A 64,357-nucleotide genomic window follows, 5' to 3' on the forward strand; every position below is an offset into this window, starting at 1 on the left:
TAATGGGTATTACTGGCAACTAGCTGCCAGTAACTTACTGTAGATTTTACATTTATGTTATTTACTGGCAACATTTTGTTCAAAGTTAAATGAACATGAAACATTTTTTGACTTTATCTTCTACAGTAAGTTACTGGCAACCAGCTGCAAAATTACAGCAAATTTTTTAGAGTGTGAAGGTTTGGTATTTTTCGCTGCTTCTTCTGGACAAAGCCTGCCCACAAGGCTGTTTGACGGACATGTGAAACAACCAACCACAGTTAGTTTCGTCTATCATCACGTTTTGGACTCCGTACAATAACGAGCCGGCTGAAATAACCAGCCACAAACGAAAAGCATCTAAATAAACAACATTACTCACCATAGAACAACGTTGTGCACTTCATCGACAGACACACCAATGAGACGCTCCCGTTAAATGTCTGTTTGAAGCATATCTCTTCACTTTTTAACACATACAAGCAATTCAGGAGAACCAAACTTTTTGAGTTCACTAACTGCCTCAAGCAAAACTCTTGGACGTCTTTTAGAGAGTCTATGCCGCGAACTTAGCATATTTTTGAGAATCCAATGTTTAGCTAATCATGATAACTGGTCATTATTATCCACGTGAACACGACTGATTCTCTTCCTCAATGGAACGTCAGAGCTTTGTTTTCCAGGGATCGAAACTAATCGCGACACTCACGTCTCCTAGAAATTCGGGATATTTCAACCAATCAAAGACAACTTCAACATTCACACAGGGTTTCCAGAAAAGTGTACGAAAAACATCAGACGTTTAGCCAGCATTCTGTGGGTATGATGTCTGAGGCTGAGACTAATGCCGAGTTCAGACTGCACAATTTTAGCCCTGATTTTGACTCGGCGACAGGTTTTGAGATATCGCCGACAAATGCCCGAAATCACAGGCAAATCGATGCTCGTGCACGCGAGTGACAATCACACAGTGTGAATTATAAAAGACGCGTTCTGAGAGGATCGCCGACGAGTCGCCGACACCCGTGAGATATTTGGCATGCTAAATATCTGGACCGGTCGGCCATTCAAAATCATGCCGTGTGAAATGTGTTTTGACTGACAATAACATCGGCGATGACCTACATCCAATGAGAGAGCAAATACATGACAGCTGGAAGTTCGGGGATGAGTCTCTCAAAACATTTCCTTCTTCATAATTTTTATTTCTTCTTCTTTCTGCTGCAAATGAGCGCACATGCAATTTGTATGTTAAACTTCTTGCGGGTGACCATTTTAAATAATAATCCCAGTCTCACGTGAGAACTCCGGTCTTGCACGCGTGACCTCGCGTTGTTTCCTTCGCGTCACTTCTCGCGTGTGTTTGGTTGTGAGACGTAGTTTGCGGACCTGGAAAAAGTTATCGGCGATTCTTCTTACAGTAAAGTCATGCAGTATGAAAACCCTTGTCGCCAATCCATCATGCAGTCTGAAACAGCAGCGACTGAACCCTTCCCCAGATAATCACGCAGTGTGAATCCACGGCTGACCCGACTAGTTTGAAAATCATACAGTCTGAACTCGGCATAAGAGTGACAAGATGATCTTCTTTGCGCTTACTGACACATCTGAAGCATGCACAGGCGCGTGAATGCACAACCTATACTGTATACACAGAATTACAGATATCTGTTTTGACAAGAGTTCATGCAGATATAATGTGGTATGTCTTAAGTGAATGTTTGGTTAAAAAATATCTGATATGGAAGATTATATTAGATCATTGCATTCCAGTAGATCTTAAAGCTGTCTGTGTCAATGTCAATCAAACAATAAAAGAAAGAAAAAAGTTAAATTTATATTTTCCCTATAGATATTGTTTTTGACTTGTGTGTGACAAATCTATTAGTTTTACCAGTGAATGGATACAGTGTTTTGTTTTAAAAATCTATAACTCCATTTTCTCAAAATTGACTTTGCTGACTCTATTACAGTAACTTCAAACAAGTGTATCCGTAACATGTGTGCTTTAAAGAAAGCGAATGAGATTAGAATCCATGTGCAAAAAGAGGTTTAATAGTAAAATCCCAAAAGGGGCAAGCAAACACATCCAAAGGGCAATCCACAAACATAATCCAATAACAGGCAAATGTTCAGGGCAGGCAGCAAAACAGTCAAAATCCACAAAACAGGCACAGCTCAAAAACAGGCAGATACACAAACAGGCTTCACATACAATTGTATTAATCAGCAATGAACTGGTGAACAGGAAGTGGTTATATACAAAACAGACAGGAAGTGGGAAGTGAGACATGAATATGAATATCAAAATAAAAGCCGGAACAGAACAGGATATCAAAATAAAAGTACAAAACACAACCAGAACACAAGAAAACACATACTGTAACAAAACCTTACAGTAGCTCTGTAATTTTTTTATCAGATTCCAACAAATCATACTTTGTTTTGAAGTATGATTTTAATTGGGAATGTTAAAATATAAATACCCTTTTTTTTTCAAATTTGCTCATTTCGACTTAATTTGTCAGCACTGGTCACAAATATATACTGTAGTTTTGGAAGACATTTATTAAACCAATAGTCATTTGGATTACTTTCAAAATTCATGTGCTTTTTGGAGCTTGGGAGTGAAAGAGATCCACAATCCTCCTGGTTTAGTCGATCAGAGCTTTTGTTTGTGTTTGATAATGTCAACTGGCACACTGTGCTTTGTTCATCCCCTGGGCCATTGACAGCAGGTGTTGGTGATTGTGCTCCAGGCGTTCAGCGGTAACGCTACTCACTCCGCAGGGTCTGCTGGGAGTTACTACTGCAAACAGGACACTTTGCTAAATAGGTTTTCAAAAGTTGCCCCCTTGGTTTTTTTTAGCCAATGGATTTTGCATCCAACCTCAAAATCAAATAAGCGTCCATTAATCTGTTATTTGACTTTTAATCTGTTTAATATGCACAATATTATACATTCTGTGCTGCATCCTTGTCACTTTTCAGAGATTTTCGCCGTTTTGATAGTGTTTTGATCATGTTACATTACTTTTATTCTGGCAGCAGCTGGCGCTGCAGTCAGAGCGCAGTCGCAGATGTCATCAGCGTCTGGGCGCGCTCACGAGCTCTCTGCTGTTGCTGGCTTGCTGCTGCATTTGGCTATCTGAGGAATTAACGTTATATTAGTAGAGATTCATATTCTTGGCACAACGCCAAAGTTCGCCAGAGTTCACGCGGGCGCGGAATCTCACATGCTCACATGAGGTAAAATTTAATGCAAAAATCCGTTCCTCTAATAATTTTATCTAAACATATTTTTTAAAATCATTATTGAACATTAAAATCAATAGCTTATGTCATTTTCGTTGTTTATACTTTATGGATTTAATATGATAATGTAGTTGTTGTGCAAAATGCATTAATGACACAATTAAACAAGCCATTAAGACTTAAATAAAACATGCCGTTTCAGATGTAAATATGATGCAAATGTGTCATTATTCCGATTGAATAGTATTTGATATTAAAGTTAGTCATCACTCTTATTTTGGAGTTTTTTTGCATGAAAGCAGGGGTTCTCAGATTGTTAGAAATGTAAGTGCCATGGAAAAGACTGAAAGCTCTATAATATTTCGTTTGATGTCTGTGTATGCACAAATTTCTGTGAGCTGTTGACACTGTGCCCCCTTAAAAAAAATTGGTGCATGACGCCCCTGCATACAGTATATGTGAAAAATCTATAATATATCTGCAGCGTCTGTTCTGACTGAATGAAAACATAAATGTTTCAACATAAATCACATTGCTGAAGTCTTCAGATGTTGAAAAGCCGCGAAGCATTGGGTTCCTTGCTCTAGATTATTTGTGGGATTGAACATTGTGTCATGTGAATGTTTCGCTCTATATTTCTAACTACCGAGGCAAGTAGTGCGTGTTTTCAAGGCAACTGCGCCACCCAATTCACATCATCAACCCGCGTGACTTTGCATCTATTCGCATCTTTGAATTGACTTTGTATGTAATCTACCCGCACAAATTGTTGAATTCGCATTTGGTTTGCACACCCCATAAAAGCAGATCATACTACAAAGAAATTCAGTAATACAAATTAATACAAATTAGCCATCTCATAAAATAAGTAAAAGTATTATGCTGTTTTTATCATACATGAGAGTCTGCATAATGTGTACTGTGTGTATGGTGCAAATTTTGTCATTAGAAAAGTATGAGTGCACTGTACGCACAACACTGGATTTTTGTAACCACCCATACTTAGGTGTAGCCCAGGAGATGCAATGCATTGTGTCACAAATGAACATGCACTAAACAAATCCAATAAACTATCCCTACTGAAAAATCCAGCTAAGACCAGCATAAGCTGGTGAGCTGGTTTTAGCTGGTCTCCCAGCTTGGTTTTAGCTGGTTTTGCTGGTGTAGCAAGCTGATCTACAGTAGCTGTGTTTTGGTCACTTTTTAAGCTGCTCTAGCTGGACCAGCTTTGCCAGGCTGGAAGGACCATCTTAAACAAGCTACTGCCACTTTAAACCATCTACCATCTCTGGTCTTAGCTGGATTTTTCAGTAGGGATGCTTATACAAGGCTGTGCATTCGACTGTGCACATATGTTCACTTACACATCAAAAGTCTAATACTCTGGGCTTAAGACTTCTTTTTTTTACCTGTTAGGTTTGTTGATAAAGAAAGTCTTGCTGGTTAATGTAGTTAAGCAGTTAGGTAACCCTGACTTACACTGGTTACTCAAGTAGGTGCAGCTTAAAACTCAAATTGTTATAGCATCCTATAGGATTGCATTTTTGCCTCGTTTTTTTTTTTAGATGTCTTGAACTGTTGAAATCTCGACATGCATCCTTCAGCTTTTAAACAGTAGGACTTTGCAGCAGGAATTAGCATTCAAAGCTCATTTAATCACACTGTGAAGTCAAATTTTGGATTAGAGCTGTCAAAACCAAACTTTGCAGATATGTGAGATGTTTACATTCGACGCCACGCCAGCATGCGAAAGAAGTTCCAGCATGCTGCGCTTCACCCGCTGAGAATGTTATAAGCGATAAAGCATCACGGTGCTAAGCAGACCCCGTTAGTTCCCCTGTAAGTATTCAAGACTCACAAATACACTCATTATATCAAGTGTAGTGCTCACAAGAACATGTTCATTATTGGGCTTCTCTCTCTAGCTCGCTCATTCGGAAAGTGCAGGTCTAAAAATGGCCTTTCATCAGGGTATCGTTTATTCCAGGGACAAAAATCCAAAGCAAACAGCCAAAGTTATTGATATGGAAGGTCAGCCATCTTTGATCCCCAAACGCATGTTCTTTGATGTGCCCAGACACTGTTCCTCACTGTGCAAGAGGAATCAAGTAAGTGTCAAGAAACAAGGGAGATAAAACTGCAGCAACGGCACAACACTTAATATAATATAAATCGTCATGAAGCCTAGAATTTTTGAGTCTGTGTTGGCACATTTTGTTTTGTGACAAATATGAGAATTGGGGGAAGGTTACAGAGGTTACGGAGATCACTGTGAATAATTTAGATTCACCCGCTCCGGACGGATCTTATTTCATTTATTTAATTTTATTTCCGCTGTTGCAAAACCGAATCACAGCTGTCAGCTGACCGCAGCTCATGGCCGCCAGCCGCTCTTCTGAATTGAACACAGAACATTGAGCACTGCATCACTTCTGGGTTTAAATGTTCGCATTTAGGCTGAAAAGGAAAAGAGGACCCACTAGGGATTTCGGAGATGGACGGGACCCATCAGCTGTCAAGAGCAACTTAATAAACAAAATGAAAGGGGCTTAGAGGCAGTAGAGAATAAAATCTTTGGCACCTATACGCACACACACAATCCAAACCAACTTAAAAGAACAGTTGACCCCCCTCCCAAAAACTCTGCTATTTATTTAACCGCATGTGATTTATATGACTTTCTTCCTCACACAGCTATGGCATGAGCTGTATAGCTATTTCAAGCATATGATATTACACATGAGTCGTGTCATTGTGTCATATTTTAGCGTAAAGTGCTCTTTTAATGTCTGTTTTTTTGATGCAATGCAAGTGCTCTATGGAATACAATGAGATTTTTGGTTTAGCTGAAATTAACCCCAAAAGGCTGTCCTGCTACAATCCATGTAAAAATAAATATCCAGCAGGTGTAATGCTTCCTTTAAATGACCTTTGACCTCACAGCTGTGTTATAGCTTTAGTGTATACACAACAGACTGGACCTTCTTGACCCTCTTAACTGGCCCATTTTGTTTTACTTGTGATGTGACGTCTTTTTGTTTTCAGCTGTACAGTCAGGATTTACAATAGCGTGACGGATACCAATGAGCTTCCTTTAGGTTTCTTTAACTGTCGAATTGGAATGTTATGTCAATACATCGTTTTTACACTGGTAACATGGTGGTGTTATGTGCACTTATCTTGGATAGATGATTATTCAAACATTACATAGGCACCATATGATACTCTCCAAAAAATAAAGGTTCTTTTAAAGGGTTTTTCTCCTCCTAGGAGTTTTCCCACAGGGTTTTTCTCCTAGTGGGTTTTATCATCCCCTGGAGAGGCTTAACTTAGCATTTTCCTGAATATGTTAGTACTACGCTCGCTTGTACGGTTTATTCTTAGCCGCTGTATTCTGCTTCTTGTATTATCTATCGAATTTTCTGTGTTTTCCCCTACATCTATTCATGTAAAGTTGCTTTGAAACAATTAACAATTGTGAAAAGCGCTATATAAATAAACTTGAATTTTCCAGGCTGTATGGTTATGAAGTTACTTTGTGGTGAAAAAGGTATAAAGTAATGAAAGAAATTTTATAGAAGAATTTCTATTACATGTGCTAAGCATATACGCGTAGTCTATTTTTGGGCTATGGTTAGACTTTCACTGACAGCCCAAATTTTTGCTTTGTTTTTGCCAGGAGGGGTATCCCAGCAACCAATTTTGGCTGAGGTGTCTACCCATTCAAACTGAGGGGGCACGTGCCCCCTCGATTTTTTTGAGCCAAATAGATTTTGCATGCAACCTCAAAATCAAAGAATCGTACATTAATCTGTTACTTTCTTTTAATCTGTTTAATATGCACAATATTATCAATTCTGTGCTGCATCCTTGTCACTTTTCAGAGATTTGTGCCATTTTGATAGTGTTTTGATCGTGTTACGTTACTTTATTCTGGCGGCAGGCGCTGCAGTCAGCGCAGCCGGAGACGTCAGCATCTGAGCGCGCTCTCAAGCTTTGCTGTTGCTGCTGCATTGGCTATCTGAGGATTAAAACGTGTAAGAAACGCTTACAACATTTCCAAACTCCAGTACGATAATGTGCAGTTAACCTCCTTTTTGTATAAAATGTATGGTTTAAAATGTGACCGTCTCTACGTTATATTAGTAGAGATTTCTAGATTCATCTTCTTGGTACAACGCCAAAGTTCGCCCGGGTTTACAGGAGCGCGGAATCACACGTGTTCACATATGAGGTAAAATTTGATGCAATAATGCATTCCTCTGATAATTTTATCTAAATATATTTTTTGAAATCATTATTGAAGTTGTTTATATACTTTATGGATTTAAATTACATTAATTTCATAGGATAATGCAGTTGTTGTGCAAAATGCATTAATAAAACAATTAAACAAGTCATTAAACAAAACGTAAATAAACAAAACATGCCGTTTCAGATGTAAATATGATGCCAATATGTCATTATTCCAATAGTATTTGATATAAAAGTTAGTCAACACTTTTATTTTGGAGGTTTTTGCATGAAGATAGAGGCGCTCAGAATGTTAGAAATGTAAGTGCCATGAAAAAGACTGAAAGCTCTATAATATATTTCCTTTGATGTCTGTGTATGCACAAGTTTCTGTGAGCTGTGCACACTGTGCCCCCTAAAAAAAAAATGGTGCATGACGCCCCTGCCTCCTGGTATCGTGTCACACTGACCTTGCCCCCAGCCCGACACAGTCGGTTCTTACATCCAGACCAGCAACGTTTTGGTGCTTCTTAAGAAACCATTTTACTGGTTAAGAGCGTCATAAGTTGCAAAAATGCAGTGCATGCGGGTCGCAAATGTGCCACCACAAACAGCAAGCCTGGAAAACACTAGTATGGTGTTCCTGATTCTCAGCCTGTGGATGTTTTTCACCACTAAAAAGGAGTTTGGGAACATCCACCAAAGCACAGATGACAACAGGTTTGCTTGTGCACGCACAAAGGTGAAGTTAATGTTACATTTAGGATGACGCTCGTCACTATTCTCTCTGACCAATCAGTGTCCTTCATTGTTTTCACATCCTGTTATAGTATCATCTCAGCTCGCTTGGAACCCCAACCGAGGTGGTACTAAAAAAGTATCCAGTACGTACTGTCTCCAGTGGAAAAGCCCCCAAATGTAAGCTGACCCGACCCAAACCGTGGAGTACTATGCAGTGGAAAAGCACCAAAACTGTCTTGGTGGAAAGGGGCACCCTTTGAGGAACCAGAACCTGGAGAACCTTAAAACACCTTTATTGCCGCTTGTTTCTTGTCAGGTTATTGTTAAAAGCAGTCTCCTCAACATTTCCTGTTCATTTAAGAAATGATAAATGACTTCTCAGACAGATGTTTCTAACTTTCGAAGAAAAAAAGCCAGATGTACTGCTTAAAGGCAAACTTGTTCAGCAATGCATAACACGTTGATGTTTACCCTATTAGTTTCAGCTTTCTGCATAAAGACGAACCATATTACTGGTGGTTTGTGACCTTGTGGGCTTTTAAGCGCACAACGTCAACCTCTGATTGTAATGCCTCTATAGTGAGTTGAATAAAAGGAGCGTATAAATGAAATAAGGTGATGGATGTCATACATATTCGCCAAAATCTGCCTCAACGAGAAACTATTTGCAAATCCCCGACTGCTGCCTCCTGCACGCGAGAGCATGACATCTCAACAAGCCCAGGGTCCCTATGGCTTCAGCCTGAGAGAAAAATGTGTTTGAGCCACATGTTTGCTGTGTTTTTCTCAATACATCTGTTGAAGGAACTGTAAATTAAGTTATTATTATTCATTCTTTCACGGCTGTCACCGGCGCTTCACTGCAATATTATTTAAATGCGCCGTATGAAGTTATGTGCAGAATTTCTACTTTCCTTTATCTTGTTTAGTCCTGCCTGACATCTCTTTTCACAGCTGGAGTTCTGCATCCAATCTTAAGAAAAAGAGAGATTTTTTCGATAGATATCAACTCTCTGAACATTTGAAATAGCTGGAGATCTTTGATTGTTTGGAATGTTGGGATTAGAAAAAAATATAAACAGTTTAGGAAATGCTAGTTGATGGATTTCAGACAGCATATGGATGATTTGGTGGAATGAATTGTGATCTCAAAGGCTTTGTGCTTTTTAACTTTCTAATGATATTCAGTGAAGTCTGATTAGATTCATTAGATTGAACATGAGACTGTCAAGAGGGAGCAGAATAATTAGATCTGATTGTAATAATGTCTGTGAAATTTCCGTGTGTATAAAACAAATACAAATTATGTTAATGTTTTGTTTCTCTGCAACACAGAATTTAACTTCATAATTGCACCTTTAAAACTGCTTTTTAAATGAAAGAATAAAAGCTTTACACATGGGCATGAACGTTTTAACAAATTTGCGTTTTTGTATTTTACAAATTTGGGTTAGGAATCGAACCCATTGGGTGTTAATTTAACCTATATGCCGTGTTGTTTTAACCCATTGTTGGTTCAAATGAATACATTTTCTGGGTTTGTCCCTTTTTGACCCCAACATTTTTACAGTGCACTTTCAAAAGTTTCAATTTCAGGCCATTGTGGCATAAATAAAGTGCCATAATATATAAAAAGATTGTGTTTGTAAACAGCCTCTTAATCGTCACATAAATACAATTGTAGAGTCTTAAAATTAAACATTGTTGATGTTGGCACCGGTAGCCCTGTGGTTAGTGCACTGACATATAGCATCACTGTGCTCACGGTGCCCCAAGTTTGATTCCCATCTGTGAGGTCATTTGCCAGTCCCACTCCCCTACTGTATCTCCACCCAACACTTTTCGGTCTACTCTCCGTTGTTTTGTCTAAATAAAGGCACAAAATGCCCCAAAGCATAACTTAAAAATAAAAACCCTTTGTTTACTTGCGAAATGAAATCGGTGTCATTTTGATCATTTTGATTTTTGAATGAAAATCCAAACGTATGCATTTGTATATATGTATGAAGAGTTTCGTTGCAAAACGAGATAAATCCATTTTTTTTACATTTTTGTCAAAACATGTTTATTATTATGTTATCATGTTATTATTTTGTTTTATGGTGCTACTTAGCTGTATTTTTTAAGTTATGAAGGTTTTAAATCAAAACAAACCAACTGCAGTTGCATTGAAATTGGAATGCACAACCAAAAAACGCGATTTCTGAACAATTAAAAAAACGGTGGTTATCTCATTTTGCTACGAAACTCTTCATATAGAGTTTCGTTGCAAAACGAGATAACTCCGTTTTTAACATTTTTGTCGAAGCATGTTTATCCAAAATGCAATAAATGCCACTCCTCCTTTTCTGCAGAATGCATTAAATCCGCTCAACAAATCACAGTGCACCATTCCACGCACAGTGTTGGGGAAAGTTACTTTTAAAAGTAATGCATTAAAATATTAAGTTATTCTACAAAAAAGTAACTAATTGCGTTACTTAATTACTTTTCATGGAAAGTAATGCTTACGTTACTTTTGCGTAACTTTTACTTACTTTTCAGGCCTTGCAGGTTGCTTTTATGACTGAGAAGTTCTGCCTTCAGAAATTGCATATTTCCATCGCAAAAATGACTGAAACTCTGCTCAGGTGCGCACGCATAGAGTGCATAAATTAATACGTTCATTTTAATGCAATACATTGTTTTTTTTTTACATCAAATTATATAATCTGAAAAGTAACTCAAATATTAATCTGTACATACGCGAGAGGCACACAGAAGACGGAAAAAGGGCGGTTGCTTGTTCTCCAGACAGCATCAAGCTTCTCTCATGCTAACACATTGACCCCAGATAATCTTATGAAAAACTTTCACGCGAAGCCAACAGAAATCGAGCAGGACCAATTTGACCAATTTGGACAGCTGATCGCTGTCAAAAAAGTTAGGCAAAGACGTCCCAAGTATTACAGCAAATATTATTTTTTAAAAATCAGTCTATAGCACTAGTCAACTAAATGAATATAACATGGCAAAGATGAATGCATATTTATATATTGATTCAATAGATTCATAGCATTTTGAAAAAAATAACCTGTCCTGGGTTTAGTGCATTTTGTGGAATAAATAATCTGTTTTTATAATAAATCTTTGAAAATAAATCTTTTTTTTATGTTTTTATAACCTAAAGATGCTATGTGAAAGTTTGTAACAGAAAATAGTGGTTTTCATCTTGGCACTTTCTTGGTATAGAAAACACGTTTTTCACAAATTAGTCAAAATGTATGTATTGGTTTTTAGAACCAAACTCTTCATATGTATGCACCGTGCATTGTTCAATTTCTGTTTGTATAATCTTTTCATTTTCCAGCCCTATACATTCATGCTAATTATTCCTCTTGAGGCCGTTTCAAGTTCCACAATCCAGTAACCGACTCTCTCCGCACGCAATTAAAACCACAATAAATGCTCTTTACGCTGACAGATGGGTCAAGCCAATTAAAAGAGCAGACTGGGTTTCTGAAGCCGTTGTCAGACTGAAGTGCTGTGAGGTTTCAGTGATATATGTTCCCTTTAAGAGCGCCTTCATACTTATCAGTCGTTGCCTTATAGCAGCACAATCTCAAGTCACTTCCTCTTCCTGTTTGAGAGAACAGGTGGATGTAGAAGACAGTCATGGCTGGCCCACTTTACACACCAGCCAGGGCCGAGAAAAGGAAAGAAAACACAACCATCCATCATTGGCACCGCTGTCAGAATTGGCCCAATAAAACAGAGGTGTAAATAATACGAGATATTGCGTGTGTGCGCTTGTCTATTAGCGTGCGTGTTTGAGTTATTGCGTGCCATTGGGAGATGTATGCCATAAAAACAGAGGTCATTTTCCTTACAAGAATATATGAGCAGCTGTACTCTACCCATTATGCTTTGTTTCGGTTGATGGAGCGCTGGGCTTAACTAACGGCCCATAAATGACATTGGCTGGAGAACGGCCACCCGTAAGAAAAATAAAATCATACCCGCGATTGGTTTGATATCTCAATCGCTTCACATACAGACATGAGATTAATAAGAGAAAGCCAAAGGAGGATTTGCGGAAGTCTCAGTTCTTTGTGGAACCAAAAATTCATAGAGGAACCTTCTGTAGGCCTTCTGTAGAGTGTAGTCTATTTTTATTATCTTAATGAACCATAATTAATCACCGATATTGAGACATTGAGCTATGAAAACAAACTCCAAGCAGTAAAATCCCCCATACACACTTTACACAGACACATTAAAAGAAATGCAATCATTGTAGGACTTTTCAAATAGGCTGCCGCTCTCCGGGGTGCTATTCTGCTTTTTAATTTCTCTTCTCGTGTGCTAAAAATCATTATAGCCACGTGCCAAAGAAAGGTCCGGACATTACTTTCGTATATAAATACAACAATGACGTCTAAGTCTCAGCAGACCGATAGAGGATGGAGAATTAAAGACAAGGCGAGTGTACTACATTTCCATCCTCACACTAATGAAAGGAACTAATTAATGGTGACAGCTGCACTTTGGCTCATAAATAAAAAAACTCAAGGTCACAGCGGTTAGCTGGTGTAAAAGGCAAAGCATTCAAAGACGCTGGTTTGTTCTTTAAATGTCTGTAAAGTGTCGAGTAACGGTATTTTTAACTCAAAGGGAAAAGCGTTATTAATAATGAACTCTGAACCTTAGCGGTTTCAACCATGTTTGCATCAGAAACGTTCGTTTGAAGAATGTCAGAGTTTAGTTGTAAGATGTCAGCCTTAGACGGCGCATCAGCGAATGTCCACATTCTGTTAGCTGACCGTCTGGCAAGTATTGCACAAAAATATGAAATCCCTATGAGTCAGACTTTTTTCCCTGAGAAACTATGACTGCATGAAAAAATCAAGTGGATGAAAGATGAGCCTTCTTTCTTTTCTCACCTGTAATAAAGTCATCTTGCATCCAGCATCTGTGTCGTTCACCAGCAGAGAGAAATGAGTTTATCTCTGTTCTCTGGCATCAGCTCTGGTTTCCTTAATCAACACTCTCCTGTGCTCCCGAATTACATTCACACCTGTTTTCAATCCATTACAGCATGCTCTCGTTTCTCCAAAAATAGTGGCCTGCTGATAGTGATGGTGTGTAGGTTTGGTTATACTAGCGAGGGTGCTTGTGTCTTCACCAATCTAATGAAACTAAATAGTTTTTCTTTTAGTAAGGAAGGTTCCTAAATAGGACAAATCTTGTTCAAATTTGATGTGTGTGGCTTTGTTTGATTTGGGATTTGTTTGGGTTATGTGTAGGGTATAAAATGTAATCAATTCTAATTCAATTTTATTTTATATATTGCTTATCACTGTGTGCATTGTGACAAAAAAATCTTTACAGTAATAGATGCCTGCACTCTCTGAAAGAAAGGTACAACATTTCACTGGGATGGTACATTGTAAAAAAAGGTCCTAATAAGTACCAGTTCGGTACATGTACCTCTATGGTACCAATGTGTAAGTTGTGGTACCAATATGCATCTTTTAGGTTTAAAAGTGTACTTTTTGAAAGACTGCACCATTGACAACTTTTGTACCTTTTTGAGTGTGTTACTGTTGTGTGTGCGTGTCTGTGTGTAATGTAATATATACAAATATACAGCGGGGAAAATAAATATTTCACACATCCGCATTTTTAGGGTACCACCTCAGTCACTTTATTTATTATGACTCAACTTGTATACTTAAATGTTCTGATTTCTTTGTATGAATTCAATAGTTGGCTTGATGGCTATATCTGGTGGAAATTTTGTGTCAATAGCCCACTTAGAAATCCCCTTACTGAGAAAAATGCTGATGTGTCAAATATTTATTTTCCCCAGTGTATTTTTAGTTAATAATTTTGAACTTATCTTTAATCAATTGGTTTTAAAAGGATTCAAGTATTACTAATAAAATAAAAAAAGGTTAATAATTTTCACCTCGCACAGTGTTTTGAGTGAAACACACTGAAATACATCACTTCTGGTCGGCATGTTACATGCGATGTAGTCGCACAAGTTTACTTTTTTAAAGCATCCAAACAAAGCTCAAATTGGCCAGATAATTACGCACCCGCAGATGGTTTAAATCAGACAAAGATGACCTGCGGGCCGAATGAAAATGATTGGAGGGCCGCCAGTTGACTAACCCTGCAGTATATAGTGTACAGGGATTTCTAGGAAGTGTCTTATTATATTTTTTTTAAAAGTAACATGTTTAAAGGGATGTTTTTACCATTGAGGCATTTGTTTCCCAGATAATGTTACATAAGCTCATTTTAAAGTTAGATTGGGATAGGTACAGTGGCTCAGTGGGTAGTACTGTTGCCATACAGCAAGAAGGTCTCTGGTTTGAGCAACAGCCGGGTCGGGAGGTCTTTCTGTGTGGAGTTTGCACATTCTTCCATCTACAAAACTGTAAATTTTCTGTTACTGAGGTGGTACCCTAAAGCCCGGAATACACTGCACGATTTTTGTCCTCTTATAAGATCATTACCTTATCACACTGTGCGACATGTATCGTTTAAACTCGGGTACGAGAGGCATGTAGACTGTACGATGATGACACGGAACCTTCGGCGGCTGCGTCACACGTTGCGCAACGTCACCAGCATGTGCTCGTGGTAAACAAATACTGGCGCGCAGGTCGTAGCAGCAAACACACTGTGCGGTGATCATGCCGAATTTCTGACACTGCCAGAAAACTATCGTATTCTATCTTTGGACGCAAGACCGGGAAAACGGCCGTCTTTGAACCTCTCCCACTGTACGACATAGGACCACCGATGCAGAGCCACAATCACAGAAATCGCGACGATAGTTTCACGATGGCAATCATTCTTCTGAGACAGCCAATTATCGTGCAGTGTATCTCGGCCTTAAGGGGGGGTGTACACCAAAGCGTTTACGCCTGCGGTCGGCGTATGTTTTTAATTGTTTCCAATGGAAGTGCTGCACTTTTCAAAAAACACCAGCAGCTGGCGGGTTTAGTCCGCGCTAAGTGCTGGCGCTCTGTGTTTTTTCCACGCGTTCAGTGCAGAAAAAATTCGACTGCGGGGTGAAACGCTCACCTCAATGTCACTTTTCACTTGATCATCCAATCACAGTGGAGGAGGGGCGGGACAAATATTAGTTTCATAGCAACCAAAGTGCTCAGCTGAAAAAACCCTGGCAAGCGGCCACAGTCGGTGTCCGTCTGCTGTATTCAGCCATGTTTAAACGCTTTCGTGTACATGCCCCCTAAGGTTCGGATTTGTACCTTTACAGGTATAACAAAACAGAATATGAGATTGTACCTTTTTGAGTACATACTGTACCTTAAGGATCTATTGTGTACCTTTAACTGTTTTGTACCCCAAAAATTTAAATGGTACAAAATTGTTCCTTAAGCTACACAATCTTTAGTGTATAATGTTGTACCCCAAAAGGTACAACATTTTAATGTTTTGTATACCCATAAAGGTACAAAAATGAACAGCAAAAGAAAAGGAACAGTTTAGTAAATTTTTGTGAGTACATGTTAGAAAGGTGTTAAGAAAGGATTGAGACGCATTTCTATGCAGGCAGTTTCATGTAGAGACAAATTTAAGTTAAAATAGCAATGCAAACAAAATCACCTTCAATCTTTGAATCTGAAGTACTCAACAGACCTCAGTCAGAGTTGAGAGGAGGATTATGGGTAGCCAAACATGTACAGTTTTGTTTTAAGACATTGAGTTGTGATGTGTTTAATACGCTCATGGGGACTGTATCTGTTTCCCTGGAGATCTGTGAAGAGCAGATACGTGTGTAAGAAGCGCAAGGTCGAACTCCATTCTTTAGTCAAGTGGCCATGAATAACAGACGGATATCCCCTTACTACAGCACACAGAGAGACGCTGGTAAATCTCTCAAAAATGAAGTACAGACATAAATTTCCAACATTTGTGTAAGTTGTGAAACATCAACAGACTTGTTTTTATTTTATTTACCCTCTCTCTCAGGTTTTGCACTAGCCAAATAATGCAGGTAGATGAAAGATTTAATTAATTTACTTTTATTAATTTTGCACACGTTGCAGTGAGCATTGTTGCAAAACAGAAAACATTATGCAAAAACTTGATGTGCAAAAACTCAATTACGTACAGTATGATATTCCCCAAAAGAAAATGTAGGTTCAAGTACATTTATTTGACATATTTTTATTATTAAACAAGACACAAATACTGAATCAAAAGAATAGTGTTTATTTTTGCCAGTGTGTGAGTGCGAGAGTGGGAAACGTCCATGTAAATGTCTCTGGAATGATCTATGAGGTGCTGTGTTAATTGTCTGGGCGTTCGAGGTGATAAGGAGGAAGTGCGTCCTCTCTCTAGCTCTCTTTCTCCCTCCTTTGTCACACACAGCTATGTATTTATGGCACGAAGCAATTTTGGTGATGAAATATTTATGGCAATCTCTCTCATAGTAACATGGGCAGAGAGTCGATCATGAGGGTCCAGCACAATGTTCAGCTCCTGAGGGGGAAAAACACTCGCACATCACTGCCTGAAAAACAGCCTGTGTGACGTATAGAGGGGAAAAGAAATGCTCCAAAAGCTCCAAAATGAAAACATCCCAGATTTAAGAGACCGCTAACCTAATTTAAAAGAGGAATTTCCCTGTTTATACAGAGTCAGTATCATTTTAGCTCATTTGACTGGCATGTCTGGCTGTGGAGCTTGGATATTCTACACTCAAAAGGCCAAAAACACCAAATATAATTTAGTAGTAAATGTGTGCGTGTGTACCCACCTAAACGTATTCAGAGAAACCGAAAAAGTATGCAAAAGTGAGCAAAAAATGCATTAAAATAGCAATCAAGTTTTTAACATTGTAAAAATGCTGTTTTTTCAGCTATACAAGTAGGATTTGGGGAGGGGGTTTAGGTAATAGTATTTCTATAACTAACACTAAAATGAATGTGTAAAGTAATTAAGTAAAGTGTGTGTGAATGACAGAGGGTAAAGAAAGTTCAGTTTTGATAATTTCTTTGGTTAAGTCTCTTTTCACAGTGCCAAGACTTACAAACATCTTCCCGTTTGGAGAGCTAGCGCTCATGTTCACGGTTGAGAGAGCTGGAGAGGCAGAGGAAGGCCTGGTCTCCATCACAGCTCCTGTTTGAAGGTGTGACAACCGCTAGCAAACACCCGGCCAAGCCAAACTCGGCCGAAACAGTGAGTGGATTGTGAGTTCTGGATGAAATGCTCATACCTTCCCGCCTGCACAATGGCTGCTTTTCATTCATCATGTTTTAGTCTCACTCGCACAAACCGCAGCGAGATCGGCCTCTCCCGCCTTGAGCTCACAGAGCTAAATAAATACATGCCTCATGCCTGGATGCTGGGGAATGAAGACGGGGGCTGTAATGGGTTTTAATTGATTTGTAAGGTGGCGCAGCGCTGTTGCATTATTGATCACGCAGGGTCCAATCGTGAATCCCAAACCGGATCGTTTGAACGCCGGGCAGAACAGGAGCTCAAGGTTCAGTATTTTTCCACTGTCTGTAGACAGACGGCATATTTAAACAGCCTGAACAAAAAAAAAAAAAACAGTTCTACTGTAAGGAAGTTACTGCACAGATATTTAAAAAAACATTTCTTTGCATTGTATGCAACTATCTCTTTGCTTGTTTGTTTACTTATCTATTTAGTGGCAAGCATTACGGTTTCTATAAGCTTTTTTATTTATTTTTTATTAAACTTTGGTGCTTAACCCATGCTGTGTTTGTAAAGGATTAAATAAAACCTCACACACAAACATACTGCAACGCCGTTTCTTCAAACACATTCTTCAAACAATCTTAAAGTCACAAAGAAATTAAAATTCAAAATGTAGATTTTTTTAATATTGTGGTATTTTATTACAAATTACTTATCTGTGTACGGAGCCCCTACGGGGACATGGAGGAAAAATGAAATAACGTTTAGTTTCGCACGCGAAACTATCACTTTCACGTGTGCGCGCAAAACGTGAGCACGCGAAACTAAACTTTAGTTTTTTTTACTCCAATGTCACCTTAGGGGCTCTGTATCTGTGAGCTTTATTTAAAAAAAAATCTGTAATAAAAAATGCAAATCTCCTCCCCTCCTCAAACCATCTTTCTTTACTTCCGGTCATGTGGTATGGCAGGTGCAGGGTCCGGAAAAAGATCACAACGATTAGCAAAGAGCAACATGACCCAACTTCCAACAATTTTCGGTGGACGAATTTAGGTCAAATGTAATTATTTTTTTAATCTTTTTGTTAATAAAAGTTCTTCATAACTAGAGTTATGTGTTAATGCCAAGGTGATCTCATGAGAATACATGTACAATATTTGTAAATGTTTTTTTTTTTTTTTTTTTTGCTTTTTTAGTTTTTTACTTTAAGTGCTAAGCTAAGTGTAAAAACAGACTGTTTGTGTGCTGTATGTGTTTGCGTGTGTTGTATGTGCACTTCTTTATTTGTGTATATGGGGTTTACATATGGGATTTAAATCCTGCCAGGATTCAAAACTGAAAATAAAGCTCTGAAAGGTTGAAATTTAGTGTTCGCAAACTCAAAATCTTACAAAAAAAAGTTTTGCAACATCGAAAAATAAGATTTGCAAGCTTGCAAAATGTAAAAAAATAAAAATATATCTGCAAACATTATGTTGTTTTTGAGATTTCCTTTTTCGTAACCGCAACATCTTTTTTACGATGTTGCGCAAACAATTTTTCAGAGTTTCAAATTTGTCAGTGTTCTCCCACTGTATAGTTTGTTTTCCAGGTTTGAAACCTTGTAAATGGTGATCTGAAAACTGGTGTGCAAATAGGTGAAAAAAAGTTTTGAAACTCTGAAAACTGAGGTTTGAAAGGGCGAAACTTATTACATTACATTACATTTGCACTCCCTTGCAGACTATTTTTTCAGAGCTAAGTTTACAACACCCACTTTGCGGAGATACGCCCACAAAGTTGCGAGCTTGCGACTCACGTGATTTGTGGCAGCGTTGTCACGCAGCTCTGCTCTGAAACTCTGAAACTCAGACTGAGCGAAAATGAAGCCTCGCAACCTCACAACTTAAAAAAAAGCGTGGAGGGAGGGCCTTCTGCTCTTGGCCAATGCTTTGCTGTCTGCTGACGTACAGTCCAATCACAAGTCGTATTTACTGGAAAGGTGGGATTGACCGACTTCTCCGCCAATGACGAAAGCGCACAGGATACGCAAACAGGATGCACGGCTCTCTGGCCACAAATCGGTCAATTAACGCCACTAAACAAACCAATAAACCCATTTTCTTCAATTTCTTTATGAAATAATACGATTTTAAACATCTGTTTACTTTTGTATTTGTAACTGTGTTGAACTGTGTACCGCTGGTTGCGGTAGCCGAACGGACTGCGTACGTGAGCCGCGAAAGCAGCGCGTTAAAGTAACTAAAGGTGTGAGCCCCGACAATACATTTCCGCTCTTTTGTATTATTATTCTAAGGTATGTCCTTTCAATTTGGGAAAACTAATCTGTTGCTGATAACCGATGAATTAAAAGGAAATCCGTATTGCTTTAATACATCATGTAACAGCTGAGCTAAGCCTGCTTGCTGTACTGTGGCCATTGTGGATCCGTTTTTGATTATTAATTAAACATGATTGCCCATACGATTATTTTACTTATACTGTATACCCTGCACTTGCATGCTAGCCTAGACTATTTTTATAATAGAAAAATCGACCTTATTCTTTTAACCAAAGAAAGGAATGCTGAATGAATGCTTAGGTTCCCTTTTCAACAGTAGATAGATAGATAGATAGATAGATAGATAGATAGATAGATAGATAGATAGATAGATAGATAGATAGATAGATAGATAGATAGATAGATAGATAGATAGATAGATAGATAGATAGATAGATAGATAGATAGATAGATAGATAATTCAAAAACAAAAAAACGGCTTACCCGTGTAACATTAGTCCGTTATTAACATTAGTCTAAATGCAGTTGCTTTCCTAGCTTAAAATATTATAAACAGCAGCTACGCTAATTATTTACAATCTTTCTAATTCTACAAACTGCTTCAACTAGGTAGGTAACTATAGATTATGCCAGCCCGGCTCCCACTACAGATCCAGCCTCTTATGAAGACCTTAGATGAGCCATCACCTGCGGAGAGATGACGCCAGCCAAGACGAGAACTCAAGATGAGCGTGGATCCTGGCCCATACAACTGTCATATTAATAGACATCTTTTTAATCACACGGTAATTACTTTAAAATGCACATTAATTCTGATAACCGTACAGTGTATTTTATGTACTGTATAACGGTGTCATCATATTTAATTAGGGAATTTCTTTTGCAAGCCTAAAACATTTAGGGATTTTAACCCTAAAACATAAGGCAGTGCCTCAGTCAAAGTATAAACAGTAAGACAAATAGGACATGCCTATTTTTATTGGCTGTAAATAATTTGTTATAGCCTGTGTTTTTATTATTTTTGGTTTGTTTTTGAATTTGTTCTAATGCATCACATAAATTTATAATAAAAGCAAATGAAAAATCAAGCTTTTTATGATCAAAAAGGGAGGCATAGCATCTAAGCACAGCCACTGGAACACACACGCTTATTATTTAAAATCTTTCTAATTCTACTAGAAACTGCTTAGGTTGGTAACATTTGGTGGCGTTACATAAAATGACATCGTTACCCAAACCCAACTCTAACCCTCTAAGGCCAGGCGACAACGGTTTAAAAGAAAAAATAATTAATCAGAAAAAAATGTAAACTGGCTACTTAAAGTGACATCCTAACGCAAGCACCAAATCTAACCCTAAACCGAAGCACAATGATTTGAAAATAGGAAAAAGCAGTTGAGTAACCAATCCGTGACAATGACACGGAAAAAAGTCTGTGATGTGGCCACAGAAAAATGCGGAGATCCGTGACAATTCCACGGAAAAATTATCAAAATATTCCATGACAATACCACGGAACTTTGTGAGATTTGTAAATGCACAGGGGAATAAAGACACGCCACACATAGTTCAATCAGTTAACCCTGCATGATCTACAAATTAAATAAAAGCATAGAAATTATTAAAATAACGAAATTATAGCCAGAATTGCCAACTTTGTATTTTTTACCGCAGAAACAAAGAGAGAATTGTATTGCAATAGTTTATTAATTTTGAAGTATGCATTTACATTTATCATTTACAAAACTGCAGTAACTTTTTGAAAAGTTGTTCACGAAATCCAAACTCACTTTCTTCAAATAGCAGAGTTCGACACAATTGATTTTTGGCAAAAAAAGGAATTTATTTAAAGTAAATATGGATTTTTTTTACAGAAAGTTACAGAAGTTACTCAGTCAGGACTAGTGTGTGATTTTATTTCTTTAGTTATTTAAATAACTTTAATGACAGAGACTTCGGCTTATTATAAGACCAATGGAATAAAATCAATAAAATGTTTATTCTTTTAAGACATACAGTAACCAATTAGCTATGCTCACTAAAAGTTTTTACAGTGCAAACTAAACATTCATGGGGCTTGTTCCGTTTCTAAAACGTTTTTTTTCTTTCCACCTAGGATTTCATGAAATAAACAAATAGCCTATATACAGAAATGTCATAACACCTTCCGACAATTGTAGTTTTTTAGAAGCAAAATGATTGCAAGCAACACAGACGCAACAACGCAGAGGCACAATAATACTACTGATGTGATGAAGTCACAGGGTCTATTTTTCAAACTATTCATAGCGGCTTTAAGGAGGCTAAATCATCATGGACATGAAATAATCGTATTAGCTTATATGCTATAAAAATTTGTTTGTCATTTTCAAATCACATTTAGTAGCCCAATGTGTCAATATATATTTATATTCTTATAATTTATATGATATATAGGCTAATAATAATAATATTTATAGATAATAAATAACGTCCAACACATGCACAAAGGAGCCGCATGTTCGACCTTTTCATTGAAAGCAAATAAATTTCCCCTTCCCCACGATCTTCGTCCTCATCTTCTCAACCTGTATATGCCCGTGAACTTGGACATTTTTGCTAACAAATTTCATTGACGTTAATCTTTACTTTTCCCTAATTTTCTCTTTTGAGATCCGCTTTCGTATTTTAGAGACATCTCATGAACTCGTCCATTTGACCAAATGACGCAGTTTGCTTATTAAGCATTCAAAACAAGCAGGCCAATGACACCTTCAGAAATGTTAAGCAATAATGGATATTTTTATTGAATAGACAACATTTTTAATAATGCTCACTAATGATCATTGATTGCAGGGTTCAGTAAGTGAGAGATTTTCTTGCGCAGGAACTGCATTCATGCACGGACATTCAAAGTAAAGCGATGAGGTGTAATTTTAAAGGGAGTGGACTATAAACTTATTATGCGGTGGTTATTTTTTTCCCGGCATCACTGCCCCCCCCCATATTTTACAAGAATAAATAAGGATATTTATTAGAAATAATTTGTTAGTTAAAATCTTATTTTATTTGATGTATAGGCTAAACCTAAATAATATATGTACATTTTACACAAAAATATCTGTTAAATTTGGGGACAAACCAAAATAAATGACAACAAATTATTTCTAATATATATCTAAAATCACCTACTGACATAAAGAGATTTTATTAAGTTTCTTTAGTCTTTTATTTTTGTGATACTTCTAAAGCCACTGAATTATTTCTTACAGTGTAGTTTAGGTGTTATAACATTGTATATGGCATATTACTTTAATACAAAACATAATGTCTTTCGTTGTGTCACATCACTGTGATATGATTAACAGTTGTCAGCGGCACATTAATGTGTTCCAGTGGCTGTACTTAGATGCCTCCCTTTTTGATCATAAAAAGCTTGATTTTTCGTTTGCTTTTATTGTAAATTTATGTGATGCATTAGAACAAATTCTGACAAAAACAAACCCAAAATAATGAAAACGCAGGCTACCCAATAAAAAAATATTTAACTATTTTTTTACTGTTTATATTTTGACTGAGGCATTTGCCTGATGTTTTAGGGTTAAAATCGCTAAATGTTTAAGGCTTGCCAAAAAGATGATGCCGTTATACAGTACATAAAATATACCATACGGTTACCAGAATTCATGTGCATTTTAAAGTAATTACCGTGTGATTTAAAAGATGTCTATTAATATGACAGTTATATGGGCCAGATCCGCGCTCATCCTGAGTTCTCGTCTTGGCTGGCGTCATCTCTCTTTTCTATTATAAAAATAGTCTAGGCTAGCATGCAAGTGCAGGGTATACAGTATAAGTAAAATAATCGTATGGGCAATCATGTTTAATTAATAATCAAAAACGGATCCACAATGGCCACAGTACAGCAAGCAGGCTTAGCTCAGCTGTTACATGATGTATTAAAGCAATACGGATTTCCTTTTAATTCATCGGTTATCAGCAACAGATTAGTTTTCCCAAATTGAAAGGACATACATTAGAATAATAATACAAAAGAGCGGAAATGTATTGTCAGGGCTCACACCTTTAGTTACTTTAACGCGCTGCTTTCGCGGCTCATGTACGCAGTCCGTTCGGCTACCGCAACCAGCAGTACACAGTTCAACACAGTTACAAATACAAAAGTAAACAGATGTTTAAAATCTTATTATTTCATAAAGAAATTGAAGAAAATGGGTTTATTGGTTTGTTTAGTGGCGTTAATTGACCGATTTGTGGCCAGAGAGCCGTGCATCCTGTTTGCGTATCCTGTGCGCTTTCGTCATTGGCGGAGAAGTCGGTCAATCCCACCTTTCCAGTAAATACGACTTGTGATTGGACTGTACGTCAGCAGACAGCAAAGCATTGGCCAAGAGCAGAAGGCCCTCCCTCCACGCTTTTTTTTAAGTTGTGAGGTTGCGAGGCTTCATTTTCGCTCAGTCTGAGTTTCAGAGTTTCAGAGCAGAGCTGCGTGACAACGCTGCCACAAATCACGTGAGTCGCAAGCTCGCAACTTTGTGGGCGTATCTCCGCAAAGTGGGTGTTGTAAACTTAGCTCTGAAAAAATAGTCTGCAAGGGAGTGCAAATGTAATGTAATGTAATAAGTTTCGCCCTTTCAAACCTCAGTTTTCAGAGTTTCAAAACTTTTTTTCACCTATTTGCACACCAGTTTTCAGATCACCATTTACAAGGTTTCAAACCTGGAAAACAAACTATACAGTGGGAGAACACTGACAAATTTGAAACTCTGAAAAATTGTTTGCGCAACATCGTAAAAAAGATGTTGCGGTTACGAAAAAGGAAATCTCAAAAACAACATAATGTTTGCAGATATATTTTTATTTTTTTACATTTTGCAAGCTTGCAAATCTTATTTTTCGATGTTGCAAAACTTTTTTTTGTAAGATTTTGAGTTTGCGAACACTAAATTTCAACCTTTCAGAGCTTTATTTTCAGTTTTGAATCCTGGCAGGATTTAAATCCCATATTTACACAGATGTGTATAATGATACATGTATAACAACTTAAAACATAGTAAACCGAAGGGCTTTAAACATTAAATCATCATTTTAATTACAAAAATGCCAAACGTTTTTGAAATGTGTGAAAAAACACATATTCAAGTGTGTGTTTGTACCTCGTAAATAGTAAAACCATTCATTTTTTGACATTGTGGAAAACAAGCTTATAAATCTTACAGAATGTTTTTTGGTCATCTAAAATAGTTAAAAGTTTTCTGTGAGGGTTAGGTTTAGGGGTTGGGTTAAGGAAAGGGCATAAATGTAAAATATTTATTTGCAGAAGGGGGGACTGCTCCAATCCATCATTTATTTTGTTTTCTTCTGCTGATAGAGTTCAGATGTTTCTTTTTATTTGCCTTGAGCAGAACACAACCTTTTAAGATTCATTCTGTCCAATCTGGTCTCTGATCCCAGAGCTGTGAGGTGTGCAAACACTGTCAGATCTCTTACACGACCTTCTGTCTACATCTGTTACCCTCACAAACCTTTTTACACTTGATCATTTGCTCTTTCATTGCTCAAGAGATGTGTTGGTAATGTAAGTTATGTTCAATTCAGCATTTTCTAAAATGAGGATAAATAGAGAGGCATGCACATCGAGATCAAAAACATCATGACTACAAAGTTCACAATCGAAAATGACAATGTTATTTCTCCGTGATTGCTCTTTCATAAGTTAGGAGATTTGATGGACTTATTCAGTGTTTCATTCACTTTGTCTCAGGTGTATCTCCAAAAACTGCTTTGAACAAAATAAACAGAAGTGAGATTATCACAATACATGATGATTATTGAGCTGTAAAGTAATAACTATACTGTACAATGTAATGTAATAAGCTGCTTGCACAAACAACTATGGGGATGTTTTTTTGGAAGACAATATGATAGATTGTAAAATAATCTGTATTGTATTTGAAGTTTATATTGAAATCATGAATACAATTGACTTTTATTGCAAACTTGGCGAAACTGAAATCAGTTTATGACATTAAGATCTTCTCTAAAATGGACGAATTTGTAAGATTTATTCGTCTTTTTTAGGGCTGTCAAAAGATAAATTGCAATTAATTGCACACATTTAATTTAATTTAATTTTTATTTATATAGCTGTTGTTTAATTGTTTCAAATCAGCTTTACATTAATAGATGCAAGAGAAAACACAGAAAAATTGCAAACCTAAGCAGCAGGATAGCGGCTAAGGCTATGTTGACATGTACATGGTTATTTTGAAAAACTGAGACATTTACCTTCGTTTACATGTAAACGTAGATTTCGCCTCTGAAACAGATTCTTTCTAAAAACTTCGGCCAAAGTGTATATTTTCAAAACCTTTGTTTGCGTGCTTGCATGTAAATTGAGACAAATGGATGTTTAGGCGGCCAACGTCACAGTATGCCCCAGAGCTATGTTTACATGTGACTGTTACTCTGAACGCTTCCATGATCGCATTTTTGTTCGTGCAAACTCGTTTCGTGTGTTTGTATTTGCAAAAACAGCTGCTCCATTATGTCGAGGAGCAGAGACGAGTGCTCGGTGGTCAGCAATTTTACACGTATTCGACTTCATGCGGCGCTGCAAGAACCGACAGATGGATGATGTCAACGTACCGCGAGAGCAAGTTGGGAAATCACACGTAGAGGTCTAAATTCGAATCGCTCTAGCGGTACTTTGACGTCAACTCCTCCCTCCAACACAAAGAAATAGTCAGCGTCACCACCAGCGCTGCCGGTGATTGGCTTACGTGGGCTTGAGCTTCTCTTGATCCCCATCGTTGCGCCAAGCGCTACAATGATGTCAGGAGACGGGGGAATCCCAAGCTTGCCAACATAAATCGGGCACGCCGTGTAACGGGAGATGGATCTGCCTCTACACCTGACCTGACGCCAGCAGAGGACATCGCTGCGTCCACCCTCACCGCTGAAAGGGTTTGGGGGCTTTGAAATCGGACCCAAGAAACGCAAGCAAGGTCCAACCCCAGGGAGCGCAAGTTCATTCCCTAGTTTGCCGACGTGCATCTGTGGAGGGAAAAGCCCGCTGTGCGCCGGTGCAAAATACGAATGATACATGCGTCACTGACAAAGTCAATTGCGCTGGGTGCAAGATAGGGCCCATTGACATTATGTGACATTATTTCATCTTACATCTCCTAAAATTGCTTAGAAGAGATAAAAGTAGGAACTGCTGGAAAAGCACTCTTTCGTGAATGTGTGCTGGTTGTTACCAGAAGTGTTTTTTTACAAAATAGAGTCAATTGCCCCTCGGAAGGCATTTATTAACACCCTGGAGCCGTGTGGATTACTTCCCTGATGGATGGATGCACTTTTTTGGCCTTCGAATCTGAAGCACTACCATTATAAAACAGCCAGGACATTTTTAATATAACTCTGTGTTCGTTTGAGAAGTGATAATCATATACATTGAGGATGTCTTGAGGGTCAATAAATCATTAATTTTTGGCTGAACTGTCCCTTTAGCACAGGAACCACCTTGGAGTTCTCTCGAGTCTCACCGTGGTGTCATTTTTTCTCACTCTCGGGTCTCTTCAGCTGTGCTGTCGGGACCTCGAGAGCCATAAACTCCGGCATTGATTAGATGACTGTGTGCAGCGAGGGAAGAGATTGTTTCCGGGCGACGGAATCAACCGGGAGAGGCCGGAGAACCGAGGACGCAGCGGCATCCTGAGCTGCCCTTTGATGTGCCTGATGAATGCAGAGCAACAGGGGGTCCGAGAGAGAGAGACGGGCAGGGAGAGCTCTACCTGCTGGGGTTCTCAAAAGGATTGATTCCCTGTCGCTGCTGCCCGGATAGTCGGAAAGAAAAAGAGAAAAGCAATAGAGAAAGAGCGAGCTTAGGAGAACCAACAAAGCACGACCACTTAGTAGAGTTCACCGCTGAGCTCTGGCTTCAAGGAAATTCGCTCTTTGTTGATGTCACTAGGTGAACGGAGAGCATGCTGGGAACAGGTAACATGTAAAGAAATCTTTTAAGAGCGAACCATTACGAAGAGAGGATTTGTATTGAGTGGAGAGAAGTGGTCTGTATTTGGCCATCCTATATGGAGGTGTGGGTCAGAATACTTGAAGAGAGGACTGCACTGATCTCAGTGCTGTTGTGAGGAATAATAAACTTCCTGTTTATTTTTTTTGTCAGAAGCTCTGTCCCCTGAGACTAATCCTAAAGCAAATGTTGTTTTAATATCCCGGCCTGTTGCTGACACTTATTTATGCGTTGTACGTTTAATAAGCTTGTTCTCCTCGCTGTTCTGTCTCCATCTATTGGTGGCTTTTTACATCTCCTCGCCTGATATGGAAATTCCCTGAATGCTTCAAGTACTCTTTAAAACACAAATTTAACTCTCTTGTCCTTGTGTGTCCAATTTCAAAGTTCGGCCACAGGAGCAGTTCAGCCAAAAATGAAAACCGTCATCATTAACTGACCCTCATGTTTTTCCAAACCCATATGACTTTCTTTTTCTTCTTTCAGCACAGATGCTTTAAAGAATATGCTGGCGTTATAGGATAGAAAGGGAAATGGGGACTTTGACAGTCAAGCTCCAAAAAGGGTAAGTAAACAATACCAGGATTTCTTTCTGTAATTTGATTTAAAAGCTTCTTGCTATGCCGTGTTGAGGCCCCACAGGTGAAAACATGTATTATATAGTGAGTGTGAAACCTTTGATGGAGCAAAACATGAAAAATCCCCTCAGAGGGTAAAACTGGGATCAACGCTGGTGTTTCTACACGCAGGTCATGGTGCTCTGTTAGGAGAGAGAGAGAGAGAGAGAGAGAGAGAGAGAGAGAGAGAGAGAGAGAGGGGTCTTATGCTCTAATAACTAAGGCACGTGAGACTCAATACTGAAAGCCGAGCGGGCTGATTGAAGTGGACAGGTAGTTTCAAGGCCTCTGATAAGAAACAGTGGTCATGCAAGTTAAAAATAGTGCGCGCGTGTGTTCAAGATTCCTTGGGTGTATTTGATTTTTAAAATGTTGTGAGTTGTCTAACCAGATTTTTTAGGCAGTTTTTCGGCATCATAAAAAGAAAAGCAGCATTTTATGCTGTTTAAAGAGTAAGTAAACCCTAAACCAACTTTTTTAGTTAATGGAATGTAAGAATAGGGCTTTATTAGTGCTGTTCATTGATTTTAGTAACTTTTTAGACATTTGGATATAAAGTGTTTCAATACTATAATCTATGATGTAAAAACGTCTGCCCTCTTCAGGTTGAATGGTGGCTACTGCAGTTGAATTTTCCTATTGGATGTTGGGTCCAAAAAATACCTTGTGACGTAAGCAGGTTCAAGCTCATAGATATGCACACTAGATGTCGCCTTGGCTACGGCAGTTCATTGGACCGAATGCGTCAAACAGAGCCGCCATCTTGAAACAGGGGAACCCCGCATCAGCGTCATTGTAGGCAATAATGACCATAAATCGTCGTGAACGCGATTTTATTAGTTTTCTTTTGGTTCGTTTCAACAGTCAGACATGTATTTAGCATTTAGTCCAGGAAAAAATAAAAGTTTTGATTTTATGAAAATTTACTTTTTCTAACTGCAATGCATAGTGCTAGTAGCCCTAACATCCATACGCAGCACAAAAGTCCGGCATCGTCCATGAATTTGAAGTACAGGTGGAGATAGCAGCTTTACCTAGATACTTCCTATGACAAGACCCCTGTTCTAAGATGGTGGCGGTTTTGACGCATGCTCAGAGCCCCAAGGCGACATCTACTGTAAATATCTATGGTTCAAGCTCACCACGCTCTTGTTACGATCTCACCAAACACTTGGTACGAGCTTAGTTCATCCCCTCTATCTCTGTTGGGATTTGCCCCCTTTTCTTGCATTTTTCAAATATTGCCAGTGGGTGGAGTCGGGCTCTGGCCAGGGGTTTAGTAACGCTTTAAAGGGCACCAATTATCCGATTCATGATTTTACATTTCCTTTGGTGTGTAACTGTGTCTTACTACATTTTAACAATATGCAAAAGGTAACAAAGTAAACAATGCACATGTTACGGTACATTCACACGGGGTGTAAGCATCAGTTCATGCGTTGCCGAACTGAAGTGTGGATCCGTCAGTGCCACGTCACTGCCGTTGCTCGCGGCAGAAGTTAAACATTTCTCAACTTTTCAAGCTGCAACGCGTGCGTCAGCCAATCAGTTCGCCTTATGCAAATAACCTAGACAGAGCCAGCCAATTACGTTTATGGAAGACTGGAGCATGTATTGTGGCCAATTTGATTGACTGTTGGCCACGCTTCAGACAAGCCTTTCGTCAAGCGTTAACGCTTTCACTCCGTGTGAATGTACCGTTATCATTTCCAGCCTGATCTCACAAGAATTCATACATATTTTACAAGCTGGCTAATTTGTATGAATGCATATGAAGTTAATTGTGGAAAAACGTACGATTCTCAGCAAAAAACAACCCCGTACCCCGCACCTAACCCCAACCCCACCTAATCCAGGGACAACAGATGTAAATTAGCCTTGTGGCTATAATCAGGTCCAATTACATATTGTGCATTGTCCCGGTCAAATAAACGTAAATAAATAAACGTCACAGGGGTCAAGACAAATCGTACCAAAACTTACAAATGTGGTCGTATAAATTCATACGAATTGCCCAACTCGTAAAATTTTTTACGAATTCTCATAACATAGCGTTGTCATTTCCAACATAAATCTCTACTAACACACGGATTGTAGGAAAATGTTTATTTCCTGGGCTTGTTGACGTGGACACGATGGTCATTATCATAACTCCGCCCACTTCTGACTTACAGCCTATACATTGTCTATGTTTTTATATTTAAATAATTTACTACTGACTAAACCATCATTCAAACACGAGTTTTGTGCAGTGTAGAGTAGCGCTTGTTGTTTGTCGTTTCTTCGATCACAAATGCAGACATGGTTTTAATGTTTTAGTTTCTTTACCTTACCAATCTGTTATGTACTGCTCAAGCCGCACTGGTAAAGTTGATTGATCGGCTTGGTCATATGCATTTTCTGGATCAGATTTGGCTCATATTGATAGGTAGTAAAGACGATATAAACTCCTGTGAGTACTGCATTGTGAGCTAATCTTCAAAACATGGTAAGAAGCGTCACATATCGGATGAGGTATTCAGGCCAAACACAATGTACTAGTAAGCTGGCCAATCGGGGACACAGCGCTTTTCAGATTGATGAGCTTTGTAACATGTAGACTTTTGGGAAAGGCAGGGAAATCTGTAGCAACAAAAATGTACGGTATGTGGAAAATAATGTTTTTTTTAACCATAAACCACGCAAACACCTGGTTGGTATTATACCAAATACACAAAATATCGTTGTTTTTAGCAACAAAATAGGTGCTCTTTAAAAAAAATCCACATACAAATATAATATAAATGTACTAAATTCCTTATCACAATACCTTTAAGTCAAAAGTTCTTAATAACCATTTCCATCTTACTTTTTTATGCAAAAGAACTTTTGTTCAACAGAAGGAGACCTTAAAGGAACCTTTATTTCTGACCCTGGACCACAAAACCAGTCTTAAGTCACATGGTTATATTTGCAATAGCAAAATTATCAAAAATATAAATTTTTGTTTTATGCCAAAAAATCATTAGGTTATTATGAAAAGCTTATGTTCCATGAAGATATTTTGTAAATTTTTTACCGTAAATATATCAATAATTGTATTTTTGTTGGTGGATGCATTTGGACAACTTTAAAGGCATTTTTCTCAATTTTTCCACCCTCAGATTTCAGATTTTTTTAATAGTTGTATTTAGGCAAATATTGTAACAAACCATACATCAATGGAAAGCTTATCATATTTTCTGGACTATAAGTCACTACGGAGTACCGTATAAGTCACATCAGTCAAAAATTTGTTTTGAAGAGGAAAAAACATGTATACAGTAAGTCGCACTGGACTATAAGTCACATTTATTAAGAAAACGATTTCACAAAATCCAAGCCCAAGAACAGACATTTAATCTGTAAAGGCAAGTTTTTCAACTAAGCAATAGCAGACAGAACAGCAGGCTGAAGAGGTGTCCATACATGTTAACGTAACATTAACATTTTTTCCCCGAACACAATAGCATATTAAACATGCCTGAAAATCTGAATGGACTAAATTAACACGACAAGCCAAATCAAGTTCAAAAAGGTCCCGAAGTCATCACTGAATCCATTGAATTACATAAATACAGGAGCAGCATAGAGCAGACTATCGCGGCTATAGATGGTAATGGTTTCTCTTGGTTCATATGAATTCATTTTGACATATAAGTCGCACCTGACTAGAAGTCGAAGGACCAGCCAAACTATGAAAAAAGTCCTAAAAATACTGTATTTATTTAGTTTTTCAGATCATGCATAAATCTCATTTTCAAAAAATTGACCATTATGAATGGTTTTGTAAGAGTGCATTACTTTTTTTGGCCAAAGTCTAAAGCAACATTTTTAAAATAAATAAATGGATAACACAAAGAAGAGCATTGAACTTCCCTATAAGCTGTTTTAAGATTGTGTGCACTTTACCTTCCAATACAATTCCCTAATGCATTGCAGCCAGCGAAACATATCCAAGATGACAGATGAAGGAAATGTCTTCTAGCTATACTTATACGAGGTGAATGTTTGCTTAGTGTTTCTGCAAGGAAGTAGTTGAATTTGCTAGAATAATTGATTCTCTCAGCTAAGCAAACATCCACCTCTTTGTTCACAACTCATTTGGCTTCACGAGCTGTGAAATGCATCCTCAATATGAAAGAACAACCTGTTAAAGCGGTAGCGCTCTCCCTTGTGCTCCGAGGAGCTTTTCCATCTCAATGGTTTGTATTTTTCTTTTAATAAAACACAGTCAGCAGACAGCTTGACTGCCAACTTCAATACATCTCTCAACAGGCTATGGGTCACATGGTGTGCTTAAAAGGACTCCTGATTGGTTTCTGGTAGTTTCCATGGATACGGGTCTTGGTGCGCCATTCTGGAAAAATGTAAACATCGAGTAGGCATGGGAGAAATTATGTAGACTTCATGTGCTTCATTTTAATGGTGGTTTGATTAAGAAAGAGTGAAAGAAAGGTTAACATACTCTCTGTGTAGTTATAACTTATATTTAACTTAGCATTTTTTTATCATAGGAAAATCAAAGACATCAGTTAACAAAGACATCGTGTACTTTAGTAAAGGAATTGAAATCCCAAAGAAGTTTTTTTTTCTTTTTACCTATAAATGTAAATGTTTTAAATGTTGATCTGCTTAGTTTTATCCTAATTTGCACACTGTCTTCTAGGACTACTTTATGTATTGTTTTCAATTTTTTTCCTATTTCCTTACCATTGTCGCTTGGGGTTAGAATCACTTTCTGTTACATTTTTAGACATCCTAACCCAAACCCCAACTCTAACCCCAGCTCCAGGCAAGAATAGTTTTAAAATTGGAATTAAAACATGTAGAAACCAATACATAAAAGTACATCCTAACCCAAACCCCAAATCTAACCCCAAGCGATAATGATTTAAAAATAGAGGGAAAAAATGAGAAAACAATACATAAAATGACACGAAAAAGAAAGTCGTGCCACAGACACAAGACATTTGTGCTCAAGGCATGAAATAAAGCTGAATTTTGTGGCACACTCTTGAAACGAATGTGTTGAATTGGCACATCTTGTGTCTGGTTGGGGACAACACATCTGGTGTGTTGTCCTTGATTTGGCACATCTCTGTGTTGTTTTTGGAGCAACACACTTTGTGTTGTTTTGACACATCTTGTGTTGTCCCTTTTATTTTTTATGAACTTAAATGACACTTAATGTGTTAAAAACAACACATAATGTGTTAAATAGTTTAACACAAAGCAATGTGTTAAAATTAACACATCTAGGGTGTGTTGATTTTAACACATTGCTTTTTGTTGGGCTATTTAACACATTATGTGTTAATTTTAGCACATTATGTGTAATTTCGTGCTGATTTAGAGTTCATATAAATAAAAGGGACAACACAAGATGTGTTAAAACAACACAAAGTGTGTTGTTCTAAAAATAACACAGAGATGTGTTAAATTAAGGACAACACACTAGATGTGTTGTCCTTAACTAGACACAAGATGTGTTAATTTAACACATTCGTTTTAAGAGTGCATGGACACAAATAAATTGATCGAATTTTGTATGACTTTCCGTGAGATCATGTTGACACTGACACACAGTCTTGTTTTTATTATTATTTCTGAATCATATGATGTGCTTTTTTCACTTGTGTGCTCTTTAAATCATGAGATTCTTCAATGCTAATGTCTTTGTTTGTGTTTTGTTACATTATCTTTAGCCTTGGAGTACTTTTTAGGGAATTTAAAAGATGTGTCCGAAAGATGTGGAGAGTTTCCATGGGACACAGATGTGAGGTCAGTGATGTGTGAAGGGCGAGTGAGGACAGAAAATGAAATGTGTTTGAGAAGTGTCATGTAAGAGGAAAGAAAGAAAATGTGTGAATCGATGGGACAAGCTACATTGCACGACTGTTGAGTGAGGGAGACGCATTTAGAGCTCATTATGAGCTCAGACTAAAAATATCTGAGCTGAGACCCCACTCTCTCTCTCTCTCTCTCTCTCTCTCTCTCTCTCTCTCTCTCTCTCTCTCTCTCTCTCTCTTATTTTTTTTGTATTATTATGGGGCTATCGCTCTTAATGTGCAAATACCATAAACGTACTTACACCTTGCATGGTAAAGTGTTGGCTTCTACTTATTTTTTTAAACATGCATTCCTGGTTTTGTTGACTTGTCAGTATTTACAGTGTAATTGCAATCTTGTTTTCAATACATGACACATTAGGCATGTCAGTATTTGTCATGAATGTTGTTGTTTTTTTAAAGAGCACCTATTGTATGATTCACATTTTTACATTTCCTTTGGTGTGTAGGTGTTTATTAGCACATGTTAATATGCAAAAAGTACAAATCCCAAAGTAAACGATGATGCAAGTTATCGTCTTTTTTTGGACTACAACAAACACACAGATTTTAGGCAACAGTTTAGTTCCTGGGATTGGTGATGTAGACAAGACAGACGTTATCATAATTCCTCCCGCTTCAGACTCACAGCCTGTAAGTTAACTCCTGTTAGCATTGCATTTTGCGCAAATCTTTCAAACATGGTAAGGAGCGTCACATTTCCGGCTGACATCAGAGGTATTCAGGCCAATCACAACGTACAGATTAGCTGGCCAATCAGGGACACAGAGCTTTTCAAATCCATGCATTATAGGAAGAAAGTAAAATCTGGAGCTAAAAAATTTACAGTATGTGCAAAATGTGTTTTTTGAACCATTTTTTAGCAATGAAATAGGTGCACTTTAGATTTAGAAAATATAGAATATTAAAGAAAACTGTGAATGGAATTTTGCGTAAAAACCAAAAAAGTACACATGAATGCATGCTTTTAAAAATAAATCCCAATAAAGAGCCCTTTTGGTCTCCTATTTACAGTGTACTACAATTTGCACTAAATGCAGTCTTGCGTAATATTTATAATGCATACAGGCATCAGTCTTAATAGCATTGTAGTTTAACACATGAACAAACTTTAAATGATGCATAGTTTATGGATTGCAGATGTTTTCAGACCATGCACTTTTGTTCCTATAGAGTTCATAATAGTACCTGATACTATAGGTACATTTTAGTACTAAAGATTGCATATTAGTACATCAAATATATCATTCATAATGGTTACAAATGTATGCATATCTGTATCATATTAGATCCTTTGTCCTTTTCAGGACAGCTAGGAACCATTTTTTTGTGTGTGTATGACACTGTGTCTTTTTAAAACATTCAGTTCAGTATAGGTTAATGGAAAACATTTTTATCATCACATATCTGTAATTGTTTTGGCAAACTTCACATTTATAATAAGTTACTCATGACTGCTAATAAAAGAAAGTCCTGTGGAAAAGTCTGACTCTTTAAACCGTGAAAGGTGAAAGTAAAACAGCCACAGGACAGGAACAATTACACATGCCTTCCTTCCTGACCTTTCATTATACAGCAAGCTGAAAGCTGCTTCTATTCTCAGCCTAATACATAATCAGTAAGACCATCTTATAAATGTTTTTCTTTTCTTTTTAAAGAGAGTATTTGTGGTGCACACTAAAGTCAGGATCTGATTAAAAACTGAATATAAAATCCAAGTGTCACATGTGATAACAACATGTTTATTTTAAACAAAGAGCAGAAAATTGTAAAAGATTTTCCTCCGTGATAGATTCATAGCCCCAATCCGTTTAGTTTCCCTGTCTGCACCGTATTTCTTTCAGAGTTTCTCTACGCTCTTTTGCTTTAGTGAAAGCCGTGTTAAAACGACTCCAAATCGGCCTGTCAGAAAAAATCAATTATGATAAATTGCTTGTAAATGTGCAAATATTCATTTACATATAAATTTGACACAAACCTAATGCTGCATGCAAATGCAAACCGTTAGTGTAGTTTCATTCATCAACTATCCATCTTGATAAATAAAGCTGGAGTAAACAGGAAGTCACAGCTCCACGGCAGGAGTGATTTATTATAAAGCAAACATGCGTGTGTACAAAAAAACATCAGTTGATATGTTGACTCTGGTTTATCTTAAACCACTAAAGAAATGATATAAAAGTCATACATTTTCAGGGTAGAATAAAATTCATTCCCTGCCTGACATTTTTGAAAAGTTGCCTGTTAGCATTTTTTTTGTGATTTTCACAAAAGTTTCACAAAAGCTTTTCAGGAAAATTTTCTTCTAAAAATATCTAAACATAGAAATATATCAAACGAAAGAACAGACCCTCTGTTTTGAAACAAACAAAACGGGGAAAGAACGTTTCATCCTACCTATATTTTATCTTAAAAACTCTTAAATATGGGTATTTTTCTTTAAAAATACAGTTTTATTTGCAAAAAGCTGAATAATTGCATTTTTGTGAAGGTATTTTGTTAGAGATCAGATTTAGAATGATTATCAAAACATTCACAGAGTTTAAAATTAGTAAATAACGTTTGGTTTCAGTTTTTTTATAAATTGCGTAAGTGCGGTATTGCAGACTAACATAAAAGTTCACCAGGAACACGTTTTTATGCAAAATGTTTCTTTCTTAATTGACGAGATAACTCGTCAATGGCGGGGAAAATGATAATGTCTCAGATTTGTGCAAACAGCAATCCAGTGAAGTGTTATTGGTCGCTGTTACAATCCCAGATGGCATTTTAGGGGTATGTGAAGTAACAATATGAAATTATTGAAGTTTTATTTTTGGTGAGTGTATGGGAGCCAACGACAAAGACAATAAAAATAGTGGGCAAAAACTGTGAAATTTATTTAAAGTGTTCAATGGTGTGACAAGGTGATAAGGGTGATAATATTTACAAGAAACAAATAACAAAGACACAAAAGGGTAAGGGTCACGAAAAGAAAGAAATAATCGAAACAAAACCGTTCTAACTAAAGTTTAGCCCTCTAACCTACGCTACAAAGGAAAAGGTAATAAGATAAATCTTCAGCATCACACAACTCCCTAACTAACCTACACTACCGACCCAAACACAAAACGTACAGAGGATGGCACATGCTCCTAACCAAGTGTCTCTAATACAGTAATATTAACCTACGTGTTGCACAATGTATGTCACATGACGTACTTACCTGTCCACTTTCCCCAATATTAACAAAGTCACACACAACAGAGCGAATGAACACTAACGTACAGTTAGTACCGCAGAACAAACTGGGAACGAACAGTCTGACATACAAACGAGAAACAAAACAGCAAATGAGTAAACAAACAGGTTATTAAACAGCAACAAGGTTTTTTAAACAGTAACAAGCGAACTGGCATGACTGAACAGCGGTGGGTTTAAATAGGCGGGATCGGGTGTTGATTGGTGGATCGACGAGTGACGTCACACAGGATAATTTAGATTGACAGGAAAGGTGTCCAATGGCCGGGATTTGAGAAGACTGACAGTGGAGAAAAGAGAGAAAACAAAAAACACCACAGAAACAGTCGCAGGGATTTTGTAGGATTGTTGCAAATTAATTTTATAGATTTATGCTCTTATTGTATGTGTGCATTTCGGTTTTTATTTCTACTGAAGGAATGCGAGGAACCAATGGAGACTCACTTATGCCTCCTGAAGAGATATGAAGAGCAAACTCTGAGCAATCCAGGGATATCCGCCTTCATTGTTTGACATGTATGAATGCTGAGTTTAAAGTTATTTTGTTTGTAATGATCCTCAGGCAGTTGAGAGCTCATCTGGCCAGCTTTCTATTTCATATTCCCCAGTTCCATATGGGCCTACAGCAAAGACATAACTAAAACCATCACCTTTCAAATCCCGCATACACATACAGGATATAAAAAGACAGTGTATAAAAACATTATGGAAATAAGTTAAATCAAATGTGATGCATCGGAAATGGAATGCATTATAAATGCAATTTAAATTTAAATGGCAATATTTCCAAAGGCCTCTCATCTGCACGGTGAAGCCATTTCAGACTGATTATCTATTTAATGGCACAGCTAAAGAGACCTTAACGCAAAAGAGTGCTCTCTTTGTGAAGTGGATGTGTGCACGACGCTTCAAAGAGTACCTTTGTGACACACAGACATAATATAATGGTGACAATAGACGGAGAAACAGATTCACACTGGTGTGTGTGTGCGTGCTGACTGCTTATTTGTGGATCAGTGAAGTTGTTTCTAATGCACCTGTGGGGCAAGAAAGCAAACCGAGTCTCTGCTGACACAGGTTAAAACAGAAATGGGTTTATTTTTAACTTACACTGCAAGTTTTAGATGTTACTGTGTGGTTCCAGAACTTAGCTTATAATGGGGGTCCAAAATGGTTTTGAAGATAGCATTCAAAGCATGTTTGTGTCTTTTACACAGCCAAAAAAATCGAATAAAAAGTGCATCCTCTAGTGCAGGAGTTTTCAAACTGTGGGAAAAATTGCACTAAGTAACTAATGACAAGGAAGAGCGATGATTAAGTAATGTTGATATTACATTTCGTTAATAAAATGATGTTGCTTCAATAACGAACATTTGCTGAAATGTAATACCATGTATGAAATGATAAATCCCCATAATTTAACATTGCCACATGTATAGCTATGGCACATTAAAATGAGATATTATCAAGATACCACATCAGAACAAATTAAGTTTGGTAGCAAACATCTACTGAGAAATCCATCAGATGCACAATAAAGCTCAATCAGTTTGTGGTTTACGTCTGAATAAAACTCAGCTGCCGAAATAAAACTCTCCAGGGTTTCAGATTCTAAAGCCATAAGACACAGAATCAAATGAAGCTACGACAATGAGTCGATAGATCATTTCCTTTGACAATAAAACTAGTGTGTACTATGTGAAGGTTGAGATAACTTTCATGTGCTTTAATAAGTTCTTGGTTCACATGGGTCAAGTTTTATTAAGAGGGTCCTGCCCCCTGGGTTTTGGACCACACAGTGCGTCAGTGGTGCTCAATCTGTGACTGGGCCTATCTGTATTATAGTTTTGTACCAGAAGCCAAAGAACAGATGTTGGACAAAGATTCCCAAGCAATACACACATTTATGTCATCTGGAAGGGGGTTTATATGAAGGGCAAAGACGTTACAAGTACAAGCAGTAGAAATTGGTTTGCTTAAAAATCTCAGACTTTAAAAAAAATCCTGTTATGATTTCTTATGCTTGTTTGTGTAAATGATATAAAACTCAGCATATGGTGTCTAGGCCAGAATCATTTAGCTAAAAAAACTTCATAATTAAAAAAACATTCTTACTTTTTTAGGTGTAATGCAAGTTGGTTTAATACATTGAGGGACAAATCATGTAAAATCTGACTTTTTTCATGTTTAATTGCTATAAATGGGTCCCCAGTGCTTCCACCAACCTAGAAAATGTGAAAAAGATCAACCCAGTAACTTAGTTTTGGTAAACCATTCTCTGCAAACATGTGAAAAAAAAGCTAATTGAAAATTGGCTCCCCTTGTGATGTCAGAATGGGATAATACCGCCTCTTAATCTGTACTATCCAACCACAACATTGACATTTAGTGCAGAGATCAGCTCATTTGCATTTTAAAGGACACACCCAAAAATGACACATTTTTGCTCACACCTACAAAGTGGCAATTTTAACATGTTGTAATAAATTATCTATGGGGTATTTTGAACTAAAACTTCACACTTACTCTGGGGACACCAAAGATTTATTTGACATCTTATAAAAGTCTTGTGAAATTTCCTCTTTAAAGATTATTTATTTGAACACAGTGTACCCAATGCAAAGCAACATAAACACTTATTAACCACATAGTAACTTCTTGGGAACCATCCAAAGCTTGGAAACAACTTAGCATTGTGTCAGCAAGAGTTACAGAGGCAAGCAACATTTTTTTATTCCAGAACCGTCAATGGAAATATGGATGGAACACACACACACACACACACACACACACACACACACACACACGTTACCTGGTTGCCTTAATAATTTGAGTTAATTTAACTTAAAAATATTAGTTAAAATTAAAAATTAAAGGGGCCATGGCACAAGACTTTTTTAAGATGTCTAATAAATCTTTGGTGTCCCCAGAGCACATATGTGAAGTTTTAGCTCAAAATACCCCATAGATAATTTATTATAACATGTTAAAATTGCCACTTTGTAGGTGTGAGCAAAAATGTGCCATTTTGGGTGTGTCCTTTTAAATGCAAATGAGCGGTTTGTTGCAATTAAAACTCAATTGTGCTGTGAATTATTTTCTCTCTCTCCTTTTCTCTTCACTAAGGGGCTGTTTACACTTGGTATTAAGATGTGTTTTCATCGATCGGATCACAAGTGGACAAGAGAGACACATTACGTTTACACCTGGTATTTAAATCCGTCTCTTTTTTCCACTTTCGACCGCTTCTGTCCTGAATACTATGAGGGGGTGGTCTGTGAGACGGTGGGCGAGTCTCTCTGCTGTCATTCAAACCCGAGCGGGAGTAATTATGAGTTTATATGGACGCAAACTAATATTATGTCGGAGTCAACTGCTTGTTTAGCAAGTAAACATGCTGCACAGTGTTTTGTATGTGTGTTTGTTAGAGCTTTCTCTGAATTTTCAGCGCAATTGATGAAATAGGATTGCGCAACTTTCACACGCTTTCAAAACGAAACTACGGAGATCAGCCGCTTTAGTTTTATCAATGAAAGGCTAAAAATAGCGCTGTTCACGCCAAAAGTCAAAAAAATATGTAAAACTTGTGTTTAATACCTCAGATTAGATAAATGGGCGGAGAGAAGGCGGTCGCATGTGGCTGTTCGAACACATTCAACCACATGTGCGTTCCGCAACTCCAAAGCGATCCGATCGAAAGTGGTTTCGACTACCTCTAAATGTGGTTGAAAGTGGTTGAAAGTGGACGAGCTCAAAACGTTTTGAACACCGTTTACACCTGGCATTAACGTCATCCACTTGTGATCTACGAAAACGCATGTCAACGCCAAGTGTAAACAGCCTCTAAATGGCAGTGCTGTGATTGGATAGTGCAGATTAAGGGGCAATATGACATCATAAGGAAAGACAAATTTCAACCTATTTTCTCATGTGCTTGGAGAGAATGGTTTACCAGAACTGGCTGATCTTTTTCACATTTTCTAGGTTGATAGAAGCACTGGGGACCCAATCATAGTACTTAAACATGGAAATAGTCAGATTTTCATGCCATGGCCCCTTTAAGACAACCTAATAACTTACTTTAAGTTGAACCCACAATTTTTTATTTACAGTGTATTTAACCAGTTTTTGTATTCTTTGTCATTGTATAAATGAAATATATGTAAAATCAAATACTGAAATACCTTACAGTAAGAGATCATAATCACCCAGCAAGCAATTACCGTCATTTAACCATCTAGGTAAACTAGACACAATATAGGGCCAGATTTACTAACAGCTTGCGCCAGTGCAAACCATCATTTTGACGTTAAAAAGCATTGTCGGGATTTACTAAAAATGCACAGTGGATAATTACACAGCAAAATCAACTCAGCTGGGTATACATATTGTCCCAATCTTACAGAGAGTTAGAAAGTAACTATGAAGCAGAGTTAAAAGCTGCAATCTGTAACTTTATCCTCTCTCTCACCATCTCTGTTTGAAACCTAAAATTGCATTTTACATCTTACTTGTAGAGTCATTTTCTTAACTTGTGTTTAGATGTTGGCAGTTTCATTTAAAGTCACCATTATTGTGATCAGTGTTTGTTTTAGTTGGCATTGACTCTTGGTTTTTATCTAACTGTAATAACTTAGTGTGTTTAAGACATGTTTGTTATGGCAAAGAATATACAATAGTAAAGTTTTATAGTGGTGGCTAATACATGAAGTCTAAACATCATTATCTAGAAATTTGATGTGTTGTGTCTACTCACTTATCAGAAGTGTCATTGCTGTTAACGTGATATAGTTTGTGATCCAGCTTTATCATAGCAGTTTGTCATTCTGAACAATTTTGAAAAACTGACACTTAAAATTAACCACGGTGTAATGTAGACACTCAAACATCAAGAATCAGAGCATGAATCACAATCATGGTGACAATAAAATAAAAAGCTTCATGCTGCAATGCATGCTGGGTATAAACAAATTACAAATCTCATCAAGAACTCCCAGAATGCACTGTGGCATGAATAAATAATGAACTTTTTACCATTTTCTTTGTCACCATTATTGCGATTCATACTCTGATTCTTGATGATTGTGTGTATAATTAGTAGGGGTGACCCCGAATAGTCGAAGATTCGATGCATCGATAGGAGAAGCCTGATTCGACTACCAATCTCACAGTCGAATCGTCGCAGATGTGTTATGAAATGAGGATCCTTTAATTTTGGCCATATGGGTGCACACATTATCTGATTTCACATAACAGCTTTCTCCCAATATATTAATATACAGCATATTATTATAATTCTGCAAATAATATGTGAAGTATCAGCTTTCAATAAATATTTTTAAAATGCGTTAATAAATCCAGCAACCCCTGTGACCGGGCTACACGTCCATAAGAGGTTCCTGTGTTAATAAACCATTGCCTCTTTGTTTTTACATTTAAAAGAAAAAGCTGGCAATTTTGGCTATACGTTCATTCTTTTAATAATTTCTTTATTTTATTTATAAATCACTTTGGGTTATCTGATTTATCTATTTGGCTTGTGTTTTGTTTCCGTGCTCTTCATGCATTTTGCACATTTGTTCTGCACTTTGTTACTTCTGACCTTATTTTATAAAAAAATTTTTTTTATTATAAACGTAAATTCTGATCTAATTTAAGTCTGTACATTTTGGATTGTTTTTCGTTCTATCGATGTTGTGCTATTGCGTTCTGGCCATGTTTGCGCATGCAATTTAGCCGAACGTGCTAGGTGCTCTTCGTCTCATATTTAGAAGTTCATCAAACTAAACATTAAAAAACGGATGTTTTCGACGGGTATAAGTTTTTAAAATGTATTTAGAACATAGTGGTTATCTTGTCAAAAGGAAAACTACAAAACAGGTAAGCCGTTTCTTTAAATTTCGGTGATGAAACGGAAAATATCTGCACCGAACCTATATTTATGCCTGACACGACGGTCTTTCTTGTGATTTAATATTCGCGTCGGTGTTCACTTTCAAATGATAGAAAAGAGATTCCTGAAATAAATAATATCATCAGTTGTTTCTGTATCTAAAGTGAATGGAGATGATCAAAGTGAAAGCAAGCAGGTATTTCTGTGTTAAATAATAACGCGTAGTGTCTATAAAATCATTAATTTCAGTGTTTTTATGAATTGTATATAAAGCTTAGTTTTTATAATTTGCAGTAACAATCACAAATTATTTGTCATTTCTCATTTGTCGTTTTTTTGGTCATGACTGCTTTGACGCGCTTAATCTCCAAGTTAAATAAAAACACTGAATTAGCCGACGTTTCCAAGGCAGGATCACCTTTGTTATATTTTTAGGTTTAGTTATCAAAATGTTTTTTTTTGTGTGATGTTCTGTAGATCGTGGCTTTAAAGTGTTATGAGGAATAATTAAACAAATGTAGCCTTACATTTTACCTCAAAAATATATAAATGCATCGTCAGTTTTGTCTTCGTTCATCACTTGAAAGACAGTTTTGGTCACTTAATCAGAAACTTGTTTATGTGTGCTGCTTGTGAAAGAAACTAAAAGTTATCAATTTGTACCTGGTCTGACCCCCTCCCAACCCATGCACACACACACACACACACACACACACACACACACACACATAGATGATTCGACTATCGGTCGACTATGAAAAGATTCGACAATTCTGATTCAAATATGTAAATCCAGCCCTAATAATTAGCAAAGCGCTTAATTTTTTATGAGCACAGTCTTTCAAAATCCTTTAGAATGATAAAAATGCTATGAGTTGTGGACATTATACTGTAGTAGCACATGATTAACAGAAATTGATGCTTCTGATGAGCGAGAAAACACTAAATTAATAAATCAGATTTTTACATTATGACATTAGCCTTCGTATTAACCATCACCATTGATTTACACTATTGTATTTTTTTGCTATGATAATCATGTCTTTAACACACTACATTACAGCAGCTAGAAAAAAGTAACAAGCTAACATTCAATAGTCAAGTCGACTAAAACAAACACTGATCACAATAATGGTGACTTTAAATGAAACAAAACCAATGTCTAAACCTCAGTTAAAAAAATTATTCTACAAGATGTAAAAGGCAATTTTTGGTTTCAAACAGAGATTGTGATAGAGAGAATAAAATTACTGATTGCAACTTTTAACTCCGCTTCAGAGTTACTTTTTAAATCTCTGTAAGATTGGGACAATATGTACACCCAGCAAAGCTGATGCAACTCTGGGGGTTTTGCTGTGTAGCACTGAAAATGTGTGGTCTAGCTTCTTACACCCTGAGGCTATTTTGGGGATTTTCGCCTGGATTTGGCCTACCCAATTTCAAAAGGTTCCCATACCCACATGCAGAGGTTTACATACAAAAGTTTGGTATCATTTTACAGGAAACCCTTTGAAATTACATAAAAACACTGTTGAAAGTGGTAAACATGGTTGTATGTGTTGTCAGTCCTCTAATAAACACAAAAATAAATAGGCGCTTTTTGATGTTTTTCTTTCTTCTGAAGTCTGTATTTAAAGTGTATAACTCTGGCCCTGGGTGCTCCAGCAACCTACAGACAGTTTTGTTTGATTTCTATCATAATCGATGCAAAAGTTATTTTACTCCAACTGAAGAGAGGAATAATACTCTTTTTGTATTCAATTTCTGCCTAAAATCATTTGAAGTGTCCCCATAAACACACACCATACAGTGGAATAAATGCAATATCTTTATATCATTTTACAGAAAACCCTTTGAAGTTACATAAAAAGCTGCTGTTTTTAATGTTGTAAACACTGTCTTTGAAAGTGGATAACTCTGGTTCTGTGTGCTCTAGCAGACTGCAGACAGTCCTGGATGTTAGCAGCAGCAGACTGTAAAGACCCAAAAAAGAATGATCTCTTTAGCATGTCGAATTCAAAAGTGATTCATATTTTACTGAAGGGTGTGAAAATACAATTTTCTTTTAAAAATACTTTTTTTGTTTTGCACATATATATAATAAATAGCAAGGAACTATTCATGCACACAACCAAAGAAAATGCTGTGAATGGATAAAAGATGATGTAGCATTTGTGGCTATATGTGCTATCTGAGGCAGTTTAAACTCAAGTTTCACATGCGTTTTACAAAAGACCATTTTTTACCTCATCATTCATTCGACGATTGTTGGATATGTGATGATAATAGAACAAAAATAACGATGTAGAATGAGAGCTTTCATTTGATATAAGACTTGTCCATGTTTGTCATACTTGAATATGTGTTACTGGGGTCCATGAAAGACCATTAAATATTAAAAGAGTATTTTATATTAAGTCATAATAAGTAATTTTGGACCTGGGACAGGATCCTATAGGGTTTAAGAGGCTAGTTATTTTTGCGACTGACCTTATTGCATAGCATTTCTAGAAGTTTCCTTTCAGACGCAAAATTTTTGGGAAGAGATCATATAAATGATTCACGCTACGCTAATAATGTTTGCTAATTTACTAATGTTTGCGTGTGTCATGACTGGTATCTGTGCCATTATTTAACGCAGAAAAAAGCATGTCTGAAATTACTTTACACTTAAAATAGCCGCAATTATTGCTAAAAAAGAGGCATCACAGAGAGCAGAGACTGCGTAGAAGATTGTTTTAACATTTTTTGTTTTTGTCCTCCAGTTCTTTTCAGTGTCCTACAGCTTTGTTAACTGGGATTAAACACCTCAAATTTTCCGCTGCGATGTCCGTAGTGCTAAACTCAAGATCAGATCTTCTTATTTGCGACACTGAACTAATTTGCGCTGCTGTAAGTAGATTGCTTTGGTCATTATGGAAATCATCTGTTGCGGCTGTGTTATTTAATTTGCACGTTTTTAGTAAATAAGATATTGCCAATCCCATCAACGCTTTTTTGGAAGTGCACTCTCATGCTAATTTTCTCCATTTAGTAAATCTGGTCCATAGTACGCTCATGAGTAACCACTTCTATCCAAAATAAACATGATATGATGTATGATATTCCATCATGTAAACAAAATTAACAGCTGCATTTACATGGACAACTGTAATCAGTTTAAATGTTCAAATGTTCCATGTAAACACCTCGATCGGAATAAAAAGAATCAAACCGGGATCAAAATCGAATCAGGTTTTGTCATTCAACAAATAATTTTTTTTTGCACGACCCACTGTATCCCAAAAGGGTTACCCACAAGAGGTCCTGCCCCACAGTTTAAAAACCCTGATCTAGTTCACAGATTTTTTACGTACACCCCCCTCTCCCCAACACTCATCGAGTCTGTTCTAATGTGTTGGAAAAATGTGTCCCGTTTGTACGGTGTGTCTCTGTTGACCCGGTGGTGACTAATGGCACGTCAAGCCCTGCTCCAGCAGAACAAAAGCCGTCCGTATCGCTCTCGAGGCCCAAGGCGCCTGCACTTGTTGGGTTACAGCATTTCAAAGGGCTTCAGTGTGCAACGCGCGGCTGCTCTAAATTCACTCTCGGCCGTATATAACACGCTCGTATGAAAGGGCTGTCAGAGAAACCACTGCATGTGAAATAAACACTTCTTGACCACTGGCTTCCCCAAACATCAATCAAGGCTACACCGATCACCCCATCTGAAGGGTTCGTAACCCCCCGTGACACGCACACAAGCTTACATGTGAGAAGAGGAAAGAAAAGCGTTACACGCTGAGCATTAAGCGTTGGTGTAATTACATCGCTGCGTTTGAGAGATGAACTCCAGTTAATTAGCAGAGGACCTGAGCCAGCTTTATTTCTGCTTACATTCACTCTACCGTGATGCTCCTCCATAAGGGCTCATTCATCATGTTACGGATGTGTTAATAGCAGCTTAGAATAATAAAATAAAAGCTTTTCCTTCTTCCGAGGTGCCGTATTACACACACAGAGTCAAATAAAACGAACTTCATTAGGGCCACTGAACTGGAATGAGTATCACTGCATATGATGCTATTTATGTCAGCCCGGATGGGCATGTAGTATGCACTGCCAACTTTCTGTGGAAGATAAATGATTATTGTTATATCTCACATGGGCAGGAAACTTTAAGATGTTACACAAAGCCATTCCTGAAGCTTATTTAAGCCATGAAAAGCAGATATTGTGCTCAGGAGCGTTGAGGAGCTACTATACAAAATATCACTGCTTTTACAGTTTAATGGAAGAACTTTAGTGTTTATTGTATTTTTTTGCATAGTTGGGGTTAACACATTTCAAAGTTGTTAGGATATTATCATTTCAGTAGCATTGCAGCAGCTTTGATATTTATCAAGTTTTCCTGGGGTTTTTTTTTTCAAGCCAGTGGTGTTGCAATGATAAAACACTACTTCAATGAATGCAATATCATCGATGAATGCAATACCATCACTAACTACGTGCCGGATCCGCACCGGAGCTGCAGACTTCGGCGGGGTTCCGGTGCAGATCTGGCCCGGAATCGTCTGCTGTGTTGATGTATTCTATATATTTTTGTTATTATCGACCTATTGCTAAGCCCCGCTCCCCTTAGTTACTGCTCCCAAACAAACACATGATTGCTAGCTATATTTCATCGGGAGCTTTCAGTTTGAAATTATACGTTTTCACACAATTAACTTTATATGAATTTATACAAATTTACCAGTATATACTGTCTGATTCCCTGCATGGACTTTGTATAATCTTTGTGTAGCAAAATATCCGTTGAAATGCAGTTTTATTCCATCACCCTGTTTGTGATTGTTGTTTTATGCCAAATAAATTCTGCTCATTACAGAAAGTTAGTCTGTAAATAACCTTTTAGGTCAAAGGACTTTTTTACCTTTTAACTCTTTCCCCACCATTGACGAGTATCTCGTCAATTAAAAAAAAACATTTGCATAAAAAACGTGTTCCTGATGAGGTTTTATGTTAATCTGTAATACTGCTAGATTGCGCACTTACCCGATTTATAAAAAACTGTAGCAAAAAAAATTTAAACTCTGTGTATGTTTTGATAATCATTCTGAATCTGATTTCTAACAAAATTGCTTCACAAAAATGCAGTTATTTCAGCTTTTTGCTAATTTTTTTTTTTTTTTTTAGATAAATACCCATATTTTAAAGTTTATAAGCAGAAAAAAATATAGATAGGATGAAACGTTTTTTTTTTTTATTGTTTGTTTGAAAGCAGAGGGTCTGTTCTTTCATTTGATATACTTGTATGTTTATATATTTTTAGAAGTAAAATTTCCTGGAAGGCATTTTGTAAAACTTTGCTGGCGGGCAACTTTTCAAAAAGTGGCTGGTGGGGTATGAGTTAATAGTCCATAGGACCTTTTACCACTACAAATACCCTTTGTGCAACAGAAAGGTTCTTTATGAAACCATACAGGCCTGACATGAACCAATTTAGAAATCTTTATTTTGTGTATCAACTTGTGTACAAGCTGTAGTGTCATGAGTATTAATCGCTTGCAGATTTCATGTTGGCTCTTCTTGAACCCTGGATAGCCGGACCGAAGCATGTGTTACCGACCATCAGGTTGTCCATGCTGAGGGCTCTAGCGTTTACCGTATTCTCTTGTTGTTTTGAGGTACGAGGCAGCAGTTGTCGCTGTGATTTATAGTGATTACCTCAACGACAGGCGTGCCGTGGAGCGGAAGGGCTCTGAGATTAACGAGTGCGGTGATAAAAGTGCAAGCGAGTAGCGCGTTCGCCGCTTAATAGCTCCTGAAATGAGGCGCCCCGCCACGCCGCGCCTCCCGGCCCTCCCCGCGGGATTTCATTACTTTAAGACAAATGGATGGATTTGGTGTGAAGTGGGGTTGGAGATACAGAGAGTAGAGATGGTTTGTAATTACCCTAATCAGAGGGGGTGCATCTCGAAGTGTCAAAAACATGTGCTGAGGTCATAGCAGGAGGATGGAACGGTCAAACTTTACAAATAAGTCTAACACAGCTTATAGGTCAATACAGAGCACAACAGTAATGTATATGAAGAGTTTGGATCCAGAACGCAATAAATCTATTTCGATTCATTTTGGTAAAAATTGGTTTTCTATACCAAGAAAGTGACAAGATGAAAACCATTATTTTCTGTTACAAACTTTCACATAGCATCATTAGCTTATAATAACATTAAAAATTTAAATCAAAACACTTACTTTGTCATATTAAGAAAAATGTGATTGCTGCTGTTATACTTGGGACGTCGTGACTCAACTTTTTTGACAGTGATTTGGTCCTGCTTGATTTTCGTTGACCCCGAAGAAAAAAATGGAAAGTTTTTCATAAGATCCCCTGGGGTCAGTGTGTTAGCATGACAAAAGTTTCATGCTGTCGCGTAAAAACATTTTTTCTTCACCCGAGTGCATCTCGCGTAAATTATTAGATTTTGATGGGCTACGTTTCTTCCCCATCACAGGTTTATCAATGCCATCAAAGTATTATTTTGTTTTCTGTGTGTTTGTTGATCACGAAGTACAAAGTAGATGAGGAAAACTAGGATTCAGTGTGTATTTAATGCGCCACCATTGTTGTTTACAAAGTGCGTGGAATGGTGCGCTGTGATTGGTTGAGTGGATTTATTGCATTCTGTAGAGAAGGAGAACTGGCATTTATCGCGTTTGGGGAAAAAAAGTGAGAAAAGGTGACAGAATAAGACGGCGGATATCAGATTTATCATAAAATTTCAAATGTACTTTTTAAACGGACCTGATACAATACTGATTTTGGCGATAACAAAAAAAATGTAATACCGTTTATCGCGTTTTGGAAACAAACTTTTCATATGTACTGTGTTTATACAGACTGGATGATAGTGCCATATTTTAACTCTGACTTTATTTTTTTCCTCACAAATATGCAAGACTTCATTAACACTTTCTACCCAGTCTCATGGTGTGTAAAAATTGTGCAATACATACGCCAAATTCCACTTTGGCGTGCATATGATATGTCAGTCCTTCCCATTCACTTAAACGGCGCATCTTTTTTTGTCGTTTTATTTATCGGTTTCTCAATTTTTTTGCTTTTTTACCATTTTCGCTTGGGTTTAGGGTTAGATTTGAGATTTGCTTAAGGAGGTTGTTCAATATTAAGGTTTCTCCATGTTTTTGTCTATATTTAGACCATGGTAGCTTGGAGTTGGGGTTAGAATTGGGGTTTGGGTTAGGATGTCATTTTTATATAACAAAAAGTTGTTCTTACCCTAAACCCAAGCGAAAATGGTAAAAAATTGAAAAAAAAATTGAGGAACCAATAAATAAAATGACAAAAAAGATGCGCCGTTTAAGTGAATGGAAAGGACTGGCTAAGTTAAATTATGAAATTTACATGAACTAAGATTAAAAATGCTGTAGAAATATTGTTTATGGAAACTTATGCATTAACAAATGTTAATAAATACAACCAAGACTTCATCCATGTGAATATGCTAATAAAAAAAAATGTAAGTAAATATTTGAGCAAAGAAATGATCTCTGCATAGAAGGGGCATTCATGTTGGGGTTTATTGTGGCTAATGACTAAATCCTCCAGTCTGTTATTGAGGATCAGAGCTCTCTTTGTACAACCAAAATAGCTGCGTGTAGGTCTGCTAATAAAAAAGTTTTAAAGGAAATTCTAATACTTCCCATTTGTACCCTCTTTTCTAATCTGGGCTTTAAATGCTTCCGATGGACTCTAATTGTTTTTATTCTTCTTAAACAGGTGCTCAAAGTCTTTCAGTGGTCTCGGTAAGAAAAAAACAGAGAGGATGATGGGATTTAATGATCCACACCAGCGAACAAAGCACAGCTTTGCACAAAAGAAGAAACCTCTGGCTGGGTTCCAAGGCCACAGTCAATGGCACAAAAATACGTATGTTCTGATGTCCTTTAAGAAACCTAAAAAAAAAAAACATTTGGAATGGTTGGGCAATGTGTTGGAAAGTCTCCTTGTGCCAAACATTTTGATCTCCAGAATCGTCCCCTTGCCATTCCTCAGCACACTGAATGGAAGTTTTTAATCCCATGGAGATTTTCCTGCGTGTTAGTGGGTCCTTTCATAAAGAGCTCACTCGTTCCCTTTCCTTGCCGACTCGTACAGGGCTCTCTCTGTGTCTGCTGGAGTTTTGAGGGCCGTTTCTCCCCTGTAAGCCTTTGAGGAGCTTGGCCTTTGAAGTCCCGCACTCCACTGATGGCTTCACCAATAGCCGCGCTTTGAATGCCTTGAATTAATGGTTCCCAAAGAGAGATGGAGAGACCTACAGCAGAAGATGAGTAGACCCAAAAACCCACTCACTGTACACCTGTGACCTTCTGTAACCCCAGATGTCCTAATGCTAATTTCACATGTTTAATGTATGGTGTTTTCTGCAGATTCTCTACAGCTTTAAACTGTGAAACCAAATCAAGAACATGGAATTATTTTCTAATTTGGCATGAAAAGAAACAAAATGTGCATGAAGAAACATCATCTTGAATTAAAAATGTTGTGTTACTATTAAAGAAGTGCTTGGCGTGAGGTAAATTCACTCTGATCTCTTCAAACACGCAGTTTAAACACCGATTCTGAAAATTTCACATCTGATTCTTCTAACATTGTATTTATTTATTGTATGTATTTATTTTTTTTCTGACTTAACCAAGAAAAACAGATTGTTATTGTGATATAAGCTGATAAAATTGAATAGCTTTATTGATTTTAATATATTGTATGTATAAAAATTTGCATCGGAGGTTATAATTATTTTTTACATTAAAATGATTTCGTAAACATTGTCATCACTGTGCAATATAATCTATACAATTTCTTCCATATTCATTTAAGTTCCTCTCTTAAACCAGTTTAGGTTGGCCATTCGTGCCAGTTCCGCCAGACACGTCCCAAACAGGATTTCGGGGGCGTTCTCCGGAAGTCATGTTTACAAATTACAAAGAACCAATTTTTTTTCGACGTTAAATAATGGCGCAAATACCAGTCATAACACACGCGCAAACATTAGTAAAAACGTGTTGTGTAAATCGTCTAAATACTTTCCTCCCAAAAAATTGGCGTCTGAAAGGGAAACTCCAAGAAATGCATATGCAATAAGGTCAGTCGCAAAAATAACTAGACCACACATTTTCAGCGCTAATTATCCAGTGCATGTCTTTAGTAAATCCCGACAGTCGTTATTTAACAACAAAATGGTGCAAGCTGTTAGGAAACCTTTCCCTATGTGTGATACTCGTAACTCTTTCCCCGCCATTGACGAGTTATCTCGTCAATTAAGAGAAAACATTTGCATAAAAATAGTATTCCTGACTTTTCAAAAAATGGTTGGAGGGGAAAGAGTTTTTGCCATCTGAGTTTACCTATAACCCATAAGTAAACCTTTTTACTGATAGCTGCCCAGTGCTACTGGTGTGCATGTGTTCACATTTCAGGCGTGTGATCGCTACTCATTGGAATGGGTTAAATGCTGAGGTCACAATTCATGTCTGTCACACATTCATATGGTCATTTTCTGGTTAGTTTAAACTAACGGTTTGGTTTGTCCATATTTGACACATTGACATGGTACCATAACAGTATATCTTGTTAGAGGATTTTCCTGCTGTCTTTCACTTTTCTGCTACTGAAGGTGAAAGATGTGCACCAGTAAAGAGTCCATGAAAGAGAATTAGACACATTTCCAGTCTGGTAATACAGTTTGAAAATTACTCTGTCACACAACCGTGTGCCTGAACGCTAATTGGACGATCAATCCCTCTGAAACTGTGGCCATCCAGAAGTCGATCTGATGTGATGACTTGCAGTCACTGACAGCTCCTTACGCTTTAAGGAAATTTATCCATATACATCATCCTGACCAGGAAAAGTGCTTTAATTTATTCTTTAAGATTTAGCGCCTGGAGTCAGCTGCTCTGTTTGAATCAGTTGTTTATATAAATCCCTGAAACTATTCTGATGTGGTCCAGGTGGCCATGTTTATTATAACCAACATACTGTAACAGAGCTCTCATAAAGCAAAAGATCAAATTATACAATAATATTTGTCAATTATTATAGTACTGAAGCTTTAAAAAAATGTTTTATTTAACTAAATAATTCACCTAAAAATATACAGACACTACAAACATTTTTTAAATCAACATATATTTTATGTTACTTGAACTTAACTAATAAGGTAAACAATTTCAACTTGTTTTTACTTACAAAACCAAGTTGTTTTAACTTAGTTGGAAAAGTACTATGAGTTGTCCATACACCATACAAATGCTCTATATTTCAGTTATTTAAGCTGTATAACACTTTTAGTCAAAAAAAAAATAATGATAGGTCATTAATGATTGATTTTTTTTTTTTTTTTTTGAGTGAACTATGAATTTTCACGTGTGAGATTTTGTAGCAATGTTTTAAGGTAAATTTTAAAAGGCTGAAAGATTTATATCCTTGAAAATCAGAGATATTAAATGCATTAAAGGGTTATGAATTGCTCACAAGTCTCTCACACGTCTAAAAGTAACACCTTGAATGCACATCTTCCTCTCTCTCTCTCTCTCTCTCTCTCTCTCGATAGCACTTGTAATTCGTCATGGTCGCACATTTCAAGACCTCTCTGTGTTATAAACAGCTCTGCGTAATACTTCCGTGAGGATTAAAATGGAGAAAACGCTGTAACCTCCTTTAGTCATAAGTCAGACCTTTAACTGTTTGCTCTTTTTACTTCGAATGGAAAATGAAAATCTTTAATGGCCAGCGAGCGCTCCCAGTGTGAATAAACTGAACGGACCAGAAGTGCCGAGGTCCAAACACTTCATCCTCAATGACCCACTTTCCACTAGAAACAAGGCTATAGTGAATCTACCAGAAATAAACCCCGGGCACCATCTCGTGCTTAAAAATAAAGTTTCCAATTAGAAGCAAAGATGGTTGTTCAGTTTGATGTCATAGGAAAACCTAAGTTCCTCTAATGTAACATCAAGAACACTGTGATATTTCACAGACCTTATAAAAGAGTTTAACCAGAGGTTATTATTTTAACATCTTAATGCTTCTTTTCATATTCATATAACTTGTTGTTATCGCTTAAACCTTTATTATATTGTTAAGGCATGTAGATTTTTAATGTTAATAGAATATTAGACTCAATTGCTTAAAGCAATACCCAAGAGCCATTTGTGGTGTTATTCAGGTGTGTCAACGTAAGAAAAAATTCAAAGATTTTATTCCGATTAAGCCGATATCTTTGCAGAACATGGTAGAGACATGGGGTTTGAGTTTTTTAATCATGTTAAATCATGTTAACATCATGCTAACTTCATGCTAAGTCATGCTAACATCATGTTACCTTCATATTGAATCATGATAACTTTGTGTTAAATCATGCTAACTTCATGCTAAATCATTCTAGCTTCATGCCAAATCATGCTAACTTCATGCTAAATCATGCTAACATCATGTTACCTTCACATTGAATCATGATAGCTTTGTGTTAAATCATGCTAGCTTTGTGTTAAATCATGTTAGCTTCAGGTTAAATCATGCTATGATCATGCTAATGCCATGCTAAATCAAGTTAGTTTCATGTACATGCTAACATCATGTGACCTCCATGCTAAATCATGCTTGCTTGCTTCATGTTAGTTTCATGTTAAAGCATGCTAGCTTAATGCTAAATCATTCTAGCTTCAAGCTAAATCATGATAGTTTCATGCTAAATCATGCTTGCGCCATGTTGAATCATGTTACCTTTATGCTAAATCATGCTAGCTTCATGCTGCTTCATGTTAAATCATGCTTGCTTCATGCCAAATCACATTAGTTTAATGCTAAATCATGTTAGTTTCATGCTAAATCATGTTAGTTTCATGCTAAATCATGATAGTTTCATGCTAAATCATGCTAACTTCATGCTAAATCATGATAGCTTCATGCTAAATCATGATACCATCATGCTAAATCATGCTAACTTTGCTAAATCATGATAGCTTTGTGATAAAACATACTAGCTTCATGATAAATCATGCAAACTTTGTTGCATAATAGTTTCATGCTAAATCATGCTAACTTCATGCTAAATCATGATAGCTTCATGCTAAATCATGATAGGCCTACCATCATGCTAAATCATGATACCATCATGCTAAATCATGCTAACTTTGGTAAATCATGATAGCTTTGTGTTAAAACATACTACAGGGCTCTCAAGTCTCACGCATTCACCGTGAGACTCACGCATTTCAGTCAGTTCACACGCTCACACGCCACACCTTGTATTTCTCACGCTGAAAAAATAAGAAAACTTTTCCCACTCTTTACAATTAATGAACGAGGCACAGGAGAGAAGTTCTCTGCCGAGTTCATATCTGTCGAGCCGCGGACACGGTCACACTAGACATCCTGATATAATTGTCACCTACCAGCCAATCAGAAATCAGAATTTGTTGTTTCTGGGTAAATTTCGTGATCCTGCTGCAAGCACATTCGTTACTAGGCAACATAGATTCTCACGTCACACAGACGAAGTGGCAGTTGGAAGAGAAGAATCCGATGAAAGCGGTAGGTAACGCATTCTTTTTTATAGCAATTAGATTTTACGATTCTTGGATGACATCACAAAAATGTGATCAAAGATAATAAAAACAGTTGTTGGGAAATATAGCCGAGGTAAATTATTATTGATTAAAAAAATCGAACTGCTTTGCAATCAGAATTAGCTTTAACTTTAGGAAAGTACTAAACACTAGAGGCTACCTGAAACAATCCCAGGTGAAAAATATTATAGGAAATAATATAGTGTTTCTGAACCATACTAATAGTATAGTAAATTTTAGTATATTATAGTATTTACAACACTTTGTTAATGATTGCTACAGCATACTCTGTATTAACTATAGTAGTGAACTGATAAACTGTAATAAATACTCTAACGTTAGATGATGTTTTATTAACAAAGTTCGGGAGGAGCACGTTCAGATAATTAATCACAGGTGGAAGCACTCAGCCATTATACACAGGTGGAATCACTCAGCCATTATACACAGGTGGAATCACTCAGCAATTATACACAGGTGGAAACACTCAGCAATTAACCATGAGAGGGTACATATAGACTCAGCAGTCTTACCTCGATCCATTGACAGTTTGTAGCATCCCACCACCACCCCTTCTCCACACTTCTAGTTCTAAAAACCACTTACACAGGGGGGGGGTACTCTGGGTTCGGGCCAAGTCCGAGCTCGAAGCCCTCCCCCGGACAGCACGCCAAACACGCATTCTAAATTACTCTATAAATTATATGTAAGTGTGAACTCGTGAATATTCTTTAGTTTATACTACAGTAATCTGTAGTGTATATTCTAGTATATTATACCCTATAGTTGTAGACAATGTAGTACAGTATTGGATAAAGTAATACGTTTATATTACTATAGTTGATGTTATCACAGCAACTATAGAATTACCACAACAAATTAATTCAAGTACATTACTATAGTATGGGTCAAAAACACTATAGTATTTACTATAAATTACTATAGTATTTTTTTCACCTGGGAATGGAAAGGACAAGATATTTCATTTTCATTTATTTCATTATTTTCAAATTATACTTTATTCATACTCTTTTTAGCTATTCAGCTATACTCTGGCTTTTATTTTAGTAATGTTTATATCCTGCCAATGTATACATTAATCATTGCATTTATCTGTTTAAAAGATGTCACACAAACACACCTTGTATTGTAAGTATGCTCAGGGCAAGTTCTGCAATGTTGCTGTTCAGTTGGCTCATTTGGGGCAATTTTTTATATATTTGTATTTTTGAAATAAAACAATGTATTTAATTTCTATGACTTTGTCTTTAATTAGATTTCCCAACTGTTATAATTTCTATTTGTGCTAATCAATTATAAACAATATATTAAATTTAACTGCTACCAAAAACCTGAGACAATTGGTTGGGGCCGAGGGGTCGCTGCTGCAAATATTTAAGTGGCTCCTCCCCTAACAGATGAAATCTCACTCCAAACTTTTGATAAAACTTGAGAGCCCTGATACTAGCTTCATGATAAATCATGCAAACTTTGTTAGTTGCATGTTAAATTATGTTAATATAATTTTAGCTTCATGTTAAATCATGCTAGCTTCATGATAAATCATGCTAGCTTCATGTTAAAAAGCTTCATACCTAAACATGCTAACAGCCAGGTAGCCTATTAAACTAAACATCTGTCAAACTTCTGTCACACAGTTTTAAAAGTTCAGGTCAGGCTTCGTCATAAAGTTTGTCTACAAACTTTAACATAGTTGCAGGTTTGCAATCTCCCACCTCATTCAGAACATCAGGCAGGGTTTATTCATTTGAAAGTTGCTCTTATTTTTTTCATCACTTGAAGGTTTGCCAGTCATCCGAGTGGCTTTATTTAATAATGATGGAAAATAAAGTCTAGGAATAAATGAAAAACTTCACACATACATAACTCAAACAGATGTACATGCAGGCCCTTAAGGAGACCTATCCAAAAGTTGGACAACACCACAGTCTTTTCATCCGGCTCGAAATATCATACAGACTTTTTCCTTTTCAGCTTTATTAGATCTTCCGCTCTGAAAGCAGAAGGAATGTTTTTCTGTCTGGAGATGCAAACAACTCCAGAAAAGGCAGCAGAGGAGATGACATTGTAAAAATATCAAGTTTGCGTCTGATGTGTTTTTTTCTAAAGAAGTTTAAAGTTTAAGAAGAATCTGAATAGTGTACAAACATATATTTTTGTATATTGATGCATTAAATGTGATAAAACTGGTTGTGTAAGTAATTTCAACAATTTTTTACAAATGTCAACAACGTAAACAAACAGAGGTTTTCAAACTTTAAGTAGTAAGAAGTAAGCGAGATTTTAACCCTGGAGAACCCAAGAACCCTTTTATAAGCAGCAATTAACATTGGCCAAATTTGACCCGTGTGTTCTCCAAGGTTAAGTAAATATTTCAATAATTTAATAGCATGTTTAACTTTGCTAAACATTTATTAACATTTATAAACATGTATTTACATTGTTATTACAGTTATTAACTCACTGTAAAAATATGCAGCATTTTTTGTCAAAATCAACATATATTTTTATGTTACTTTAACTTAAGATAAACAATTTCAACTTGATTTTATAAGTTAGGTCAACTTTTCACAAGCCAAAACTTAAAATAGTAGGTTTAATTCACTTGCAAAACCAAGTTGTTTTAACTTCATGCTGCATTTTGTGTGTTGTTATTGTACCTTCATATTAATTTTTTACTGGTACATAATTATTTTTTTACATTTATATTTACTTTAAACGTCACATTCTTTCTGATCCCATTTTTCAAACTTTTAGTAAGTGTGTAATGTTGCTATAATAGCATAAATAATACCTGTCAAAAAATGAAAAAGTTCACTGCCAGGCGATATATTTTCTTTAAAGGCGCTCTATGCATTTTCGGCGTTTTTGTCAAACAGCGACCCCAAGAGTCGCTGGACAATACTTGCAACTGTCGTAATTTCCCGCTCCCACTCTGTACACCTCCGAAGATAATGACCAGGTAATGTTTCACAATTTCATACAAATATTAGGCTACTGCATAGTCTACTAAACTACACATGATGGTAATAAGATAATAAGAAGTTTATTCCAAGTGTAGAGTAGGCATATAATACTAAAGTAGCCTACCGCGTTTGCTGGCTTATAACGTTTTACATGATTGCAGCTAAATCACAAGTAAACAGTCTATAGTCTATGTCTACTTAATATTTCATTTGTGTTCTTTTATTGTAATGTAAACATTACAAAATGCCATGACAAAATTAATTGTGTACGTTGCATTATCTCATAACATTGGTCGTTATAATGTCACTATACATGATTATTGCTATTTATCATAATAGTTTGCAAATTGTGCATGTTTACACTATTTACAACCTCTAGGCTTATTTATGTCCTGATAATTATGTGAGATATTGACAACTGTTGTCATGATAATCGCATGACATACTACAAGCAAGCGCAACAACATACAACATAGACCGCAAACAAGTTTACAAATAAGAGATTTACATCAACAAGATCGCCAGATCAGCATCCCATCCAGTGCTGTCTTTTAGCTCACGCCAACGAGTAAAAACCTGACTGAGTGGGACTCTTGTCCGGTTCCTAAAGCGGTCAGATTCTCTTTTCCTTTTCGTACTCTCTTCCGAACGCGCTTTCTTAACTTTTAAATCATTTAGCATCACGTCTCAAATTCGCGCGCGCAATTGTTGTTATAGGCTTGATCGACTTCATGCGGCGCTACAAGAACCGACAGCCGGATGACGTCAAAGTGCCGTCTCGGATCATTCTCGTGGTACTTTGACGTCATCCGGCGGTCGGTTCTTGCAGCACCGCACAAAGTCGAACAAGCCTAACGTGTGATGATGTTGTTGCCGTAAAGCAAGTCGTGATTCCCGCGAGATTTGTCAGAGGCGATCCTCTCAAGCTTGCATTGCTGGTTTTTCTAGTGGCGTCCTTCCCAAGCTTCAACAGGAGGTTGATTCGCCCCACTATGACTTTGTTTACCACCAAAATAACTTTGAAGCTGTTAAGGTAAAATAATTGCATAGTGTGTCTTTAACAAAATTCCCCTTTCAAAGTCTACAGTGAACGGCCGGTTTGGACTACAGCCCTCTACTTCCTGCTTTAATGACGTCAGTAGAACAGTTTTTTTACTAAACTCTGGCCACAGGAATACGTCAGTCACCAGCTTTGGCTCAAATGGCTCTGCTAAGCTAAGCTGCTGTCGAATCACAACACACTAAACAAACTACACAATCAGAACTTGTTACGTATTTCTGAAGTAGGGACTTCATAGAACAAGGAAGACATCAGCCTGTTTTTAGGACAGTGAAAACATTGGTATACAGAGAAGTAAATTGTTGAAAAATACCACATTTTTTACACGTGAAACATGAACACATTCTTATATTGCACACTGTAAACAAAGCTTCAAAAACACAGAAAGAATGGGACCTTTAATTGTTTCTCAATTCATCAACTCATTAACCCCCTGCAATTCCCAGGCAAACCACCAGGAGTTTATGCACCCCAGTGTGGGAAATCCAACACTGCAAATGTCACACATTCTCCAGGTCCAAAGGGCGTCATTTAAATCTCGTGGCAATTTGTATGTATTTGACAAGGTGGCTGATTCATTTTAAGTCGTACTTGCTTTCGCCCCTGTGACAATGGGGTTAGGGGTGGGGTTTTGTTATTGTTTTTATGAAAATCATCAGAGTACATGATTCACTTCGTACAAATTAATATGAATTACCCAATTCGTAAAATATGTACGTGAGATCAGGCTCATCATTTATATCCAGAACCTGGGTGGCAATTTGGTAATACAATTTTTAAACCCCTGTCCTACTGAATAAAATGAATGAATGCTGAATATTTAAAGGTGTTGTGATATAACTGCACTCAGAGATAACAGGGTTAGAGATGGATTACCCTTCTCTCGCTCCTGCCCTCTGTGCTTTTATTGCTCTCTCTTCCTTTCTCGCTCTTGTAATTTTTGAAATAAAAGGATAACCATGAAGCAGCATTTGCATTCGGCTCCCCACGTGCCCATGTTTTTCTTCTCTGCTGTCAGGTATCTACTAGCAGTATGACGCTGGGGAAATCGTTCATCTCGTGTCTTGTTTGTTTTGGTGGCACGCCTGCAGGGACTTTCAACTTTTGGCACAAGAAATAACGGACCCCGTCCAGATGCCGCTTTCCATTTCGGGTCATAAAAACCGAACGAATTTCATTATCGAGAGATTTCAGCCTTGATTTTCAGCCTCAAATTCCCCAACGTGCTGCCGCTCGTCTGTGTAGTGGAGGCTAAACGATGGAAGGAGATATTTTAACTCTCTCCGAGGAGATATAGGCCACATGTTCCTGCGGTTTGCCATACACAGCATCTTTTTTACTTTAGAGAAAAAAATCAACTTTCTCGTTCACACCAGTGTCGGGCAGTAAAACTCTTTCGCACACGCTTATGAAACACCCCGGCATTATTATACATGTTTACTGTGAGCATCAAACCAAGTCCTCCACCCCCCACTACGGCCTTTGTGTAAACCGGTAAAAAGCAATTACTGCTCATTTTCCAGGAACAAAACAAACCAGCGTGCCGCACTCGCATAAAAGAAAAGCAATCAGTTTGCTCTCTAATTGCTTTAAATTTCTTTTGTTAAAATGTTTTTGCTGAACATTAATTTATTTGAAATTTGCAAGTGAATTACATATTTACTGAAAACCAATGAAGACAATGAACTTTGAAGAACACAATACAAAGGCCACAAGGTCTCTGCAAATGCAGCAAGAACGTTAACATAATTTATTGTTTTGAACTTAGTTTTTAAAAGTGTTGCTTATCTTTGCAAAAGTCTCCTCCACTCTTAAATATGCTGGGTTATTTTTAACCTAGCATTGAGTATGGACAAACCCATCCTTTGGGTTAAATTAACACAATATTGGTTACAACCATAGACTGTAAAAAAAAAGAAAATGGGTAAAGAGGCGGGACGTGGGTGACTGGTTGCTGAAACCACGCCCGCCTAGCTCGACTCTAGTGATGGCAGTGGCTGTTCAACCCTCACTCATGTGGCCACGCCCTTAATTATGCAGAACTTTAAGGCTTAATATAATTTAAACGGATGAGTTACAAAAAAATTCACCCCCCTCACAGTTGTCATGAAGGGCAAAATTAGCTATGCAGACCAAAAACACTTTTTGTACGAGGCTGTAAACAGAGGTCAACAGAGGTCTATGGGAATTGACTCTCTTTTGGAGCCTGCCTCTAGTGGTCAGTCGATGAATTGCAGTTTCAGAAGGTTGCCCCTCGGTTACAAACCAACGAGTGTGGTTCATCCCTTTTTGACCCAACACTGGGTTGAAAAGTCAACATGTCTGACATTCTGGTCTCCATCACTCCTCTATCATCTACCATAAAAACTGCTTTTTTTGACAAAGTACTTGCAAACTTATTACCACTAAGTTTGTTTTGACAAATCTATTAATAAAACAATGTTTACAATAACAAAGACGTAAAAATGTTCTCAAAGCTAAAGTTGTTTGTATCTCTGTCTGTTTTAAGGACCCCCTCGAAAACAAGGGTGCATCTCAAGGGGTTATCCTTTAAATAAATTTCAATTTCAAATATAATAAACACGATGACTTGTTTCTGTGTCAACAATTCTTTATGACCTAAATGTGAAACAATGGCAACGCTTGAATGGTGGTTTTAGGACTATGTTGGATGTCAGATGGGTGCCATGGCAACCAGCTCTCCCCGTCTCCCGGTGGCTCTGAGGTCAGCTGTCATTGGCTGCCTGTGCTTTGTCTCCTGTTCTTGGACACAAGTGTGTCACAGTACATCAAGATAACATTTATAACTTGTCCAAACAATGGTGCTACAGCAGAGAGAGAGACAGAGAGAGAGAGAGAGAGAGAGAGAGAGAGAGAGTTTCTTACTAAACTGCCTTTTGAAAGAGGTCAAACGTCTCTGACAGCACACAGTATCAGTCTAACTGATGGTACCCACAATGCTTTGCTCTCTAATGCAAATGAGCATGACTATCATTACAGGTGGCTTGTGTATTGAGGCTTTCCTGCGGCATTAACAGCCGTGTGTGTGTGTGTTTTAACTCGCTGTGGGAGAGACTTTAGAGACCCGTGTCACAGAACGTCTGAATCACACCTGAGGGGACTGCAGATAGAAAACAGTTATTCTCCACAGGCTTTAGGCTAATACCTCACACTCACTGATGGGAAAATGTTGGTGACCTTTAAAATTGGAAAAATAGAAAGCAGACAGCCGAGGGTTTGTGTGTGTGTGCGTGCACAGACTTGGCTTTACTTATTTCCTCTCGAACAGACTTGTTCATGTGGTCTTCACTAAGCAGCATAATACGGTTTGATAAGTTAAAACGTCCTTTTCAATATCTGAATAAAAAGCCTGCAAATCAGTCAATACATGTTTGTCACAAAAAAACATGCATGCAATTTATTTTCTTATTCTCGGTTCAAGAGAAAAATCATTGCATGCATAATCTGTATTCATACACGTACAATGGCTGTAATTGCTTTGGTGAAGGTAAAAAATAACCAGTCTGATCAGGGAGGTTGTGTTTTCAACGCTCCTTTTGTTTTGGCTGTGCTTCTTTTGTCCGTCTTTCAGCTTTAAATCTAATTCATTATCTCAGACCTCTTTGTCCTCTCTCCTAATGACTCAAACAAAGCCACCCACTCTCCGTGGAGATGAGAATTCTTTCTTCCTAGCACTCCATTCTCCTGTCCCCTGGGATGCAGAGTCCATGAAAATACCTGGAGCCGGGTTTTCCCTTTGTGATGGGAGAGCTGAAGACAGGAGCGAGTTTCCATATGCATGTGGTGTGCTGGTGGGACTTCAGAATGGAATGAGGGACTTTTCCACTTTTTGACTGAGAGGGAATTTGGATGGTGCAGAAGAATGGGGAGTTTTTCAAATTCAAATCTACAAATTCGTTTTGAGGGATTCCAGATAATAAATTGGACTCTTAAATATTGACAGATGAAGACAAATTGAATGAAAACACTTTTTTGAAAGCATGTAAAATTGGTGAACAACAAAGGAAAAATAAAGACCAATCACAGCGCACCATTCTACGCATTATAAACAACAATGGCGGTGCGTTGAATACACACAGAATCCTAGTTTTCCTCATCTACTTTGTGATCAACAAAAAATAAAAACAAAATGATACTTTTATGGCATTGATAAACCTGTGGTGGTTTTCTGTGGCGGGGAAGAAATGTAAGCCATCAAAATCGAATAATGTACATGAGAGGCACTCGGGAGATGGAAAATTGACGGCTGTTGATTGTTCTCCCGACAGCATTAAGCTTCTATCATGCTAACACATTGACCCCAGGGGATCTTATGAA

General features: G+C 37.3%; 1 long non-coding RNA gene across 1 annotated transcript; it reads left to right on the forward strand.

The window, feature by feature from the left end:
* Positions 1-27,186: 27,186 nt before the first annotated feature.
* On the forward strand, positions 27,187-51,915 carry LOC129421760 (uncharacterized). The gene is made up of 3 exons (XR_008637154.2): positions 27,187-27,682; positions 28,208-28,281; positions 51,120-51,915. It is a non-coding gene; the product is annotated as an uncharacterized lncRNA (long non-coding RNA).
* Positions 51,916-64,357: the final 12,442 nt, after the last annotated feature.

This window comes from Misgurnus anguillicaudatus, chromosome 16, assembly GCF_027580225.2.
Source record: "Misgurnus anguillicaudatus chromosome 16, ASM2758022v2, whole genome shotgun sequence".
Lineage (NCBI taxonomy): Eukaryota > Metazoa > Chordata > Actinopteri > Cypriniformes > Cobitidae > Misgurnus > Misgurnus anguillicaudatus.